This window comes from Panthera uncia (assembly GCF_023721935.1).
Source record: "Panthera uncia isolate 11264 chromosome A3 unlocalized genomic scaffold, Puncia_PCG_1.0 HiC_scaffold_11, whole genome shotgun sequence".
Taxonomy (NCBI): domain Eukaryota; kingdom Metazoa; phylum Chordata; class Mammalia; order Carnivora; family Felidae; genus Panthera; species Panthera uncia.
In genome coordinates this window covers 16,464,958-16,535,270 of record NW_026057578.1, presented here as the reverse complement: position 1 = coordinate 16,535,270, position 70,313 = coordinate 16,464,958, and the positions used below count along the sequence as shown (strand labels likewise).

Here is a 70,313-nt window from a genome sequence, read left to right as displayed (position 1 = left end):
AAGGAACCACAGCCGTTATTTGAGTAGGGGCATGAGAAGGCCCTGGGCCCGGCAACCCCCACCAGTGAGGCCATGTGGGCAGTGCCAGGGTAGAAGGGGTTGTGCTGGGTTGTGACATGGGCCCCTGTCTATGACCCCACAGCAGAACCACATCATGGCGGAGCGCAGTGTGCTTCTGAAGAGCGTGCAGCACCCCTTCCTTGTGGGCCTACGCTACTCCTTCCAGACGCCCGAGAAGCTCTACTTTGTGCTCGACTATGTCAACGGGGGAGAGGTGGGTGGGCCCACAGGGAGCCTCCCCTGGGCTGGCTCTGACATGCCCATTGTGTATCAGGTTCTGGAATGATCTCACCTCATCCTTACAACAGACCCATTTTGTAGCTGAAGAAACCGAGGCTTGGGAGGTAACTCACTTGCTCAAGGCCACCCAGCCTGCTGTACCTAGCAGAGCCAGGATTTGAATGCAAGTCTGTCTGGCTCCCAGCCACGAGCATTTCTTGACTGCCCCACGCAAAGCTGCCTAGACACTCTTCAGGGCACCTGGGCAAAGTCAGTGTTAGTGGAACTCTGTGGTCAAGATTTCCAGTGTCCCCATTTTATACCACAGGCCACTGGGTGGGGGTGGTCCCTGTGGTAAATTGAGACCTGAGGTCACCTGGTGACCCGGAAGCACAGCTGGGATAAACTGGGCTCCATCCTGGACTTCACTCTGTCTCTCTGAGCAAGTGACCCCAGATGTTGTCTGTGTGACCTCATGACTTTTGGCCTGATACCAAAGAGGAGAGTTTTTGCTTTGCATCCCTGAGTCCCCTGGTGCAGCTAAGGCCTTTCTAGGCCAGCAAAACAGACCAAAGCAATTGGCCCATGGACAGATCTAGGCTGGGCTCAGTTTGACAGCTATAATAATCTTACTGCCTGCCCAGGTGGGAGGAAAAACACATCTTTGAATGACCCAGGTTCAAATGGCAGCTCTGTCAGTTATGAGCTACATGACCTTGGACAAGTCACCTGGCCCCTCCCACTTTCCTCTTTGGTGAAACTGGCATCATATTTGATACCTGGAAGGTAGTCATGAGGATTAAATGAGATAAGAGTTGTGAAGGGGTCTGGCTTGGAGCCTGGAACCTAGTACCTGTCAATCCATGTGAATTAGTCTCTCCTGCTGACCCTTTGGACACACACAACTACGGTATGGGGTGGGGGCCAGCATGCTCTTTTTCATCTGAGTACATTGCAGCTCACAGAGGGGGTGACTTGGCCAGCTGCCCCCCACCCTGCACTCTAGGAGCTGGAGCCCCCCACCTAGAGACCTTCTCATGCACCTCCTCCCCCTCCAGCTCTTCTTCCACCTGCAGCGGGAACGCCGGTTCCTGGAGCCCCGGGCCCGGTTCTACGCCGCCGAAGTGGCCAGCGCCATTGGCTACCTGCACTCCCTCAACATCATTTACAGGTGAGGCCTGCCTGTGGCTCAGAGCCAGGCCTGGGCTGTCTGATGCAAATGCCAGGGGTTGTGTGGACCCCTAGGTCCCGATTAAACGCCAGTGAACTTGGTCCTCTGTCTAAGGAGGATGGTTCAGCAGTGGGAGTAGGGATCCTCCTTTCTAGGATCAAGTGCCCATTCTCCTTGGTCTCCCCCTCTACATGTTTGAGAGCCTCCGTGAATAGTCCTCCCACCAGGACTCTAGAGGCCCAACTCTCCTCACTAAGTGGTTGAGACATTACAGTGCTCTTTCCTCTTGTTTTCTGTAGGGACCTGAAACCAGAGAACATTCTCTTGGACTGCCAGGTTGGTGTATGTGTGTGTGCATAGGTGCACATGTGTGCTATGTGCTTACAAGTGTGCATGCATGCATTGTACGTGCGTGCATATGGGTAGGGATGCATTCAAGTATGTGTGCATGTGTACCCATGTGCGTGCACACGCATGTAAGTGCACATCGCATGCGCATGTGCATGTGTGTGTATATGAGGTCTGTACGAGCAAGGGTGGAGCCAAGTGGAGGCTCTTGGATTTTGTAGTCTCTCCATGTCCTAGACTGGGTTCCCTGGAAACAGATGGAGTGTTGAATGCAGATGGTTACTGGGGAATGCTCTAAGAGATTCGGTTTTAAGGGGATGAGGAGGCAAGATTGGATAGAGGTGGAAGCCCACCTGCACTGTGGTTGCAGATGAGGAGGCCTCAGGTGATCTTACAGGGGTGGTGAGGGCCCCAGCTGGGACAACTCTTTGGAACTGTTCCAAATTAAGGCGAGGAGGCTGGGCTTTTGTGTCCCTGCATTGACCTGTCATTGGGTGTGGATTGCCCCTTGGGAGGGGCATAACTTTGAGAGAAGGCAGTGTCCCACCAGTCGGGGGGCGGGGGGAGGGGATGGGCATGACAGTCCCTAAAGACGGGATCTGAGCAGAGTCCCATGCTACCCACTGTCTCCACACCCTCCACTAGCCACTCTCCTGCCCAGCTGCCCAGTTACTTTCTGAGTCTCCAGCCCTCTGTCAGGGCAGCTGCCACCACCAGACCCCTCCAGCAAGGACATTCATGGGGCTGCCATTGTTGTAGAGCACGGCTGAGTCTGTGATAAATTGGGAGCAGACAGTGGAATGCTATCTCCCCACCTTGCCCCTTGTTTTGCTCCTGGCATCCAGTGGAACATATAGCCAGTGCCAGAGGCATAAGTCTCCATAGCTACTGGCCTGGGGTATACTACCTGGGCTTTGGGGTTAGGCCTGACCATACCTTGAGCTTAGACCACTCTCCTGCCCCTGCCCCCCCTCCCCTGCAGGGACATGTGGTACTGACGGATTTTGGCCTCTGCAAGGAGGGTGTAGAGCCCGAGGAGACCACATCCACGTTCTGTGGCACCCCCGAGGTAAGCCAAACCTTGTAGGGGAGGTCAGAGGTCAAGTCATAAGTGGTTGAGCCTCAACTCCTGCTTAGAACCAACAGGTTACACTGGGCAGGGGCGGAAGAATGCTCACGCCTTTCACCCAAGCCCTTGCCCTGATCTGGCTGTGCACTCTGCCTTGGTTTCCTCATCTGTGTAATGGCAGCACCAGCTCAGGGGCCTGCTGGGCCCCGGCCAGCAGGTGGTGAAGCTCTGTAGCAATGCAGACCTATAGAAATAGAAATAGCCATGCAAACCATATAGTCAATGTAAAGTTTTCCAGTAGCCACATTAAAAAAGTAAAAAGAAGGGCACCTGAGTGGCTCAGTCGGTTAAGTGTCCAACTCTTGATCGCGGCTCAGGTCATGATCTCACAGTTCATGGTATTGAGCTCCGCATCGGGCTCTGTGCTGACAGCATGGAGCCTACTTGGGATTCTCTCCCTCCCTCTCTCTTTGCCCCTTCCCCACTTGCGTGTGCTCTCACACCCTCTCTCTCTCTCTAAAAAAAAAATAAACATTTAAAAAAAATAAAAAGTAAAACGAAACAGATGGAATGCATTTTAGTAGTACGTTTTCATTAACCCAATATATACAAAATATTGTCATTTTAACATACAATCAATATAAAATTGTTGAGATCATTTATTCCTTTTTTCTAACTAAGTCTTTGAAATCCAGAGCATATTTTACACTTTCAGTCCACCTCAGCTAAAATCAGCCTCATTTCAAGTGTTCGGGAGCCACATGTAATAAGTGGCTGCCGTATGGGACAGCACTGCCCCACAGGGTGAGGGCCGTGTGGAGCAGGAGGGCTCGGCCTGACAGTTAAGATCAGGACTTGGGAGTGTAAGACACTGGTCTGTCTCCCTCTGCCAGCCACCAAGAACCTGGAGGGCTCAGATTTGTGGGTCTCAGCAGTAGCTCCTACATGTGTATCTGTCCTGCCAAGGCCTCCCTGTAGCCTTGGGGTTAAAATCTTTCCTTGAACTCCCACCCTTGGACCTGGGATGCAGAGGACTTCCCAGTTGACAGATATCTGGGTGGGGGCTAGAAGGCAGAGGCCGCAGGGCAGAAGCTCCTCCTGATGGGACATGGGACAAGACTTTAGCGGCTCTATTGCTCTCCATATGCTTGAACATCTGGATCTCAGATGTCAGCTGGGCTTCCTCCATTTGGTTTTGGGACAGCTGATGGACAGGTGACTACTCCGAGCAGGAGCCATTGTCTGTGTTTGTATATGGTAGGATGTCTTCTGGACAGAGCTGGTGTCCCAAAGCCTGACAGCCCAGCCATCCCTTCCTTGGACATTGTCAGCGGCAAGGAGCAGGGCATATGACACCCTGGCTTGTGCAGGAGACATGTGGCCCCAACATGTCATCTCTTCCATAACTCAGCCCCTGCTGTGATGCCAGAAAGCATAGACAAGAGTAACGATAGTTGCGACCACTGTTTAAGGCCTACACGTGTACCATATTCCACACAGATTAGCACATAACCTTAAAAGAGAGATCCTGGAACCCCATTTTATGGAGGAGGAAATCAAGGTTCTAGTAGATTAAATGAGCCCTATATAGGGCTCAGGTCTGTGTAACTTCCTGCCCTTCCCAGACCCACACAGTCTCTCAAAATGGCTTTGTCTGTTGCTGTCCCTTCCTCATGGCAGAGACGTCAGGCTAAGAGGTCGCCAAGCCCTTGGGTTTGGCAGAAAACACTGTCATGCCTCAGGTCCTCTTCTTGTTGGAAGGCACAGCTCTGTGACATACATTCGTCTGTCAATATGAACTCAAGTGTCACCTTTTCTTTCCCGATTCCTGTCCATCTCTCTGTTACTACGGTTTCCAGTACAAGCACATGCCATGTTTACTAACGCTTTACCATTAGTCTCCACAATGCACTGTGAGTACTCACAGGGCTTTCCTATTCCCAGGACACCGATTGGATGCTCTGCACAAATTAGATAAAGGCACCCCCTTGGGCAGATTCACTAGAAAAAGTTACCCCATTAAATATTAATAAAGTTGCCAGATATAGCCCTATACTAGGGTTATGGCTTGGTGAGTTGATCACAGCCAGGCTTGCATCCCCCTGTCTCCTTTTGGCTAGTACTTTTGTATGTTGCACAACATATACAACTGTACAATGCAGTCCTGCCTGATCTTCCCTATGTCCCCAGCACGTTGGCAAAGGGTCATACACAGAGTAAGCCTTTGACAAATGGATGCTGAATGAACATATGCACACAACCAGGTGAATATCACAGCAGGAGCAACCCTTGGTGATCTTTTCTTCCCAGTGCCTTGTTTACAAATGGGGAGTCTGAGGGGCCCCTGAGTGGCTCAGTGGGTTAAGCATCCTACTTCAGCTCAGGTAGTGATTTCATGGCTCGTGAGTTCGAGGCCCACATCAGGCTCTGTGCTGACCACTGAGAGCCTGGAGCCTGCTTTGGATTCTGTCTCCCCCTCTCTCTGCCCTTCCCCTGCTTGTGCTGCATTTCTCTCTCTCTCTCTCTCTCTCTCTCTCTCTCTCTCTCTCTCAAAAAGAAATAAACATATAAAAAATATTTTTTTTAAATAAAAATAAAACAAATGGGGAGACTGAGGCCGAGTGTCTTTAGATAACGTATGTTTCTTCTCAATAGTACTTGGCTCCAGAAGTGCTCCGTAAAGAGCCTTATGACCGGGCGGTGGACTGGTGGTGCTTGGGGGCAGTTCTCTACGAGATGCTGCAAGGCCTGGTGAGTAGGGTGTAAACATCTGCAAGGGACCTGTGGCTCGGTCCCTTGGGGGTGGATCTCTGCCTTGTGTAGCCATTCAGGCTCCTCAAGGAACCGAAAGAGCGCTCGCTCTCTACTCCAAGCTAAAAAAGATGATGTGAGGATTATGTATATTTTTCAGTAATGTTAGTTCAGCGCTTGACAACACACACTCTTTGGCACCTTGAAACAGCCTTTGGAGGCTGCCACTATAGGAAATGGAGCTGTTCTTATGTACAGAGAGGGAAACAGGCCCAGAAAGATCCCAAGGATGGTAGTTTGTGGAGCCAGCCCTGGGCCCCATCCTAAGCTGCCTGCTTAGTTGGAGGCTTGGGTAGACTCACCCCAGCGCAGGCATTGCTCGGGCGGCTTTGTCAACAGAGCACGGGGGATGTGAAAAAGCAGGCTCTGTGGCGTCAGGACAAAGAAGGGCCAGTGGAGGAGGTGGGGGTGGAGAGCACCAGGAAAGAGTGGGCTCTGGGCACATTTTGGGGCTGGCTCTTTTCCTGGCCATGTGGCTTGATCTCTCTGAGCCTTGTGTTCTCATCAACGAATTGCTGCTTGCCTTCAGAGACGGCTGTGAGGGGTGGGCCGGAATGACAAGGGGGGAAGTGTTAACTTTGCAAAGTGCAGAGTTGGTGCACAAGAGGGGGTAAGAGAGGTGGGATGGGGCAGGCTCCTGGGAGGTCCCTTCTCAGCCTTCCCAGCAGCCAGAAGCCCAGAGGTCTCTGTCTCTCTCCGATCTGCCATGTGAGCCATTGCGCAACACGCGGTCTGGCTAAATCTTTCCATTATCTGGCTTTGCTCCAACTCTCCCTGAGACCTCCCCCCGCTTTGGCATGAATGAGCCTCCAGCTTCTCTCTCTCTCTCACCAGCCACCCTTCTACAGCCAAGACGTGTCCCAGATGTATGAGAATATTCTGTACCAGCCGCTACAGATCCCGGGGGGCCAGACGGTGGCTGCCTGCGACCTCCTGCAAGGCCTTCTCCACAAGGACCAGAGGCAGCGGCTGGGCTCCAAATCAGACTTTGTAGGTGAACTGCCAGTGGACCACTGGCCCCTGACAGGGCACTCAGCATCCTGCAGAAGCAGCTGAGAAGCACAGTGATGTGCATCCAGCTGCCCTCTAAAACCAGGCACTGCTAACTGCTTCCTCTGGAAATTCACAGCTGCTGCTGCTTAATTACTTCCTTTAGTTTGGTTCTTTTATTCAGCCAATGTTTACTGAGCACCTACTATGCACCAGACATCAAGCTAGGTGCTAGGGATTCAGTGGGCTGGGTCCTTGGCTTTATTAAGTTGGGGTGGGGGGGGGGCAGACAACAAACATCATGGTGTATAATTATTGTGGAGTGTGACAAGTACCAGGAAGTAAATGAAGCAAGATAGACGATAATGAGAGGGAGTGAATTCACACCGGCATGGTGAGGGAGGTCCACTCTGAGGAGGTAACAATTAAGTTGAGACTTGAAGGATGAGAGAAACCACTCATGCAGAGAGCTGAGAGGAGGCATCCCAGACACAGGGCACAGCATGTGCAAAGGTCCTGTGGCAGAAACAAGAAGCATAGTACACTTTAGGGGATTTTGAATAGGGGTGTGGTAAGACCCAATTTCAGTTTTAAGAAATTCCTCTGGCTTCTGTGCAGAAAGAGGACTGGACTTGTTTTGTGCCAGTGCCAGGCTGGGCACTCAGGATATAGAGATGAATAATTTGTCCATTCCTGCAATGAGTTCATGATTTTTTTTCATTAAAGTAGCACTTAAAAAATAATCTTACATTCTCGAGTCAACCAAAGACCGTTTGAATTTATAAGAGGAAGACCACAGTGCATTTCTCCCTGGAAGTTTGCTTTCTCTTTCTGGCAGAGTGGTTGCGATGCAGAGACTATGAAACAGACTACCTGGGTTCAGATCCCTCCTCCACCTTACTAGTCCTTACTGGTTGTAGAGCCTTGGGCAAACTTCTCTTTTTAAGCCTCAGTTTCCCCACTGGCAATAATGGCACCTAGCTCATACCTGCTACAAAGATTACGTGAATTAATATATACAAAGCACTTAGGCCAGTGCCTGGCACATAGTGCTTTTTAAGCATTTGTACCCCACATGCCAGATGCTGTGAAGCGTAACAATTTTTAGGGCATTTGTCTACCCATCCCTAGCCAGCTTAAAGAGGGAGACTTTCATGAACGCTGTTCCCCTTCTTCCAGGTGGAAATTTGCATCTTAAAAAATATGTATGATTTTTCAAATAAGGTGTATATTCACATAGATCATAATTCAAAGGATATTCAGAAAAAGTTCCTCTAGTGACTCAGTTCCTTAGTTTAAAGGCAACCAGTGTTATCTGTTTCTTGGGTACTCAGTATATCATGGATCTGGCTTTTTAACAAGTCCACAGGGTGGGGAGGGTGTGATGTAGGGAGCTGGAGAATCATTCCTTGCAAAACACAGATCCAGAGAGGGTCCTGCTGGGATAGGAGGCACTTGATGCTGACATTGGCTTAGATTAGGAAAGAAGTAGTGATTCATGCCCAAGGCTGAGTCTTAAATTCTGGGTCTCCGGGAAACTGTAGCTTTTCTTGGGGCTTTACTTCCTTAACCTTCCTTACTGACTTGATGTAATCTTTTCCTTTGGTTTGTATTCTAGAAGAATCAAGATGCACTGAGGCAGGTGGGTGGGGTTGCGAGAGCCCCTGGGAACCCCAAGGGCAGGTCCTGCTATCTTATTCATGGACATACCTCCAAAGCATACCATGGTGCTGGCACAGAGTAGGTGCTCAGTAAATAATTGTGAATAAACAAATGCTCTGGGGGAGAAGGGTTTGGGTTCTAGATGAGAGAAGAGGCCTGGCTACAAAACACCCCTTTGTCCCAGGAAACCAGCTGGAAGTGTAGGTTACTTTCCCAGTAAAGGTTTTATGGCTTGACAGCCAGCTGCCAGTAGAGTTGGAGATCTGGGACATGGGGGTGGGTGGTGGAGAGGGGTGGGGTGCTATGGGGAACTCTGATCAGCACCTTCTTCCTGCAGCTTGAGATAAAGAGCCATGTATTCTTCAGCCCCATAAACTGGGATGACCTGTACCACAAGAGGCTGACTCCACCCTTCAACCCAAATGTGGTAAGAGGTCACCATGTCCCAGATTCTGGATTCCCAGGGCTAATGGGAGCTTGGAGGGTATCTGGACCAACCCTCTTTCTACAGGTGGTAAAACCAAGGGCCCAAGAGGCTCAATGATATGTCTGAGACCACATGGTGAATTAGAGGCAGAACTGGTTCCAAAACTCAGAAGTCCCGACTTCCAGCCCAGCTCTGTGTGATGAGCCACACAGCCTTCCTTCATTTTCAACACCAATAACCCTCATTGCTGTTTAAAGCACTCTCTGGGGGCACCTGACTGGCTCAGTAGAAGAGAGTGTGACTCTTGATCTCAGGGTTGTAGGTTCAAGCCCCATGCTGGGTGTAGAGATTACTTAAAAATAAAATCTCAGGGTGCCTGGGTGGCTCAGTCCATTAAGCATCTGACTCTTGATAGCTCAGGTCATGATCTCACCGTCGTGAGATTGAGCCCTGTGTTGGGCTCCGCGCTGACAGCGTGGAGCCTGCTTGGATTTCTCCCTCCCCCCCCGCCCCTCCCCCACTCTGAAAATAAATAAATAAAACTTTTTTTTTTTTTTTTTTAAATCTAGATGACCTTGGGCTTGGTGATCACCTTTTATTTTTTTACATTTTATTTATTTTTGATAGAGACAGAGCACAAGTGGGCGAGGGGCAGAGAGAGAAGGAGACACAGAATCGGAAGCAGGCTCCAGGCTCTGAGCCGTCAGCACAGAGCCCGATGCGGGGCTCGAACCCACAAACCGCGAGATCATGACCCGGGCCGAAGTCAGCCACTTAACCAACTGAGCCACCCAGGCGCCCCAATAAAACATTTTTTAAACCTCAAAAAGAAAGAAAGAAAGAAAGTGGTCTGTCACATAGCACACCCAGACAGAACCAAGCCCTATAAAAATGTCTTTTTCTGTCTTTAACCTTTTTTCTCCTGATAATAAAAATGACATGTATTTATTGTAGCAAATATATAAAACAGAGTTTAAGGCAACAGGGAGGAAAAGCTTATTATCTCACTGCCCGAGAGAAACTGCTGCTGACGTGTTCCCTACGGTCTTTTTCTGTGTTTCTTACACAGGTCATACTTTATACATAGAGGTATCTTCTCCCCTTCCTTTTTCTTTTCTGCTAAAAACTATGTCATTATTTCCCCAAATCATGTAAAACTTTTATAAGTATCATTTTAAATGGCTACATAATATTTAAACCCTATGTTGGTAAGTAACATAATCTATTCAACCATGCTCCTAACGGTGAGCTTTATGTTACTACCATTCTTTCTTTATCATAATGTACTGATGAACACCTTTAAGTGTGTATCTTTAAAAAATTTTTTTTAATATTTATTTTTGAGAGAGAGAGAGAGAGAGAGAGAGAGACAGAGCATGAGTGGGGGAGGGGCAGAGAGAGAGGGAGAATCCAAAACATCGCATTGGGGCAGAATCCAAAACAGGCTCCAGGCTCTGAGCTGTCAGCACAGAGCCCAATGCAGGGCTCAAACCCACGAACCATGAGATCATGACCTGAGCCGAAGTCAGATGCTTAACTCACTGAGCCATGCAGGTGCCTCTTTAAGCATGTATCTTTGCTCAGAGTGCTGATTATTCCCTTAAGATGGATTTCAGATGGGGAATTGCCAGGTCAAAGTATGTGAACACTTTTAGGCTTTTTTTTTTTTTTTTTAAAGTAATCTCTACACCCAACATGGGGCTTGAACTTACAACCCCAAGATCAAGAGTCAACACTCCACAGACTGAGCCAGCCAGGAGCCCTTTGGTTCTTGATTCATAACTGTTTAGGCTCTTGATTCCTACTGCTTTAACTGTGTGGTGGGGAGGAGAATCAGCTTCCTGCCAGCAGCGTCTGCTGGAGAATTCTTGTCTGTCTCTGCAACATGTGCAGTTCATTGTTTTTAACTTCGCAAATTTGTTAAGTAAAAAATGGTATCTCATATTGTTTTAACTTATATTTCTTTGATTTATAGTGAATGCAGTTAGTGTTTGAATGTTAATTAGCAGTGGTAGTATGCATGAAAGGAGCCTCATTCGAAGCGGACATTGGAGGGTCTCTCAGCCACCTGCGGTGTCCAATAGGGTCAAGCCCTTTCCATCCATGTAGTTTGCATATGTCAACACTGCAGTGTGAACTCGCTATTTACACCTGGCCTTTCGTCAATTACCCGCTCACAAACGTATCTTTGAGCTCCAGATTCTTGACAGTGGTTGTCAGATAGGTTACGCTCAGTCCAGGTACCTGAAAAATTTCTTTATCTGGGAATGTAAAAAAGACCCAGAGGATAATATTGAACATACACCCTGGAGAGAGACCAATATAAAAAATACTAGACAGGGAGGCAACAGAATGCAGTGAATAGACTTTAAAGTAAGACACGCTGGGTGTGGATTCCTGGTTCTGCCACCTACCCACCTCTGTGAGGACTTGGATAAGTATCTTTAGCATCGATATCATTTGTAGAAAACAGATAATGTCTGTCTTGTCTAGGACCACGCAGCTAACAAGAGCCAGGGCCAGGATCTACACTCTGGTCTTGGAACTCTCAGCCCTGAACTGAGACCGCTGTGCCTGGTCGCCTTTTAAAGAAGCTGGAAATCATGGTCTATTTGGTTCTGCAACCTAAGGCTTGCACACTCAAGCACATACGTACACCCTTCCACCTGTTCACCTGCTTACTTCGGAAAACCCAGGTGGCCTAGCATTCTCCACAGACTGTGCCTTCTTCACAAAGAGACTAATTTGGTTAGCTCATGCTGCATAACAAGTCACCCCCAAACTACGTGACTTAAAACAACAATTTTGTATTTTGCCCCAATTCTCTGGGTTGGTTGGGTGAGTTTTTTTGGCCTGGGCCAGGCCAGCTAGTCTCTGCTGCTCTCTCTCATGTCAGTGGTTTAGAGGTGCCTCACTCAAATGCCTGGGAGTTGGCCAGAAGCTGGGGAGACTGGGTTCTCCTTCTAAGGCCTCTCGTAGTCCAGCAGCCTGGCCTGGGTTTGTTCAGGAGGTGGCCCGGGGTTCCAAGTGCTGCAAGAGAGAACAACTCCCAATGTGCATCTTTCAAACCATTGCTTGAACCACATCTGGTAACAGATTGCCCCAAACAAGTCACATGGCTAACCCATATTATAAGTATGGAGAGATGGACTCTACCTCTGGACGGCAAATGCAGGATTTGTGACCATTTCTACAATCTCATACACAGGTCTTCCTCCAAAACGGTGAAAGCAGCCAGTCACTCTCTACCATATTACCCTATTCTATCTTCTTCATAAGGCCTGTCAACAACCCAGATTGTCTATTTGTCTATTTGTGTACATGCTTATTATCAATCCTCCTACCCTCTGCATAATATAGGCTCCATGAGAGCCGGGGCCCACTCTATTTTGTTCCTCTGTGTCCCCAGTGCCATGAATAGTGGCTGATAGACAGTCAGTAAGTGTATGTTGACTAGACTTGTCTGAGGGTTGATGTGAAGCAGGCAGGGTGCCAGGCGGTTAGAGGAATTGATATGTGGTTAGTGGACCATGTGGAATAAAATGATTAATGTAAACACATGGGTAAGTGATAGCTAAAGATGGGTGTCCACAAGGCATTCGGAGGGGAGGCCTAACATCGCTCTCAGGGCTCGTGGGTTCCTTTGGCGGCTCTGACCCTAGTGTTCCCATCTCACCATTGGTTTGTATTCACAGGCAGGACCTGCTGACTTGAAACACTTTGACCCAGAGTTCACCCAGGAAGTTGTGTCAAAGTCCATTGGCTGCACTCCCGACACTGTGGCCAGCAGCTCTGGGGCCTCAAGTGCATTCCTGGGATTTTCCTATGCACCAGAGGATGATGCCATCTTGGACTACTAGAAGAGAAGCACTCGTGTAACCACTGAAGACAGCTGGTATCCCTAAGGACTTGCCTTCCTTACCTTCAGCTGCTAGTAACAGAGACTCAAAGTAACAATGGCTTAAATAAGGTTACATATATGTTTCCAGCATATGAATGAGGAATGTTGTTAGGTAGTCCAAGGCTGCTGGTTCCACAGGTCATCAGATACTAAGAGGCTTTCTGTATCTCTTCTCTGCCATCCTTGGCAATTGGCTTCCAGTATCAGGATTGCTGCATTGATACAAAGTGGTTACTGGAGCTCTAGCCACTGCTTCTGTGTCCTGGGCAGGGAAAAAGGAGGCAAGGAGAGAAGAGCAAAACAGCACCTTTAGGGAGCTTCCCCAGAAGCCCCAACCAATGGCTTTGGCTCATTAGCCACCCACTCCTACTTGTAATGGAGGCTGGGATATGTGGTTTATTAGCTGGGCACATTACTACCCCTAAAAACATAGGGCTCTGATACTAAGGGAGAAGGGAGAAATGTTCAGTAGGCAACCAGGATCTCTCTACCAAAGGACCTCTTGGTGTTTGGATCTTTAACTCAACGTGTAAAATGACAGAAATGTAATAAGCCTATAGGCGATCACCCAACATGCTCTTATTTTTCTCTTTTGATGGTATCTTTCTTTGTTGTGGATGGTATTGGACATTTATTATTAGGTTTGTCTGCCTGGCATCTGAACCCTTTCCTATATTCAGGGAATGTCCTAGCTAATAAGCCTTTATGAGGGGGCAATAATTACCTCTACTTACAGTAGCTGAAAATGCTAGATACTGACTGTCCCAGCCTCCTCTGCTGCTGGGGCCACGCATGTGGCCCAGGGATGCACCTGTGCCAGAGTTTGACTCAAGGGAGGGACTAGAAGCTTTTATGTGGTAGCTACGGCAACAGTACTCACAAAACTGAGTAGGATGGATCATGCTGCCTTATTTCAGTGGCAAAGTAGTCTTCCCTGCCCCCGCTCCCAAACCTGTGTTTCATCGGCTGTTTCAGGGTAGGCTTACTAGGTTTTTGGCTTGTGGACAAGGAGACAACTTTAACATCAGTGTGTGCTGGCAGTTTTATTGTCTTTTCCTGTTAATCTCACTCTTGCTCTTCCATTTGTGTTTGTCCAGCTCCCTGCCCCAGGAATAATGGGGGATGAAGCTGGAAGATCATGGAAAACACACCTACGACACTAACACAGACCTACTGGAGATCTAAGCTGGGTCAGGAAGAGTTACCATTACCCTTTGGCATGTGCTGAGAACTCTGAAACACTGTGATTTGATTTCCATCATAGCAGTATCTGTTATTTGACAAGTGTGTGGAACAAGATGTGGGAGTGGCCAAAATTTCCCCAACTTCCCAAAGCAAAAAGCAACAGAGTGTAATTGTTGGAAACATGATAGTACTGTCACAAGTATACAACCCACTATGGGTTGTGAAACACATAATGGTTCCATGTGTTCTAAGACTGTAAAATCACAAAATTTTCACCAAGACAGAAAATAAAAATGGAGAAAAACTATGATATTGATCATACTTCTCCTACGTTTTTTGAGCACATTCTGATCTTTACATGCATTATCTACAATCCTCACAAGAAACCAGCATTTAGAAATTATTAACCTCACTTTTCAGATAAATATTCACTGAGAGATTAAGCAACTTGCCCAAGGTCACCCAGCTGGTACAAGGCACAGCCAGAACTGAACTTGGTGGCTGCTGCTTTTAAAACCCATGCTCTTCTACAGCCTCCATCAGTGGGAGAAATGCTCTGAGCAGGTACTCCTTTGGTTTTATAGGAAACACTGACTGCACATCAGGCAGAAGAACTCCAGACCTGTCCAAACTGTCGAGTGGCACGCCCTATGTACCCTTTCTAGAATGTATCACTTCTTCTTCTTTTTTTTAATGTGTACTTATTTGAGAGAGAGCATGCACGCACAAGCAGGGGAGGGGCAGAGAGACAGGGTGAGAGAGAATCCCAAGCAGGCTCCAGGCTGCCAGCACAGAGCTCCACGTGGGGCTTGAACTTAGGAACCATGCAGGAGATAATGATCTGAGCCAAAATCAAGAGTCAGATGCTTAACCAACCGAGCCACCCAGGCTCCCCTCACTTCCATTTGTATTAATTTCGCACCAAAATACAGCATCTCCACGAAGAGAATTCTCAACCATCCTCTTCACTTTTTAACTTTGCAGTGGCAGTAGTTGTGTAAAGGCAACAAGAGTTGTGTGTTTCAAGCTCCTAAGACTCCTACTGCTCTGTACTTAACTGAAGATTGTAACAAACGTAAATGTGAACCAAAACCGTGGTGTGTCTCTGCTCGTTTGCGCCGGTGAGGCGGCGGCACTGCCCACAGTCCACACACTCTCAGGGCAGGCAAGGGCTCCCCTGGAACAAACTGTGGCCTGTTGGTGGTTACTAGAGCCTGGTTTTTCATTTTGATGGCGATGGCTCTTTGGTGTAGCAGTTCCTTCTCCAGCCCATGCCTTATCAATATTACTCCGCTCATCCGGAGCGCCTTTCAGATCAGCTCTGGTCCCTCACAGCTCCCTTAGTGCAGTTTATATTTTCACTGTTTGGTAGGATCTGGCCAAGGTCCAACTCCCCGTCTGGGAAGGCCTAGAGGGCGAGTTCACCGTCATATCCTGGGCCTAGCACTTCGGCGCTCAGAGATGCGGGGCTAACTAAAGAGGAAGAACTATCTCGAGTGACCATTCGCACCACTAAACTTGTCCATCTCTCGCGGGGAAGGCTTCCCGAGGTGCCAAGTGGCCGAAACCCTTCCACAGCACGTATAAGAACCTCTCATCTGGCGTTTCCGACAGCTAGACTCCGTCCTCCACTCTCCGCCCGGATTCGCCCCGGAGCTGTGCGCCTGCGCTCTTGGGAGTTGAGGATGGGGCATTTCCCACCCGCCACCGCCGGAAGCCTTCACTTTCCTCCCTCAGGGTGGAGCGAAGTTTGGGCCCCAGGGTCCTACTACTTGGATCAGTCTCCAATAATACTTGATATTAAAGTACGAAACGAGATGGGTTTATTTTTGGCCTAAAGTTAATTCACGTTCTGTGTGGGTTTACCCCTCAACCAATGTAATGGTACAGCCCCACATTAGCTCCGCCCCCTGACCTCCAGCCCCGTGACGCTCAAGGCGAAATGGCGTCTTCCGTTCTATCGTCATCACGTTGGTTCGGAGGTAGGTCCACGCCGCAGTGCACGCCTCCCCAGCGCGCTGCCTCGCCTACGCCGTTGCTAAGCGGCCTTGGATACCTGGCCGCAGGATGCTGGGCGGTGTCAGGTGAAGATGGTGGTCACTGGGCCTCAGGTAAGAAGGGCTCCGACTGTGATGGACCGGCATGGCCGTTGTAGCGTCCTGGGAGCTGGCGGGGGCCTCGCCGGCCTGTTCCTGGGGCCTCTGGACCAGTCTTGTGGAAAATCGAGGTCTTATGAGATAAAGTAAACTGAGGCCGCAGATACAGGCCCGGATCCCGAACTTCGGACTGCATTCGAATCTCCGTTGCCTGTGGCTGGGCTGTTTAGTTCTCTTGCTGAGTATCAGAGAGCATTGTCTCATCCCGTTTTCCTAGGAATCCTAGGAAATTGTTGGGAATTTGTCCTACAGCAGAAATAACGGCAAAGACAGACGTGTATAAATTCCAATAGGGTTTGTGAAGGCGAAATAATTGAAAAGATGTTCATGAAAGCAGTGGTGGAGTTCATTAGGGCATAATCATGCACTAGATCATGCAGCCACTATCCTAACCATGGAGACTTTTCTTTTAGTTAACTGAGAAAGGCTGGATAGGGTATTGTATGTACACATTGGGAAAACAATAGTGTACAAGGATGGTTGGAACATGAAAAGATAGTGGTGCTGTAATCATGAGGTTTGTTTTTGTTGAGCTTACAAAATGATTTTAAAGTTCAATTGGAAGAAAAAATATGAGACTAGCCAGGAAAATTCTAAAAAGTTAGTGAGGATTAGTTCTCCAGCACCACCAGATATTATAACATATTATAAAGTTATAATAATTAAAATAGTATAGAAATGAGCAGGAACTTACATGCAGATAGAAAATAATGGAATTCAGAATAGATCCAAATACAAATACTTCTAGAGATTTATTATGTAGTCAAGGGGTATTTCAAATCAGCATTAAGAAGATGGGTTGATGTCAGGCAGCTTTATTGTAATTAAAAAAAAAAAACAGTAATGAAGCTTATTTTGATCACCCAGATAAATTCCAAACAGACCAAATTTAACTTAACCACATAACAAAGTACTGGAAGAAAGCATTGTATTTGTAAAGTTAGCACAGCAAAAAAAAAAAATTTCTAAATATGTCATGTAATCCAAAAGCAAGAAAGGAAAAGATAAATACTATTGACTCTAAAAAATTTAAAACCTCTGTTTGGCTTCCAAAATTCCACCAAGCCAAACCAAAAAAGCTACTAGAAGCTAAGTCTAAAGACAGGTAAATCTATGAAAGTAATTAATGTCAGTTAGAAAAATATTAAACCAGGGGCGCGTGGGTGGCTCAGTCAGTTAAGCGTCCAGCTCTTGATTTCGGCACAGATAATGATCTCATGGTTAGTGAATTCAAGCCCCACATGGGGCCCTGCAGTTTGGAGCCTGTTTGGGATTCTCTCTCCCTTTCTCTCTGCCCCTCCCTCCCTCATGCTCTCTTTTTCTCTCAAAATAAATAAATAAACATTAAAAAATAAAGAATCTGAAGGGCTATACCCCACACTTAACAGTAGTTAGCAGTCAGAAATCAGGTGGGCATCATGGTCTCAGGGCATAAAGGTAGGGTGATGGCAGGGCAGGGTCCTGAGAATAGGCTGGTGGGAAGGCCAGGGCCAGAGACAGGAAGCAAAAGCCAGAGATAGCCTCAGGTTTCTGCGGCTGTGAGTATGCATTTCACTCTCAATCTTTGAGAATTGTAGGGATTTGGTAACTAGGTTGCAGCTGTATTTCCTCTCTTGATAAATTAGAAGAAGACTATTTTTTCCATTTATGGTCTTTTGGAATATTGTTTATTGTTTCATTTTTTCTGATCTCTTCTTTTTTCCATAAGGTAACCATGGAGAAAGAGCTTCGGAGCACCATTCTTTTCAATGCGTACAAAAAAGAAGTATTTACCACCAACAATGGCTATAAATTCATGCAGAAAAGACTTCGGAGTAATTGGAAGATTCAGAGGTGACCATATATATTGTTTTCCTTTCTAAGTGATGACAATAGCCTGCTGGTAATATTGGAAAGTCTTTACTTTCTTATGTAAGAGGTTGTTTAGGCAGGAGAAATTCAATATGAAGAACATTCAGAAGTAAATAAATTGATTATAGAGGCGCGTGGGTGGCTCAGTTGGTTGAGCATCCGACTCCTGATTTCGACTCCAGTCATGACCCCAGGGTCATGGGATTGAGCCCTACGTTGGGCCCCTCACTGAGCGTGGAATCTACTTGAGGTTCTCTCTCTCCCTCTGCCCCTCTCCTCTGCTTGCTCGCTGCCTCTCAAAAAAAAAAAAAAAAGTAAAATTATTATAAAAACGTAGTTTTTTAAAGTTGGCAATTAGTATATTAAGTTGTCCCCCAAATCACAAATCAAATAATTATTCTAATTATACATACACAACTTTTTAAGAGGTTAGAGGCTTTCTCCATATTTTAACTTCGGGCAATACTTCAGTTTAGGGAAAGGAAAGATGAGAATTCCTCTCTGCCTTTGTTGTGTGTGTAAATGGTTTTTCTTAATGGGTAAGGCTATGTAATTATACAAACTAATGTAGAGTTGATTGAATTAGTAGTTGGAGGACTCTTTATACTCTTGTATGTTTAATTTGGGCATCTTGGCCTAGGGGAAGTATTTGAGCAGAGGCTGATCTCAGACAAGCCTGTAGAGGGGATTCTCACTTTGGGAGAGAGGCTGTACCTGATACCTCTAAATCCCTTCATCTCTGGGCCTCTGTGGCCTCTGGTTCCATACAGTCTAGAGGCTAGAGTAATTCATAAATTGCTTTAAATTATGGATCTAACACTTTAAAAATCCTATTTCTAGTTTAAAAGATGAAATCACATCTGAGAAGCTAATTGGGGTGAAACTGTGGATTACAGCTGGGCCAAGGGAAAAATTTACTGCAGCTGAGGTAAGTAATATCCAAAAAGAAGAAATACAATGAGATGGTTGGCAGATGAGCTCTGAAATTCCGGATATGAATCCCACTTCACCATACACTGTATCACCTTAAGGTAATCACTTTCATCTCTTTTTTCATCGTGGAGTTGTTGTGATCATTAACTGAGATAATGCATATAAAGTGCCAGACACATAGTTGAGACTAATTAAATACTAGCCATACTTGTTTGCCACATTTGAAAATAGGAAAATTCCTTTTAAATTTAAGCTGTTTTTAATTCTATTTCATAGAGTAGACAAAGATAAACGTAAAACCCAGAACACAAGTATTGGTAAAAATGTAGAGAAATTGGAACCCATGTGCACTGTTGATGAAAAGGTAAAATGGCACAGCCATTATGGAAAACAGCATGGCAGTGCCTCAACAATTAAAAATAGAATTACCATATGATCCAGCAATCCTACTTCTAGATATATATCCAAAAAAATTGAAAGCAGAATCTCAAAGAGCTATTTGTACATTCATGTCTAAAGCAGCATTGTTCACAATAGCCAACAGGCAGAAGCAACCTAAGTCTACCAACAGATGAATGGATAAACAAAATGTGGCATACATGTGATAAATTACTATTCAGCCTTAAAAAGAGAGGCAATTCTGATACATGCTACACCATGGGTGAATATTGAGGATGTTAGGCTAAGTGAAATAAGCCAGTTACAAAAAGACTAGTACTGTATGATGCCATTTATACGACATATCTAGAGTAGTCAAATTCATATAAAGTTAGAATTGTGGTATTTTGATAGAGATTGCATTGAATGTGTACATTGCTTTGGGTAGTATAGACATCTTAACAGTCTTTGTTCTTCCAATCCATGTACATGGAATGTTTTTTCCATTTCTTTCTGTCATCTTCAGTCTCTATAGAACTAGAGTGTATTATGCTAAGGGAAATAAGTCAGAGAAAGACAAATATCCTATGATTTCATTCATATGTGGAATTTAAGAAACAAAACAGATGAACATAGGGGAAGGGAAGGAATAATAAGATAAAAACAGAGAAACAAACCATAAGAGACTCTTAAGGATAGAGAACAAACTGTGAGGGTTGTTGGAGGGAGGTGGGTGGGGAGATGAGCTAAATGGGTGATGGGCTTTAAGGAGGCCACTTGCTGGGATGAGCACTGGGTGTTATATGTAAATGATGAATCACTGGGTTCTACTTCTGAAACCAGTACTACAGTGTATGTTAACTAACTTGAATTTAAATAAATAAACTAAAAGAAAAAAAAATCGAGGTAGCCAGTGTTCGAGGAGGGGGAAATGGGGAGTTGTTTAATGGGTCTTGAGCTTTGGTTTTGCAAGATGAAAAGAGTTTTAGGGATGGATTGTGGTGATGGTTGCAAATAATGTGAATGTGCTTAACACTACTTAACACTACTTAATAGTTAAGACGGTAAATTTTATGTTATGTGTATTTTACCACAACTAAACAGAAACCCCAGAACACAGCAAGAGCCTTTCTCACAGAGATGTGAAAGTGCTTTGGTGCTCAGGGAGGGTTGTGGGGAGTAGGGAGGTGGTGGCAGGGTGGCACCGGTGTGGTCCAGTCTTCTGCTCTGACTTTGGATGGGGACATAGGGAGGAGGTCCACAGGGAAGCATTTCTGTTCTTTTGTTTGTTGACCCAACTGCAAGGCCACCTTGTCACCTGAGAAGAGACATAACTGATCAGGTTCATTGAGAGAAGGAACAGGAATTCCTATTAGGAGCATGGAGGTGGCCAGCTGCCCCCACCCAGTGAGAGCCTGAGGGAAATGTACACACAGTGTGCAGTGGCCTGCAAAGGAATACTATATTCCATATTCCCCGTTGATTTGGAGTGGCCTCACGCTACACGCTACCTCCCTTCTCCTCCTCCCCGACTCCCCCCCCCCCCCCCCCAACTTCCCTTCTCCAGCTAGTGAAGACAAAGAGACGTGAGGAGGTTTTGCTGAGGAGCAGGCAGTGTCAGGAAAGCCAGGGCATCTGGAAAGAGGGTCAGAGATAGGTGCCTGGTCCTTTCCCCAAGAGGGAACAGGCACTAGGTCAAACCTTACTTCGAGCTCTTAGAGATGGAAGGCAGTGGCTTCCAAATGATAGAATTCCTTGAGAGGCATATTTAGCCTAATAAAATGTTCTCACACCAGACCAGTTCCTGGCACCTTGCCTTCACTTTAGAGGTGGAACGAGGTAGGAAGGAAAGGCAGAAGCACTTTTAACTTTTTTATTTTATTTTATTTTTAATTTAAATTTTAGTTAACATGCAGTGCAACATTGGTTTTAGGAGTAGAATTCAGTGATTCATCACTTACATACACCTTTATTATTCTGAATTGAAAAGCCCAGGTAATATAACCCACCACCATTGAAAAAAGTGTCTCAACTGTAATGTAGTTAAAAAAAATGAGTTATAAAAGAACATGTGTACTTCAAATTGTCAATGTTTTGGTGTATAAACACTAGAAGAATATCAGTTTGTTACTGCTTGAGCATACATACATTAGAGCACCTCTTGATATTCCACATTTTGAAACAAAGGCTAAATAGGTATGTAGGATCCCCATGAAGGGCACAGTCTTGTGCAGAGTTCAGGATCTGTGAAATTATGTCTCATTTGGGAGCAAGCCCCCTTGGTGATGTTAACTGTTGCACTATGTCTTCTATATTTGGGGGGCTGGGAGAGAGAAGGAAATCCAGGGAGTGTGCAAGAGCACAAAGGTTTGTCTGTAGCAAAGCTGGGCTGGGCCAGTGGTTTCCAAAGTGGGATGTGTGTGATCAATCACTGAGGTGCCAGGGGGAAATGATATTTGTCATATCTTTATTATCCTTCACATTTTTCCTTTTTGGGAGGATGTTCTATAATTATATAAATATACATACTTTACTTTTCACATTATTTGCTGTTGGGGTGCTTGAGGAAAGTTGAGGGACTATTGGTCTAGACCACTCACCCCAGGTTTTCTCAGGCTGGGTCAGCAAGGTCAGCCCTAGATTTTTCTCCCTTCTCTAGCTTTGTGAAAACAAGAGAGAGCTTCCTAGAAGATAAGCAGATGCCATGCATTTCTCACTAGGGCTTGATTAGTCAGTGACTTGACCAGAATTGCTCCCTGGGGGTGGTGTACAATACTCTCATCCTGAGTCCGTGGCTGGCAGGGCAAGGTATGGTCTGGAGCGATAGTGTTCAACCTTGGGTGATTTTTTTCTACACACTCTCCCCTGGCCCCAGGGGACATTTGGCCATGTCTGAAGACCTTGTTGGTTGTTGGCAGGAGAGGGTAGGTGCAATTGGCATCTGGTAGATTGAGACCGGGGATGCTGCTCAATGACCTGTGAGCTTCTTTTAGCTAATACTTTCCACTTTGAGTTTGCTTTCCAGATAGTCAGTGTGGAAAATGTCAATTCAGTTTGAGTATTTTGGAACTTTGTACTTAAAAACAAGCTTGAAATCCTACATAGAGAGTAAATTTTATATATCTTACAGATGTTTATATTTAAGTGCCTCATAGATTTATTTATTTTTCTTCATAGTACTTTGGACAGAAGTCTTTGGGGTATATTCATAGATTTTTTTTTTCTTTTATGTAGTTTGAAGTCCTGAAGAAATACCTTGATGGTGGTGGTGATATCCTTGTGATGCTAGGAGAGGGTGGGGAATCCAGATACGACACCAATATTAACTTTCTCCTGGAAGAATATGGAATCATGATTAATAATGGTAATTATTATCATTTTAGTAGAGGTAGCCGTTTCCTATTTATTATACATACTGTAGTCCTCTGGACCTAATAGTACAATGGGAAGAGCCCTGGGCTGAGGGTGCATGGTCCGGCATTCTGATCTCAGTGGCGGTCTGAGGCTTCTGGGGCTTTTTCCATTTATAAAGTGGGAGGAATTGCAACAGAGTTCCAGGGTTTCTTACAGGTCAAGTTTGTATTCATCTGATATCAAACCTATTTCTAATTAAGGTGCAACTTCCTCTCTTTGCCCTTTAAAGATGCTGTGGTTAGAAATGTATATTATAAGTATTTCCATCCTAAAGAAGCTCTGGTTTCCAATGGAGTCTTGAATAGGTAAGCATGTTGAAAGCAGAAATGTTTTTACAAATAATTCCTATCTTCTCTCCTCTCTTCTCACACATTCTTTTCGCTGGCCCTTTCTTGCCTTTTTGTTTTATTTCACTATATTGTAATTTATTTTATTGTATTACTTCTCATTCCTCAAGTTACATTCCTCCCATCTTTTGAAACCTTATTCCACATTCACCTTTTTGTCAGTTAATGCACTCAGCTATAAGCACAGAAAACCCTATTCAAATGGGATTAAACAATAAAGAGACTTTACTGATTCATGTCATTGAAAAGCCCAGAAATAGGGCAGGGTTAGGGTGTGGATTGAAAATTCATGATGTTGTCGGGCTCCAGTTCCATTGCTCTCCAGTTCTCTTGGCGTTGCTCTCCTTTGTGTGTGGGCTCAATAGTTTTAGCAGTTCCCAAATTTATATCTGCACGCCACATCATGAGAGCCTGTCTTGGTCACAGCGTTCCCAGCAAGAGTAGTCCTGCAGTTTGCTCTGGTGGAGCTGGCCTAGGCCACATGCCCATCCTGAACTGGTCACTGTGGCAGGAGACATAGAATACCCTGATGGTATGGCGAGGTCATATTCTCTACCCCTGGAGCCTGGGATGAAGTTAATTTTTTTTCTGATTTACTGGATCTTAGAGGATAAATTAGGGGCTTTGGCGAAGTGGGAAATGAATGCATGAGAGGAACACCATCAGGTGGCCTCTGTGAGCTTTTCCCTATATTCAAAAATTTTCATTCCACGCTTGAATTCACTACATGCCAGGCACTCTGCTGAGTCTGATGATATGGAGTCTAGAATATAGGACTAGAATGTGGGTCTAGTCTAGAATGTGGTCTAGTATATTGATCCTTCCCTCAGGAGTCAAGAAAGAACTGATCCTCATATTTTAATGTTAACTTTTGCAAGCTACACAAAGTGGTGTAGGTGTATAGATGTACCTTTATTTAAGTTTCAAGAATTACATTTTGAACAAGTCTGAAAAATGCTTGCAGTTCATTCATACTTATTATTAATGAATGGGGTGTGAAATTCTAAAAATATTTTGTTTACTAGATTTTTTTTCTTCAAGGGAAATCAGCCGAGCTGCAGGGAAGGCTGTGCCTGGAATCATTGATGAGGAGAGCAGTGGAAACAATGCCCAGTGAGTGTGTTTTCTGAGGCTACCTAAAGAGGATGTATTTATCATTTTAAAGAGTTTTCTTTTTCAAAGTGAAGAGTTTTCATTTCTGATTACAAAAGTCATTCTTACCAAAAAAAACATTGTGAATAGTTCAAAGGAAGAAAATAGAAGCCCTCCACTGTAAATGTATGCTCCTTTCCCCAAAGATAATTATTCTTTTTTTTTTACTTTTTTTTAAATGTTTATTTATTTTTGAAGGAGAGAGAGACAGAGTGTGGGTGGGGGAGGGGCAGAGAGAGAGGGAGACACAGAATCCGAAGCAGGCACTAGGCTCCGAGCTGTCAGCACAGAGCCCGATGCGGGGCTCGAACTCACAAACTGCGAGATCGTGACCTGAGCTGAAGTCGGACGCTCAACCGACTGAGCCACCCAGGCGCCCCAAGACAATTATTCTTAATACTATGGTATTTAGATTTCTAGATTTTTTTCATATATAAAAATACAGATAGGTACCATATCCTTTTAATGACTAGATTAAATTTGAGTTATTCTAAGTTATCTAACCAATCTCCTATTATTGAACATTTAGGTCATTTATGACATTTTGCTTTATGTATTTATGTATTCATTTATTTATTTTAAAGTTTTTACTTAATCTCTACCCCCAACGTGGGGCTTGAACTCATGACCCTAAGATCAAGAGTTGCATGCTCTTTTGACTGAGCCAGTCAGGAGCCCTGGTGATATTTTGTTTTAATAGTTAAACCTAACGTTTATTGAACACTTACTCTGTGACAGGAATTTTTACCTCTTTCTAATCATCACAACAACACACTAAGATTATAGACGAGATACCAGAGAGGTTAATTGCCCAAGCTCACTTGACTAATAAGTGTCAGAACTTAGTTTTAAACTTCTGCTCCATGGCCTGTACTCTGAACTTCTGCTCCATGTTGATATTACAAACAGAATTTTATATTTGTTACTATAAATGAAGCACTTGGTGAATGTCTTTGTATGTACAATTTTTGTGCACTTATACAGATATTTTAGTAAGGCTAGATTCATAGCATTAGAACCTCTGGGTCAAGGGTTTTCCAGTTGATGCATTGCCAAATGTGATACTTCGGTAAATTGCCCTCCAGGTAGTCTATAGCACTTATTGTCCCTATGAACGTACTCCTTTTTCCTCTCTTGCCAGCTTGCAGTATTCTAGTGAAGGTGATATCTCTTTCTTTTAATTTGCATTTCTTTGATTATTACTGAGTAGGATCACCTTTAAAATCTTTTGGCTGATTGCATTTCTTCTGTGAATTTCCTCTTCACTACTTTATGCCCATTTTTATTGTGATGGTTTGTCTTTTCTTATGCATTTATAAGACTTCCCTGTGTTGCAGATATTTTTTCCAGTTTACCTTTCTATTTTGAGTTATTTCACCCCATAGGACTTGAACATTTTATGGACTTAAAGCATATTATAAAACTCTAGTGATTAAAATAATGTGGTACTAACACAGAAATAGTGAAAAATAAATAAATTAGAATCAGACTCAATATATATGAGAGGTGGGAATTATTAGTTTATAGTAAAAGTGACGTTACAAACTATTGGAGAATGGATAGCACAATTGTGGGTAACCATTTGACAAAATATTTCCATTTTCACAACACACTCATATATTTCAGATGGATTAAAAGTTTAAATGTTGGGGCGCCTGGGTGGCGCAGTCGGTTAAGCGTCCGACTTCAGCCAGGTCACGATCTCACGGTCCGTGAGTTTGAGCCCCGCGTCAGGCTCTGGGCTGATGGCTCAGAGCCTGGAGCCTGTTTCCGATTCTGTGTCTCCCTCTCTCTCTGTCCCTCTCCCATTCATGCTCTGTCTCTCTCTGTCCCAAAAATAAATAAACGTTGAAAAAAAAAAAAAAAAAGTTTAAATGTTAAAAATATAAAACCATAAAAGTACTACAAAAAAAGTATGGGCGAATATTTTATAATCTTAGAGTAGGGAAGATCTTTCTTAGGATAAAACCAAGGTAAAGTAAAGGGGAAAAACGTATGGCAATATATATCATAGAGTTAATATTATTGATATTCAAGAACCATAATCTAATTTTTTAAAACTTATGTCCAAGTTAGTTAACATATAGTACAATAAATTCAGGAGTAGAATCCAGTAATTCATCACCTACATATAACACCCAGTGCTCATCCTAACAAGTATCCTCCTTAATGCCCCTTGCCCATTTAGCCTGTCCCCCCACCCAAAATCCCTCTAGCAACCCTCAGTTTGTTCTCTGTATTTAAGAGTCTCTTATGTTTTGTCCCCCTCCCTGTTTTTATATTATTTTTGCTTCCCTTCCTTTATGCTCATGTGTTTTTTTTCTTTTTTTAATTTTTTTTTTAAATGTTTATTTATTTTTGAGAGTGAGAGAGACAGAGCATGAGTGGGAGAGGGGCAGACAGAGAGGAAGATACAGAATCTGAAGCAGGCTCCAGGCTCTGAGCTGTCAGCACAGAGCCCAACACGGGGCTCAAACTCACGAACCGTGAGATCATGACCTGAGCTGAAGTCAGACACTTAACCGACTGAGCCACCCAGGCGCCCCTATGTTCATCTGTTTTGTGTCTTAAATTCCACATACGAGTTAAGTCATATGATATTTGTCTTTCTCTGACTGACCAATTTCATTTAGCGTAATATACTCTGGTTCCATCCATGTTGTTGCAAATGGCAAGATCTCATTCTTTTATATTGTCGAGTAATATTCCATTGTATATACTTACCATATCTTTATGCATTCATCAGCCGACAGACATTTGGGCTCTTTCTGTACTTTGGCTATTGTCAGTAGTGCTACTATAAACATTGTGGTGCCTGTGTCCCTTCGAAACAGCACGCCTGTATACTTTGGATAAATACCTAGTAGTGCAATTGCTGGGTTGTAGGGTAGTTCTATTTTTAATTTTTTGAGGAACCTGCATACTGTTTTCCAGAGTGGCTGCACCAGTTTGCATTCCCACCAGCAGTGCAAAAGAGATCCTCTTTCTCCACATCCTCGCCAACATCTGTTGTTGCCTGACTTGTTAATGTTAGCCATCCTGACAGGTGTGAGGTGGTCTCTCATTGTGGTTTTGATTTGTATTTCCCTGATGATGAGTGATGTTGAGCATCTTTTCATGTGTCTGTTAGCCATCTGGATGTCTTCATTGGAAAAGTGTCTATTCATGTCTTTTGCCCATTTCTCTACTGGATTATTTGTTTTTTGGGTGTTGAGTTTATAGATTTTGGATAGTAACCTTTTATCTGACATGTCGTTTGCAAATATCTTCTCCCATTCCATTGGCTTTTAGTTTTGCTGATTGTTTCCTTCACTGTGCAGGGGAGGGGCAGAGAGAGAGGGGGAGACAGAAGATCTGAAGTGGGCTCTGCATTGACAGACTGACAACAGCTAGCCCCGATGCGGGGCTCAAACTCACAAACTGTGAGATCACGACCTAAGCCAAAGTCAGATCCTCAACTGACTGAGCCACCCAGGTGTCCGGATCATAATCTAATTCTTAAGCTTTGTGTCAGCTTATCCAGTTGGTGTAGGTAAAAGCACTTGGACTTGGAGGTAAAAATTTTTATTTTTGTGTCTTACTTGCAAGGTGACCCAGGCAAGTTACTCTTAGCTTCTGTTCCCATGTCTGTGTAATGGAGACAATATGAATCTTACAAAGTTGTTGGGAAAATCTAGTGAGGCCATACTTGTAGAAGTGCTTGGTAAGGCACATGACATAGTATCTTACCTGCTGTTGCATTATTATGTCCTCAGTTGTGAAGGGCAGAGGGCTGGTTGGTTATTTTCTGGGTCATCCTGGAAGCAGCACTTTCTGGGCAGGCTTTGAAATGTGGAGAACTAGTTGTGCTTTATGTTTGGAGATATCTTGACCTATTGGAGTCTCAGGTTCTCATTTTGCCCATATTCTATCATGTCCCTTTTCCCTTCTCTCAGCCGTAGCCTCACCGGCTTTGTTTCAATTCCTTAAATACACTACGTTCATTCCCACCTTAGGACCTCTACATATAAGGCCCTAAGGCCTTACATTTAAAGTTGGGAATACACTTTCCCAGTTATTCAGTCTGCTAATCTTACTCATTCGTGTGTGGTTTGGAAAAGTCCTGTTTTTGTTTTTTGCATGGGTGTATAGCCTTATGTTCAAAGTCTTATCAAAATGTCAGTCTGATTGATTTCTTAGTAATAATAAAAGAAATAGAGGAGTATAAATAATAGCTGACAGTTTTCATCATATGACTCAAGTGTCCGTTCTCCCTTCCTCCTTGCGAATCATCTCCTTAGAGTGCGTTTGGGGAAAGTGTGGGGCAAGGATATGCACCGACATCCATGTAACCATTTTCCCCACATCCCTTTTCTTCCTGCATGGCAGCTATTCATTTTTTTTTTTTTAACGTTTATTTATTTTTGAGACATAGAGAGACAGAGCATGAGTGGAGGAGGGACAGAGAGAGAGGGAGACACAGAATCGGAAGCAGTCTCCAGGCTCTGAGCCGTCAGCCCAGAGCCCGACGCGGGGCTCGAACTCACGGACCGCGAGATCGTGACCTGAGCTGAAGTCGGACGCTTAACCGACTGAGCCACCCAGGCGCCCCGGCAACTGTTCATTTATTTCTGCTTCTGGCCTAGGATTCATGGCCTATGGTCCCCTTCCCTGGGCTACTGCTTGGGTAGGGATGAAAAGGGGAGAATGGAGAATGTGGGGCAGGTGCCACTTCTCACCCACAATATGACACAGAAGTCAAAGGGATAGGTGAGACTTGACTGAAGGGAGGGGAAGACTTAACACTAGCAGGAAATCATTGTGAACTTAAGCTAAAAAGAAAATTCTTTTAGCTTGGTCTAAGAGAAAGGAAAATTAACATTATCTTTATAGGGAGCTCTTCATGGGTGCTTCCCCCCACCCCCTGCCGATTTCTAACTTTATGCTTTGTTATAAGATTCCTGTTGCTCTCCATTCTGAGAGCACTTCCTTCAAATAACTACCTTTGCAGAGCTCCATCTTACTTTCAGTAAAACCTTAACCCCTCCTGCAGGGGTTGTCCATACTGCAGGGTCTGCATCCCACCCTTACCCGCCCCTCCCCCCCTCCTCCACCATCCTATACCCTTTCCAGGAGTACATTGCCTCAAGTCAGACTGATTCACTCTAGATACTCTTAGGTCTTGTTAGGACACAGTAGGGGAACGACTCCAAGGCAGGTCTGTGTAGCAGGTCTTTATTCACATAAGTACTCACTGGTAACACAGCCTTCTAATGACAGCCACTCATTCCTGGAGATAACACCAGTCAGATCTCTAAGGAAGAGGAAAATGTTTACCTGGAAGACATTGTCACACAGAGCAAGCTCATTTATAGCTCTAGTTCAGCTCTTAGATGAGACTCCTCTTCCTCCTCCTCCTCCTCCTCCATAGGGATTTCTTTAGTTCTTCTAGTTACAGTCATTTACACATACAATGAGAAGTTGTTAATTTACATTGATATTTTTTTTTTTAATTTTTTTTTTTTTTCAACGTTTATTTATTTTTGGGACAGAGAGAGACAGAGCATGAATGGGGGAGGGGCAGAGAGAGAGGGAGACACAGAATCGGAAACAGGCTCCAGGCTCCGAGCCATCAGCCCAGAGCCTGACGCGGGGCTCGAACTCACGGACCGTGAGATCGTGACCTGGATGAAGTCGGACGCCTACCCGACTGCACCACCCAGGCGCCCCTACATTGATATATTTTTAAATGCTTTATTAAACCAGTAGCTAGAGTTATACCAGTTTTTGAGTTAACAAACTAAAGCTTAGAGAAAATTTTTTTTACGTGTTTTTTTTTTTAATTTTGTGTTTGATTTTGAATTGTTCAAGAAGCACTGAGATTATGTTCAAAAAATTTTTATTCATTTTTTAAAAAATTTTGATGATTTCTTTCATTTCTTACAGGGCTCTCACCTTTGTCTATCCTTTTGGTGCCACGTTGAGTGTCATGAAACCAGCAGTGGCTGTTCTGTCCACAGGCTCTGTCTGTTTCCCGCTGAACAGACCCATTCTGGCTTTCTATCACTCGAAGGTACAGCCTTTCTTAGATATGGGTGGATATGTTATTTTTATTATTGAAATAATAAAAACTACTATTTCCAGAGGGGTTTCATGTATTTTCTCATTGGTCTTTACAACAGCCCTGTGAGGTAGTACTTCAATTAACTATACTTTACTTATGGGGAAATAGCAGATCGTCCAATAATCGATGGAGTCAAGACTTAAACCCAGCTCTTATCATTCTAAATCCACAGCTATTCCACTGTAGCATGAGGCTGTCTATATTATAACCGTCTGTAACTACAGGCTGTCATTCTGAGTGTAAGAGGACCCATTCAGGGAAAGGTTGAGTTAACAAACTATACCAAAACACACAGAATTGTGCTGCCTTTATTTTAGTTTGTCCCAGAGCAACATGTCAGAAGACTAGTTGTCATCCTGGAGACCCCACAAAATGTGGGAGCATGTAGTCCCAGAGGACATAGCCCCTCTCATTGCGACCCCACTTATCCACTGCCTTAAAAAAATTTTTTTTTAATATTTATTTTTGAGAAACAGAGAGACAGAACATGAGTGGGGGAGGGGCAGAGAGAGACGGAGACACAGAATCTGAAGCAGGCTCCAGGCTCCGAGCTGTCAGCACAGAGCCCGATGGGGGTCTTGAACCCACAAGCCATGAGATCATGACCTGAGCCGAAATCAGACATTCAACCGAGCCACCCAGGTGCCCCACCACTGCCTTTTAATTCGTGTTTTGCTGAATTCACTTTTATTTGTCTACCAATCACCAGCTGACCTCCCAGTTTTTCTTTAGTTCCTCATATCCTATTTTTCTTTGTGGGATTTAGGTATTTTTCCCTTCCATATTTAAAAGCTCTGACCTCATTTTATTAGAAAGTAAATAAATATCTATGCTGTGTTTGAAAGTGATATTTAGACAAAATTCAAAATAGTTATTATGGTTGTTATTCTCTCCCAAAAAACTGGAAATATTTCTTTAAAATTAAAGTATTAAATGATTTAAGATGTGGAAATAATTGGTCTACATAAACTGTCACTTAGTAGGCACAAAAGTAATGAGACACTGTCTTAAGGGGCCTCTGGTAGTGTAATACCAGAACTATAATTATTTTTTTATTTTTTAACACAGAGATTCTACCTGGCTTAATTAGTGGATTTTTATGAAGCATCTATTAGATACAGAGTTCTATGCTAACTGTGGTGATTCTTCTTGAACTCATGAGATTATCATCTGCCCATTGCCTAACTATTTAAAGCCTGTTTTCCTAACAGGTGTTTAGTCCTACCTTATAAATACAATCTTTCAGAGAGGATGTTGCCTGTCACTTTTAAGTTTGTGAGATAAACCAGTGGAAGTGGGGGAGCAGTGCTGTCTCCTTGCCCAGGGCCATTGCCTTCTTGAGCTTGTCATGATCTTTTCTAGGTGTTTTACTAGGATAGACTCAATAATATCGAAAGAGCAAATCAGTCCTTGAGTAGATATACTCTTATTTAATTGGAACAAATTATAGACAAAAGCTGGAAAAGGAAGCTGAAAACAACGGTAGGATCTCCATAGGATCTCCATCGGACAGAATAAAAGGATTAAAGGAAGATCTGTAATCTATTTGAAATAAAGGAGGTAGGGAAAAAAAATAATATTAAAGAAAAATTCTAGGCCTAACTGTGGGTAGTAGTAAGAAGGAAAGTCCTTTCCTCTTCCTGTATTTAGTTACATATGTCAGTTCAAATCGCAGCAGAGTTCACTCGGCGCTCCCCCATTCTTTCTGTGCGTTTCCACCAGATTCACTTCCTGTTCTCAGTAACTGATGTGTTTTCAATGGTTGTGTTATAGCAATAGTGTTATTTTTCCTATGAGACACTTGCTTTTAATGTGGTACAAGTCACAGTTCGTTTTGCAAATTTTGTTTTATTTATAGAATTTGTCTATTTGTATCTCTTGAGAGTCCTTCTTTCATAGTACCTTACAGCTGTGCCAATTCCCTGATGCTGCTAGAAAAACCTCATTTGTTTTGCAGTTTGAACATTGCGCTGTTTTTCCCATTACAAAAGTAATTTATGCTCATTGTAGACAAATTGAAAATACAGTCATGATAGAAAAAAAAAGAATGCCTCTCACTACAAAACTGATGTCTTGATCATTTTGCTTTGGCTTATGTTTGCTGGTTTGCTTCATGGGCTTTACGCTAGGGTGACTGTACAGCGTCTGGTGTACTGTTTTTTTTTTTAACCTAATGTTATGACAAAAGCATTCTTCCATGTCACTGAAAACCCTGTGTCACTATAACTTCACCACTGGAGGATTTCTGTTATTCTTAACCACTTCTTCTGTGGTGAACATTTGGATTTCTCACTTTTTGTGATTATGACTGTAAAATTGTCTGGAGAGTCTTACCTGCTGTGTTGCATATGTTGACAGTTTCAGCAGTAATGTGTGAAAGAACTTATTTCACTGAGACTTGACCAACGCTGTTGATAGCCATCTTTTTCATATTTATTAATCTGATCAGCAAAAATATTGTGTTTTGATTTTTTTTAAGTCACTAATTAAAGTGTTTTCTTATTAACCGATTCTTTCTTTTATGAATATTTCTTGCTCGTGGATTAGTGTTCCGTTTGGATCTTAAACACTGTCTTTTGGTACTCTAAAATATCTTTAGATCTTTACAGGTTGCTTTTGGATATTTTTTTCCTTTAAAATTCTAATCTTTGTTTACAAGTTAACTGGGAAAATACTGTAGAACCAGTTCACATTGCTTTTTTGTTAAAGTCAAATAGAAGGATATGGAAGTGTCTAAAATGAGAAGCATGTGGGAATGTAGTTGTGGTCATAGTTGATATTTTTAGACCATTAAAATCCTGATATGAATTGGCACTTAGTATATAAGACAGTTGCTCACATGATTCTGATGATGAGTTGTTGGAGACCAGGATGCTTGGGGTGCATTTCACGATCTATGTGACACTACTTTGTCATCAACAGAACCAGGGGGGGAAGCTGGCAGTTCTTGGCTCCTGTCACATGTTCAGTGACCAATATTTGGATAAAGAAGAAAACAGCAAAATCATGGTAAGCTCTTCTCTCTCATCACATTAATGTATAATGTGTATGATTTTCATGTCATTAAAAAAAATACTGCTAAGTTCATCTATTCATTTAAAACCAGCTCTTCAGGGGTGCCTGGCTGGTTCCGTCGGAAGAACATGGAACTCCTGATCTTGGGGTCGTGAGTTCGAGCCCCACACTGGGTGCAGAGATTACTAAAAAGAAATAAATAAACTTAAAAAAAAAAAAAGATAGTAACAAAATAGAGAACAGCTCTTCAGCTCAGTTCCTCACACTAAGGATACAAAGTTGAGTCAGGCATAGTCACTGCTTTGAAAAAGTTTATAGTACATTGAGAGAGAGCATGAGAGACAGAGACATATGTTTAGAAGGATGAGGTAAAGAGCATCTGGGTAGCTCAGTCAGTTGAGTGATTTCGGCTTGGGTCATGATCCCAGGGTCATGGGATCAAGCCCCACATTGGGCTCCCCTCTGAACATGGGGCTTAGGATTCTTTCTCTCTCGCCCTTCTCCCTCCCTCACAGGTGTTCTCTGTCTCCCTCTTTAGAAAAAGAAAAGAGAAGGGAAGGATATGGTGAATGTTTTCAAGCATGCCAAATTGGGGTGGGAGCCAACCCTGGAGGTGAGGAGTAAGCTCAACCAGGGCCTCACACGTAAAGCCCAGGAACTTGAACTTTCTGCAGAAAGCTGTGGAGAGCCCATGTAGAGTGTCCAGCAGCCTTGAGCACGGTCAGATCTGTGTTTCAGAAAAACTCTTCTGTCAGACATGTGGCAGGTGAGAGAGAGGAGGTGGAGTCAGTTATGAGGTTGGTAGAGTCAGCCAGACAGCAAGGGACGCTGACATGAGTGAGGGTAGGGAAGGCGAGAATGAGGGGAAGGGCCGGCTGGCAGGAGCGGTGTCAGGAGGGGTTATGACAGGACTGGTCACTGGTTGATGTGGGGAATGAGGTAAAGGCATTGCAGTTGTTTGTCAGCTTTGTGTGGTGGAAACATGTCCTGTGAAGAATGACAGACGGTGGGTGCCAGAGCTGGACATTGGTGTGATTCTGGTGACTCACTTGCTAGAGGAAGGAGGTCCCCTGAACTTTTTCTTTAATGGAACAAATTCCTTCAGCCTTAAGGACTGTTACTGGATTGAGAGATTGATTAAGATCTTGTTTCTGTGGAATCTACATGAAATTCTAGTGTCTCTAGACACATTTCAGGGGTATCTAGATATAGTCCACTTTCTTTTTTTTTTTAAGTTTGTTTATTTTGAGAGAGTGAGAGAGAGAGAAAATGAGTGGGAAAGGGGCGGAGAGAGAGAATGCCAAGCAGGCTCTGCACCATCAGCATGGAGCCCAACGTGGAGCTCAATCCCAGCTGAGACCCCATGAGATCCCCTGTGAGACCATGACTCGAGCTGAAATCAAGAGTCAGATGCCCAGCGCACTGAGCCACCCAGGCGCCCCGATACAGTCTACTTTATAGCACATTTTTTTTTTGAAATAATTTTAAAATTATTTTCTAAAGTGATTTATTTATTTATTTAAATAATTTGGTGGGGGGGAGAGCACAAGCGGGGGAGGGGCAGAGAGAAGGGGACAGAGGATCCAAAGAGGGCTCTGTGCTGACAGACTGATAGCAGTGAGCCCGATACGGGGCTCAAACTCACAAACCGTGAGATCATGACCTGAGCCAAAGTCAGACGCTCAACCGACTGAACCACCCAGGTGCCCCTTATTTATTTGTTTTTAAATGTTTATTTATTTTTGAGAGAGAGTGTATGATTGTGGGAAGGGCAGAGAGAGAGAGGAACAGAGGATCCAAAACAGGTTCTGCACTGATAGCAGAGAGCCCAACATGGGGCTCGAACCCACCAACTGTGAGATCATGACCTGAGCTGAAGTTGGATGCTCAATTGATTGGGCCACCGAGGCGTCCCAGTTTTTTAATTTATTTTTTTAAGTAATCTTTATACCCAACGTGGGACTCGAACTCATGACCCCAAGATCTAGAGTTGCATGCTCTTCTGACTGAGCCGGCCAGGTACCCCTGTCATGGGCACATTTAAACAGGAGTTGTTTTGGGATTGATCATGAGCAAGTTTTAATAAATTTTGGCCTGTGGTTAGAGGTGAAAGTGCCCTAAGACAAATAATAACTTTCCAGTAGTAAAAGTGACATTAGGTTGAGGAAAACTTTGAATTCGTATGATTTCACCAAGGGAATGGTGGTTACTCTTTTTTTTTGAATCACTGCTGTATAGTCTTTTTCCCTTTATCATTTTTTCTTAATTGATGTAGTTATGTAGTCCCGCTTTGGTTTTCTCAAATAACCAAGTGTAACTCTGTGTTTGTTTTTTAAATCCAGGATGTTGTTTTCCAGTGGCTCACGACAGGAGACATCCACTTAAACCAGATTGATGCTGAGGACCCAGAGGTAGGGGTCTGTGAATCATTAAAAAACTTCAAAGTGAGTGGCACCTGGCTGGCTTGGTCAGAAGAGCATCCGACTATTGATCTCCAGGTCATGAGTCCGAGCCTCACATTTGGCGTGGAACTTACTTAAAAAACAAACAAACAAACAAAAAACCCTTCTAAGTGAACAAATGGGTCCAGCCTGCCAGCACCAGCTCCAAAGGATTATGTATCTCTTACTTTATCTGTAAGACAGATGGAAAGAAGTGATGCTTTCTGGGGTGATGAAAACCACATTATAAAAAAATGATCAGTGAATTATAGAATTAATTGAGATGGGAACCTCTTTATATGTATATGCCAAGCTTTCAAGATCATTATTTGTAGAGAAATACTTCTTTCAGAAATACGAAGGATATAGAAATACCTTTTTTTGAATAAACATCATCTGAATTTAAATTTTAAACTATAATTTTGGTGCCTTTAGGAACAACAGTCCTAAAGCCTTTAGGATACTATTTATCAGATGATGGAGAGTGAGACCAGCGTGGAAATAGGGGCCAGAAACCTGCTTTTCTATCCTGCTCCATTCTGGCCATCAGACCTTAAGCAGGCTATTTCTTTCTTTTTTTATTTATTTTATTTATTTTTTTAACATTTATTTATTATTAAGAGACAGACACAGAGCATGATCAGGGGAGGGGCCTAGAGATGGAGAGACACAGAATCCGAAGCAGGCTCCAGGCTCCAGGCTCCAAGCTGTCAGCACAGAGCCCGACGCAGGGCTCAAACTCACAAACTGCGAGACCATGACCTGAGCTGAAGTTGGACGCTCAACTGACTGAGCCACCCAGGCGCCCCATTAAGCAGGCTATTTCTAACCCTTTCTTGTCCTGGTTTTCTCATCTCTCACAGACACACCAATATCTGTACTCTGTCTCACAGGATAATTGTGAGACCTCAATTAATAGATGTATACTTACTTATTAAATTAAAAGGTGTAGGAAGTGCTATACGGCTGTCAGACTTTCTTAAACCCTTGTATTTATTATATACAAGCACTGTGTATCATATACTTCCACATAAGTCATCTTATATAATCCTTACAACAGCCCTGGGAAGGAGATGGTCTTATTCTCATCTTAGAGATGAGGAAATGGAAATTCTGCAAGATTGCAGTATGCCCCAAGAGCAAACACTTGCAGAGCCAGAACTGAAACCCAGGTCTCGATTCAAAGTCTGCTTGTTCTGGAGCGCCTGGATGACTTAGTCAGTTAAGCATCCGACTCTAGATTTTGGTTTAGGTCATGATCTCATAGTTTGTGAGATCGAGCCCTGTGTTGGGCTCTGTGCTGACAGTGTGGAGCCTGCTTGGGATTCTCTTTCTCCCTCTCTCTGCCCCTCGCTCCCACGCGTGCTTGAGTGTGTGTTTTCTTTCTCTCTCAAAATAAATAAAAACCCCAAAAATGTTTATTTTAAAAAATAAAAAAATTAAAACAAAAAACAAAAACCCAAAGTCTACTTGCTCTACAATTGTGTCTCTGTTTCTTAAACTCTGAAGTGTCAGGAAAGTGATTTCCTGGCTGCGGATAGCAGGGAGTGGGTAAGAATATGGTCAGAAATGGTGGACTGCTGCCTGCTTCCTCCCTCAGCTGAGGGTGTGGCCTCCCCAAAACGGACTTGGGTTAGGAAACAGAAGAGCCCCGTGTCTAAAACATTCCCTCATACGGAAACATGAAGTATATGGATGTTTTGCTTAAATTTCTCCCGAAAAGTGATATAAGCCTCCCAAATAAAACAATTGGGGTACAGTCAGGAATTCACTTTTCAGATCTCACAGGACCCAACTCTTGAGCGGATAGCATCTTTGGCAGCTGCCAGTCCTAGTTAGGGCGTTGGGGGCCGAGGGAAGCAGCACTACGAGATGCTGTGTCTGCTCCTGGTCTTTGTGGCCACCTGCTCTTACTAAGTTTCTGCCATTCCTGTTTTCTAGCTGAGGAAATGGAAGTAAGTACATTCTTCAAGGTCCCTGCTGAGGTTGATACCTGGCCAGCCATAACTAATGCGCATGTTAGGCTGATTCTGGAGCGTGTGCTTTTCTGCTGCTCTGTTGTTGACTGTCTACCGCACGCGACACTGGACTGGTTCAGAAGGGAAGTGTCAATAGGGAGCCAGAGGAAGATGGGGTCGTTGAGGCCTTTCTCTAAAATCATGCAGTCTCCTGTATGTTCTGCATATGAGACCTGGTGCAAATGTCCTTTGCATTGTAAGGCTTTGGCAAGTAAAATGCTGGGCCCAGTAATGCTGCAAAGTAAGAAATTCTGAAAATCCAAACTTCATATGATTTCAGATAAAATCTTATGTTGGAATAGGTTTCAAACCCAGACAACAGCTCAGTTTCAAATGTTACTTAATGAAATGGTAGCTGAGTAAAGAGCTAAGAGGATTTACATGACAAGTTTTAATCTCTAAATCTGCTAGGAAGTCATGAAAACCAGTGGTCTTGGGAACACTCTTATGTTTCTGTTTGGACATCTAAGGTCTTGATGGTTTTCTGAACTAGGATTTGGTAGCAAGTCTCTGTGCAAAGATGCGAACCATCCTCAGGACCTTTGGGATGCTTGGCCCTTACTGATGTTCCTGCTGTGCGTGTTCTGACACAGTCAGGGCCTTTGTTATTGCTCTCACCTTCAACCCCCATTCTGTTACCAGGTTGAAACCTCTAACACAGACATATCTCTTGGGACATACATCTCTTGGGATATAGAGAAAAACGAGCCTGTTTGTATAGGCTTATTTCTGTAATGCTTAAGTGTGTTTCCTCAAGTTCTGGCACTGGAAAATGTGGAACACATTGTTGCAGGGGACTTCAGAGGGCAATTAGGAGTCAACTTCTTGTTGTCAGCACGCCTTTATTTAAAGTTAAATGTACTTTTTAGGTAGGTAATGCATTCACAGTTGGGAATTCAAAAGCATACGCAATGAACAGTTTCCCTCCTGTTTTTGCTGAACCACTTTGTCCCCCTCCCCAGTGACAACAATCTCAACTGTTTCTTGTATATTCTTCCAGAGATGCTTTATATATCTATAAGCAAACAAGTATGTGTGTGTATCTCCTTCCTTTTTGTTTTACACAGATGGTACTATATACACTGTGTGTATTCACCACCTTAGTTTTTAAAATTGGCAATATGTCTTAGAGATGTTTCCTTATTTACATATAAAGAGCTTTCTTTCTATTTTTGTTCATTTTGTTTCTTTAAGACTATTTTCTAATGTTTGTACTGTAGTATGTTTAACCAGTCTCCTATTGATGGACATTTAGGTTTTCCTGGTCTTTTACAGTTACCAGCACACAGCATGTGTCATCATTTAGGGCTCTCAGCAGTGCTGGAGGCATGTCCTTGGTTAGGTGAGAAGGGCTGGGATCTAGTGTCCAAGTGGGAGGGTCATCTGTGCCGGGGTCACAGGCCGTTCATACATATAACAGCAGAGGAAGCCGAGTATAAGGCCTAGATGCTGGTGGGTGGATAGCTGTAGTGGGAGCTTGTGGACTGTCTTTTATGATTGCTTCTGTTTTCTCAACTGAAATAGAAAATAAGGTCTTCAGCTAAAATTAAGAAAGGTAAAATTGTTTGAGATGGATGAAGTGACAAAAGGAAGGTATTGCCTAGGACAACGGGAAGTGAATGAACTAGGCAAATACAGCTGATTGCTGAGCACTTGAGATCAGTGGTCATGAAATCAAAAGGAGGCCAGTCGGCATGGTTGTTTATCCAGCTGTGTTCAGTACTGCATGAGGAATTACAAAGTTGGATTTAACCAGCGTTGGGGTTTAGCCAAGTGACTTTTATTCCTCTTTCCACATGAAATGGCTTATTTAAGGTTTAGTTGTTAGTGACCAGAGACAGTGAAATCTCTTGGCAAGAGCAGAACTATTGCAGAGTTAGACAGATGAAATTCTTACTCCTGCTGTGCTGTGTGATGAACCCTCTTGTGGCTTTCAGATTTCCGACTACATGATGCTGCCCGACACAGCCACCCTGTCAGAGCGGCTTCGAGTGTGTCTCCAGGAGGGCGATGAGAACCCAAGAGACTTTACCACCCTCTTCGATCTGTCCATTTACCAGCTGGATACCACCTCCCTCCCCAAGGTCATCAAGTCAGTACCTGTAGCTCTCAGCTGCACTGAACTTCATTCTTGAGTGTTTGGTTTGAAAACATGAGCCTGGGGACGGGAGATAGGGTCATGGCATATGTGGTATGCAAAACATGTTCTCAGATCTCTGATGAGATCGACAAAGATAGCTGAGAAAATTGGGGTGGGGGTTGCAGTTATTAGTCTCCTGTTGTGTCCCAGGCTCTGTATCAGGCATTTGGGGCAACCAGCTTGTCCTGGTTTGCTTGGGACTTACCTGGTTTCCGCAAAGAGGGTCTCATGCCCCCAGGAGCTCCGAGTAAAGTGAGCTGGTTAGGCAAGGTGCCCTGCAGGCACTGCATGTTATTACTTCACTTCATACTTTGAATTGCGTCTGAATTACCTGCTGCATTTCCAGCCGAGGAAACAGGTTTAGGGAGGGTAAGGTCTTCTCCCAAGGTGGGAGCCTGAATGGCTTTCAGACTGGGGCTTTCTCTTGTTTCATTGCCTGCTCTGTTGCCTGCTTGTTGTTATTGTCCATTCCTAATGACAGGGACAGGGACTGAGGGCAACATTTCTCAGCCTCTTTGGCCAGGCATGGGGTTTACATCTGGATAAACCAAAGGCTGAGGGTGTAAACTACTGATGAGTGTCTAACTTCCTACTGCTGTATTTATGTTCAGGTTCCCCAGATACTTACTGACCACCTCCTGTGCCAGGCACTGTGTCCACAGTTCATGGTTTAATGCAGGAGACAGACACAGGCTGTGGTGCAAGGTCATTGTATTAATGCTAAACATGAGCGTAATGAAGAGTGAGAATTTGACTCTTAAGGGGGTGAGCAGGGAAGCCTTTATGAAAGAGGGGCCCTCTTAGCCAGGCATTGATTCTTTCAACAAACAGTTTAGGGGGCCTTGTGTCTGCTTGGCACTGTACTGGGTGCTCCCCCGTAAGGGGTGAAGAGGCTTCAGGAGATGACAGGGATGTTCAGAGAGAGAGGTGGGCGATGATGTAGCTTCTGTGCAAAGCCCACATGTTCACATGTGTAGGTGTGTCCAGGCAAGGAAGTTTATTTCTAACTGCTCTTTGAACTGCATTTAGCCTTGACTTCAAATGAGGCCAACTTAGTAATAGTTGAAAGCTTGGTCCTCTGAAGTGCCCTGCAACAATCTGTTCTGTGTTCTCCAGCACGGGCACTTGAGGAGACCTGCCTGAGCATCACAGAAATAAGAAGCCAAGGCAGACAGCCTGAGGCTCAGGGCAAGGGCCTAATTTGTGAATGGGATGCTAGTAAAGACCTCTAGAGGAGGGACGGGATTGAATCTGTTTTCTAAAACCAGATAAAACAATGCCTTGCGGCAGTTTATACAATTGATGGGGGGGGGGGGGAGTAGAAGAAACCAGCTAGGCGACTGTTGACAGTAGATTGGAGGGTTGAGGGGCGACACTGGTGGGAGCAGTAGCTGTGGTTTCAAGAGATGTTTGGGAAGAAAGAATCCTAAGCCACAGGCCATGGAAGGCTGTGATGGCAAGGTCAGAGATAGTGGTTTCTCCCTCAGGGATCTGGGCACCTGGCAGTGCTGTGGACTGGCTCTCAGGATGCGGGGAGAGGAGAGAGAGAGGAGTTCTGCTCCAGGCGCCTCCATCTGATGTGGCTGAGAGGTTGCCCTGTGAAGAATGCAGGTGGAACCACCAGTGTAGATGTTGAAGAGGCCTAGAGAAGGTGATTAGAAAAGTGGGGGAAGGGCTTGGTACTCTCAAGGACAGCACTGGAGTGGGAATTGGGCTGGAGACAGGGCCTCACAGCTACCCTTGCTTTTGAGGAGGAGAAGAGGAGGGCCTTTGGCAAGCTGGGGAGAAGGAGCTGGAGGGGCAGGGGAGTGCGGGCAGCAGGAGAATCCCTGGAAGGGTGTGGGGCAGGGAGTAGGAAAGAACTGGGAAACTGGGAAACCAGATGGCCTGGAGATGGGCCCGGGGCTCCTCCTCCTCTGTGGTTGGAACTTTTCTCAGAATAACAAAAGGCACAGCAGGCTGCCCCACTTGTGAGTTACAGTCCACCCAGTTTCTGCCTTTGCTTTCTGTCATCTTCTGATGTGGTTTACATCAGGGTGTTGTGACTGTGCTGAATGTGGGATTGATTGGAACCATTATTTTAGTGCCATCAGAGTCAAGTAGTAGATATTTTGGAGCTTAGATAGCTCTTTTAATTGAATTTGTCTTTTATACCAAAGCAAGGGACAGTAGTTATGGGCCAGTTTCTATATGGTGCTCTTAGGAATTTATATTTGGTAGTAACATCTTTTGAATACAATTCCTCTTTTCTAAGTAAAAATTCGATTAGCCTTTAAATATTTAAACATCTGAATGATGTTGCTCTGAAGTAACTTCATTTGTCCATCTGGTATTTACTGATGCCTGTGGGGGTGAGGTAGAGACAAAGAGCATGGAGTCCCTGCCTTCTGAGTTCATGGACTGATGGGTTGGGGACTGAGACATAGAGTGGTGAAAACACAGTGCCAGAGGTCAGGCCAGGGTGTTCTGGAAATAGATAACTCAGCCCCATTTCATAGGTTTCTATTTAGCATTGGCATTTGTTCCTCCCCTTATCCCCCCCACCGCGCAGTCAGCTTTCTGAATTAGGTTTTCTTGGTTTTAAGATTAGTTTCTCCACGCATCCCCCACTCCCATCAAGCGCACGGTGACTCGTAGGTGGAGGAAGATTTGGGCTAGTTGTGAGCTGAGCAAGAAAGAGAAGATGCACTGGCGTTTGTTTTCTTATTCACACAGGGCTTCAGTGTAGCCAGCTCCATCTGCAGACAGAAAGCAAAAAATCATGGCTGGGATGGCCAAGGCCAGAAAATCATGGCAGCAGGGTTCTTCGTGTGCCAGTGGTGGGACCTTTAGCTTAAACATTGCCCCTAATGACATTCTGCCTTCAGTATAGACTGAGTCATGGGGCTTTGGGTTGGCAGGGATTGGCCAGCTCTGAGTTCTAATCTTGCCTTTGTCACTTCTTACCCGTGTGACCTTGGGAAGCTTCTTTATCTCTATACTTCTGCTTTTTTTTTTCTATAAGAGATTATACCCACTGACCAGGGTTGTTTTGCAGTCGGTACTCAGTGAAAGTTATTCCTGTTCCCTCCCTAGGGATCTTCTGCATTGCCAGGAAAGCTTCTTCGCCCCAGGCACCTGGGAATAGTGGAGGCAGTGATAGCAGTCAGCTCAGCTAAGTGCCTTTCTGAAGTCACAGACCTCTTTCCTTTCTACAATCACTTGTCCATAGAAGCAGGCATGAACTTTGTTCACACCCATTGACATTTGCTTGTTTAGCTTAATTTTAAAAGGTCACAAATGTGTTCATAGTTTAAATTAGGTGAGTATATTTTAATTTGCCTCATTTCCAGAGGAGTTCAGCCAGCTTACAAAATTATTACGGTGCAAAAGGATAAAAGGAATGTTTGAGAGAATGGAGGCAGAGGGGAAGCCATAATCAAAAAGAAACACAGGAGTAAGGTCAGCACTTGACTCTGTAAACTCATCACTGGCGTTCTCCCTCTGCTGTAGCCACTCTGGCTGCCCTGAGGTTCTGTGAAAATATCTAGCACCCTTATTCCTGTTCTCCTTGCTCTTGCCTCTGCCTGGGATACTTTTGAAAGTAAGTGCATGACTTCCTCCCTCACTTCACTCAGGGCTTCTCTCACTTCTCTCACTTCTTCACTCAGGGCTGTACCCCCTGCCTCTTCCCTGTCTTTATCCCTCTGTCCTGGTTTGCTTTTCTTCTTACTACGTATTGACACCTGTCATCTAGGGTCTTGTTTATTGCGTGTCTCTCCTCTAGTAGAATGTAAGTTTACGAGGGCTGCCTTGGTCTCTTGTTTTCACCGTTGCTGTTCTCCTGGTGTATAAAACCGCCTGGTGCACAGTACATATTCAGTAAATACTTGCTGAGTGAGCACACAGAAGTATATATTGTATAGATCTGTTCAGTTGCAAGAAGCAGACTTCAGATTTGACTCCTGTCTCTTGGTGGTGAAAAAAAATAAGGAAACAGAGTGAGTTACCACATTTATAGTGTCCACTGGGTAAAAAGAAAAAGCCTGTCTAGGAGAAGCCTGATATGAAACTTGAAAAAACTTTCCCCTTCAGTTCACAGTATAGTTGTGCCATGTGACACAGTAGGGAATATTCGTGAAAGGATCGTTACATTACATACACCAACACATTTTGTGTGCTTTTCTGTGAAAGTGTTGAACCACGTGATTTGATGGAGAACAGCGCAGTGTGGTCAGTTAGATGTGCTTTGCCACAGTGTCTCATCCTGATTCCTGCTTTTTTTGTCTTCTTGCTAACACAGGGCCCATGAACAGCTAAATGTGAAACATGAACCTCTCCAGCTCATCCAACCTCAGTTTGAGACCCCACTGCCAGCCCTTCAGCCAGCGGTGAGTAGGTGTGCATGGGGGATCCTGCTACAGAACCCCACTGTTTGTCCTTACTTTCCAGCGGGGCCATCACATGGTCCTTCTCCCAACCATGTGTAGTTGTACACCCAATGCATGTGGTACTTCTCAGGAAGTTGTGTTTCTCTGGCTCTAAACATGCAGAGACCAAACCTATTAGTACTCCTTAGGGACTTCCACTGGGTGTAGCTCCCAACTGAGAAATCAAGGGCGTGGACTTTTCTGGTCGTTAAGCATTTCCCATCTGGTGTACTTGGAGGGTATATAGGAGAAATCCTGGGTGGAAAGGAGGAAATGCTTTGTACTGCAGCTTTCTAGGCAACAGGCCCTCAGATTCATAGCACAGTCTGTAGCCCAGGGGGTAGTCACGTGTGCACAGGTCACTTTCAACATTCCAGTCCAGCATTAAGTCAACTTACCTTCAAAACTCTCTTATCCCACCACATTCTGGAATACACTTTCTACATGGATCTACATCTGCTTCCCCAATTTCTGCCCCTAATGAACTCATAGTTAAATGAGAAACAAGTTGTCCAATCAGATGTTCAACACAAATAAGCATAATTATCCCCAAGCTTTTGTCCTTGCACAAGTTAGTGGGCACTGGTGTGTCAGTTTGATCAGTTTAGTGCTGTTTTAGAGCTGATTCTGTTTGATTGCTTACAGTGCACTAGTCCTCTTGCTTGATATGGTCTAACGGGTTAGGGCAGGAGGAGGTGACAGGCATTTGGGTGGTTCATCCCAGGGAAGGGCTGAATTGGCTTCTCATTTCCTTCCATCTTATCACTGTCAGTTGTGGCTTTGCATGCCTTCTTTCATGAAAGACCTGATTTCCTTTCAGGTTTTCCCTCCCAGCTTCAGGGAGTTACCACCTCCCCCACTGGAGCTGTTTGACTTGGATGAGACATTCTCTTCGGAGAAGGCCCGCCTCGCTCAGATTACCAATAAGTGTAAGTTTGGCCAGGTTTTTTTTTTTTTGTTTTCTTTTGTAAGTTTTATGTAGTTGTGAACTTCTGAGATTTGCCATGAGAGAAAGCTGGAGTTTGTTCAGGGAGAACAAAATATGAATGGCAGTGTAAAATGAGAGTTTCTGTTTATTTCATGTAAATGATATTGGTTGTTTCTCTCAGGCCAGTTTGCTCAATGAGTTAGAACATGATGCAAAGCAGAAGCCAAGGTCTCAGCTTTAACCCTTATAGGTCTTTAGTTCTGACTTATTGAGTAACCATAGGATGCATTCTGACCCTGGCTGCCACTTAGCAAGTCTAGGTCATTGGTCATACGAGCCGTTAAATAAGAAAATTCAGTCAAGGCCAGAAGAATTATAGAGACTTCAGATCGGAAGGGATCCTGGGAGAGTTATGTGTACCCACCTTGACATGTGGATGAGGAGGTGAGGCCCCAAGACTCATGCCTACGAGGTGAGTGGTTCTCCTGACTCTTGGCCCAGTGCTCCCCTGACATGCATAGCAAATGGGCCTGCACACAGGTGCTCAGAGGCATAAAATTAACCATCCATTTTGAGGCAGTGACCCCACTCCTGAGAATCTAATCTAAGGAGATAATGTGAAGGCATATAGATGATTACTATGTTATTTATTTTTTAAATTAGGAATAAAAATTATTTACCCATTGGGAATAGGCTTAGGGTACACTAGCAGGGGAATGGTAGTAAATTGTGTCACATTTATTTGATGGGATGACATGTCATTATAAAAGAGGTTTCCAGGGGCCAGGGAGTGACACTGATAGAACTTAAGTGAGAATCCTAAATGAGGAAGGGCAGGATATAAAATTCCATGTTCACTAGGATCCTAACTATGAACAACATCTATATGTACCCAAGGACCAGGAAGGAGACTGCAAAAATAAAAACAGTTCAGTGTAGAACACCTTAACTGCATCTCTCTTCTTTGTCAAGCCTTGTGGTAAGTGCTGAACAGCAAAAATTAGCAAGACGTAGTGATTGGTGCAGTAGGAATAACACACCTGTGAAGTGTCAGATGGTTTGACCCAGCATTTCTGTTTCTAATTTATCCAGTTTATCCAAAGAAATCCTTGTAGAAATGTGAAACAAAAAATTATAGCTATAGAGATATTAATTGTAGCATTAAAAAATTGACAACAGTCTAATGGCCCATCAGTAGAGGGTTCGGTTTAAAAAATAACGAAATATTATACATCTGTTAAAGGAAAGATACAGAGCATAAGCTTTGACATAAGATGTCCATGAGACATCATTAAATAATGAAAGCAACTTACAGAACTATTATAGTTTGATCCTATTTTTTACACATATGTAAATATGTAGGCATACATGGCAATAATTACCTTAGGTGGTATCAGTGGAGATAGAGTTGGGGCAAGAGATTTTTGCAGCTGTATGGTTTGATTTTTTTTTTTTTTTTTGAGAGAGAGAGAGTGTGTGTGCATGCACGAGTAGGGGAGGGGCAGAGGGAAAGGGAGAGAGAGAATCTCAAGCAGACTCCATGCCCAGTGTGGAGCCTGACGTGGGGCTTGATCTCATGACTGACCATGAGATCATGACCTGGGCTGAAATCAAGAGTCAGATGCTTAACTGAGCCACCGAGGTGCCCCTATGGTTTGAATATTTTAATAAAAAACTTACATTTCTATCATAGCTTTAAAAAATGCACATCAGAAGGGGAAAACAGAAAGGAATTACAGTATAGTGTAAGAAGGGCTGTAATGGCTGTCCATCCTTGATATAGGGCTGCTGGGGATGGCTGCACAGAGATATGTTATTGGTGGAATTATGAGCGATTTTTTTTTCTTCTTTCATTTCCTTTTCTATAATATTGCCATAATAAATGCTATTTAAAATACCCATATGCCCTTCTCATAATTGTCCTTGCTACATTCAGAGAATGGTAATTTGATTTCCTTCTAGTTCCTCCTATTCTTTGTAATGTAGGAATGCTGGATCTGGGAATAGGAGAGCCAGAGCCATTCCAGCTTTATTCTAAAGTGTAATTTATTTAATTTTGAGAGAAAGAGAGAGGGAGAGAGAGAGAGACTACCAAGCAGGCTCCACGTTGTCAGCAGGGAGCCCGATGCTCGAACTCACTAACTGCAAGACCATGACCTGAGCTGAAATCAAGAGTCGGATGATGCTTAACTGACTGAGCCACCCAGGCGCCCCCAGCTTTATTCTAATTAGGAGTGTCACACTTTTGTCCTGATTTATAAAAGCAGCACATCAGAGATCTCTTTAGTTTGTTACTGTGTAGGTCCTGTGGTCACATTACCCTAGGAAAAGTGAGTGATCTTGAGAGGTATAGGAACCTGACAAGGGGACACCTATACCACAGTAAGTCTGTACTTTGGAAAGGACAGGAAATAAGGGTTAATCTGACTGCTCCAACTGTGCTTAGGTACTGAAGAAGACCTGGAATTCTACGTCAGGAAGTGTGGTGATATTCTTGGAGTAACCAGTAAACTACCAAAGGACCAACAAGATGCCAAACATATCCTTGAGCACATCTTCTTCCAAGTAGTGGAGTTCAAGAAGTTGAATCAGGTAGAGCCTAGAAAGCCCACTGAAGTGGAAGCTCTTTGAGTGGTGGTATCTTCCATAAACTGGACTTCTCGTATTTTATGCCATTCATTCATTCTGCAAGTATTTATTAAGTATCTACTAGGTAAACAAAACAGACCATGATCCCTGCACTTATGTTCTAGCTGAAGCTTGACAGAAGACAATAAACATAATAGATAAGTCAATCACATGGTATGCTAGAAGGTGATGGCATAGAAAAAGTAGAGCAGGGATCAAGCGTGCTGAATGTGGCAGTATTAAATAGGGTGGTTAGGGTAGGTCTCACTACAAAGGTGATATTGGAGCAAAGGCCTGAAAGTGTTGAGGATTTTGCCATGCAGATAGCTGGGAGATGAGTGTCCCTGGCAGAGGGAGACCTGTACAAAGTCCTGAAGGCTGGGCTTGGCCTGGCTTTTTTGAGGCATAGCAGTGATGTCAATGTTGCTAGAGAGACCTGAGCACAGGATACAGAAGCAGGCCATGAGGTCAGCACCTCGTGACGGAAATCATCTTTCTCTGGACTGAGGATCAAGGGCTTTAAAATTATGCCTGGCCTTCATTTTGTCTGTCCCTTGATGAGATTTCTAAAATTAAATGTTCAACTACCGTTGGAAATGGGCATTTATATACTACCTATTCTACCAATGGGAGAATAAATTTGTCCCACTTTTCTGGAGAGCTTTTTTATATTGCTTAAAAGTCCTCAAAATGTATGTACCTTTGACACAGCAATTCTAATCCTCAGAATTTGTCTTAGTAATATAATCCTGAATGTGTGTAGATTTGCCAACCAGGATGCTCCGTGTAGCACTGTTTTAACAGAAGAAAAATCTTCATCAGTATGGAGCTAGTTAAGTACCAAGGGCGCATCCCTAAGATTAAAAATGTTTAGAAGAATGTTTAAGGACTTGGGAAGACATTCAGGATATGGTAAATGGGGTTGGGGGGAAGGGCTATAAATATATACATACTTAGGATTGTATGTGCTGAGTGGAATGGTTGGAATCTACTGGCAGGGACTGACTCTGCTGGGTACTCATGATGCTAGATGTTGGGGCTGTGGTAGTAAACAAGATGAAAGTGGCCTTTGCTATCTCTTCCTGAGCCACATGCAGTGGGGGAGACTGGAATATATAGGGGCAATTAACAGCGCTCTGATATAATGCCGTGAGGAGCACAGAAGTGAGTTGATATAACTGCGGAGCACTGAAATGTGGAATTTTGCTCAGGTAGGTTCTCAGCAGTACTCACCCTGCTGACAAGGCAGAGACAGGCCCCTAAGGCCAAGATAAGAAGTCTGGTGTGGTATTTGCCTTGGTGCCTTCAACTGTATTTGCTTCCCGCTTATTGCGGTGGGTGGCGGGCAGTAGTCAAAAGCCCTGTCCTGAGAGTGAAAACTTGATCCTCCAGCTGGATTCAGCCTTAAAGCCAGGGATTACTATATGTCCCAATTAATGATGGTTCAGAATCTTAATCAAAGTATAAAACACCAGACTTCCCATTTCATGCTTTGTACTGAAATACTAAAATTCTGTGTCTTATTTCTTCATTCAGGAACACGACATTGATACAAGTGAACCAGCCTTCCAGAACAATTTCTGAGGACCATGCCTCTTGAAGCATCTTCTGCCTCCTGATTCCTTTGTAAACTATTTTTGAATTGTTTCTCAATTCCTTATCAACATTGTCTATACACTCTTTCTTCCATGAGTTGTGGAAGGTCTGTGCGTCTTCTGTAGTGCCCAGATAGGTATAGCATTTCTAACAAGATCCTTATGTAAGATACATTCCATTTTTAAGATTAAACCTACTGAATCTGTACTTTTATAATTTATGAAAGTCTTTCATTGAAGTCTTTTCTTCCAACTGTAGTTCTGAATTTGAGTCTCCTTTATCAAAGGCATAAATGTCAATATTATGAATATTATTCAGCTTTTGGACTACCTCAAGGATATAAAGCAAACTTAACCCACATGACCTGTTCGCCAAATGTGCTTAATGAAAAAGATGAAATAGTAGATAGATACCTTCCTTACATAGATCACTCACCCCTTCCTTTCTCAGCTACCCCCAGGACACAACCATTTGGAGGCTGTTGTCTCCATTCACACTTTACCACCCTCCTCTGAGCTCCTGAAGCACTGAATTGTCATTTTCGGTTACGATGATGTGATCATCTGTCCCAAGGACAATGGGAAAGACTGTACGTGCTTGAATGGGACAGCTGGGTACTGGATACACTGGGGACCTGCATTGGTGGACCCTCAAAGCCAGATAGAAGATTGCAGAGCCACTACCAGTGTGTAAGGAATGTGTTGCAATGGGAACAGTTTAGCTGGTGGGTTCTATAAAGATGGGAACTGTGGAAGGAAGGCCATTTATGGAGAGTGTGATATAACCCCAAGAGGAAGTAATGAGGATGAACTCAAGTGCTGTTGTAAGAAAGGTGGCATTTTGAAATAGATTTGGTCTGATGGTTGGAAGGTCAGATTGGCAAGATTTTGAGCCTGATATCCTGGGAAGTGGTGGAGCTATTGGAAGATGGAGATTCTGAGAAGTGAGCTGCTTTGGAGCATATGAATCCAGTTGAGATGATGGCAATTCATAGCAGTGGAAATAACCAGTAAATAGCTAGAAATCCGAGGTTTAGAAAAGATATCGCTATTGTTCATATGGAGTTGATAATTGAAGTCATGAGAACAGTCTACCAAGGAATTAACATTTTTAGAAATTCAGAGCCTTGGAAATAAAGGCTCACATCCTGAATTTCAAACTATTTATTCATGTTAAAGCTCTGTTCACAGGCTTCCATTGTCTCACACACTGGAGCCCTAGTGCGGGGCTTATTCAGAGTAGCCAAGTCAGAGCAGAGTCTTGGGGAAGGAGGAGACCACTTTGCTCAGAGGGTAGAATCTGGAGGCCAGCTGAGAGAAAACTAGCCATAGAACAACTGGAGTGTTGTGGCAATGTATTTGGAATACATTTCATAAATGTACTCAACTATTGTCTCCCAGCCCATATCCTCTTCTCTTACACTGTGGGTTTAATGCTCCTGCAATTGAGAGATGAGGTCCATTTTCCCTCCCTCTGAATTAGGCACTATAGTGGAAGTGACACTGACTTGTGAAGCTAGGTCATAAAAGGCTATACAGCTTCTGCCTAGTTCTCTTGGGACACTCACCTTTAGAGCTACAAGCCAACAATGGAAGAAGTCTGAGGCCACTTGGATAGACTATGTGGATGGGCCACATATAGGTGTCCTGGCCAACAGCTAGAGGTCCCAACCTATACCAGTATCACCTGCTAAACATGTGAGTGAAGATGCCTCCAAACTGATTCCTGTCTCCAGCATCAAGTCATCCCTAGCCTTTGAGTTGTCTGAGCTGAGGCGGCAGACATCATGGAGCAGACAAGCTGTCCCTGTACCTTTCTCAATTCCTGATCCACAGAATCCACAAACATTATAAAATCACAGTTTAAGCTACTTATTTTGAATAGTTTGTTATGTAGAAATAGATGATTAGAACATATACCTACGATTTTAGCAAGAACTTTTTGGATGTATCTGAATTTAATCCAACTTTACTTCCCAAAGGGGACACAGAGGCCTAGAGAGACCTAGGGGCAGAGCAGCATTGACAGCCTGCCTACTAACCTAGAGCTGTTCCCATTACATGGACTTGAAAAGGTGCCTTGGAGGGGGCAAGGCCTGTCCTGTCATGGGTCATGTGGCTTTTTCCCTTGTGGCAAGGATGTATGTTTTTTCCCAACTTTTTGAAAAATTTGAAACATCTAGAAAAGTGGAAAGAATAGTATAATAAACACCAATACCTACCACCTTTTAAAAATTAACATATTACCATATATACTTTATATATGTGTGTATATTTTTCTGAATGCTTAATATTAAACTTCAGACATTATATACTTCATTATATAACTACAGTATACCATTATCATTTCTGATATTTCATGCTTAGTCAGATGTTCCCCAGTTGTCCCCAAAATGTTTTATAGATGTTTTTTCAAGCCAGAATCCAGTCAAGTTTCACACATTGGATTTGATTGTCTCTGATCTGTTTTAAGTCCAAAACACAGTTCCCTGTGTTTCTTTCCCTCCTCCTCCTTCCCTTCCTCCTCCTCCTCCTCCCCCCCCCCCTCCCCCCCCTCCTCCCCCCCCCCCCCACCCCCTCCTCCTCCTCCTTCTTCTTTCTTTTTTTTTAATGACATTGATTTTTTTGAGGAGACTAAATTATATGTCCCACATTCTGGATTTTTCTGATGGTGTCTATTGTCCCATTATCTCCTTTACTGCAAAGTGGAAGTTAAGTTTAAAGGCTTGACTATCTTTGAATTAAACATTTTTGGCAAGAATAGCTCATAGCTGATGCTGTGTATATCACAGTCCTCTATTAGAGAAATTAAGTTCAATCCACTGGTTAAGGTAGTGAGCAGGGGTGCTTTTAAATTCAAACATGAGCTACAAGAATGCTTTTATCCCAGTTGCTGTTCACCTATATTCTCGAACTTCTGGTATGCAAGCCTCTCGAAATGAAAAAGTTAATGGAACTGAACAAGTATTTCAACTTCACTCTTAAAACATACCCGAGAACTGGGGCACTTGGGTGGCTCATTTGCTCAGGTCATGATCTCGAGGTTTGTCAGTTTGAGCCCCATGTCTGTGCTGACAGAGAGCCTGCTTCAGATCCTCTGTCCGTCTCCCTCCCTCTCTTTCTCTCTCTCTCTCTCTCTCATGCATGCACAAAAATAAACGTTTAAAAACTCCTTAAAAAAATACAAACACAAAAACAACAAAAAGTGATAGTATCAGTCTTAGTGGGTAACAGCATAAAAATAACTGTTGGAGATCTTATTTGTTGAACTCAAATACATCTCTGCTCAGAGAAACTTGAGTGTCAAAAGAAGAGGAGATATAATGAGAAAGGGGAGATAACATGTTGGGGACAAAGGTCTCTCCTCTCCCCAAGAGCAGGAAGGAAAATTTGGAGTATCTTATTCACAGATCTACCTACAGTCTGGCTTTTGCTAACTTATTTATTTATTAAACCAAATATGAGAGGTTTTATTCAAACTGTTCCCTAAAAGGTTCTAGAGTGTTACGTGTGCCCTAATGAAACTTAATTTAAAAGATTAGGTAATACCTATGCATGGAACTGGAGGATTTTGAAGAGAAAGAATTTCAACCTCCTCAGCCATTCAGTTCCCTATTCTGCAACTAATGTCATCAATTTCTTCCCCTGCCTTCAAGAAACAGAAATATTTATTAAAAAAAAATTTTTTTTAACATTTATTTATTTTTGAGAGACAAAAAGAGACAGAGCATGAGCAGGGGAGGGGAGGGGGGGAGAGGGGGAGGCATAGAATCTGAACCAGTCTCCAGGCTCTGAGCTATTCATTAGCACAGAGCCCGATATGGGGCTTGAACTCACGAAGTGCGAGACCATGACCTGTGCTAAAGTCTGACACTCAACCGACTGAGCCACCCAGGTGCCCCAAGAAATATTTACTTTAAAAAGAATAAGAAATCTTGCGTATACCAAATTTTACCATGAAGCCTACCACCGTTTACACTAGCGTTCTGCTTCTGCAGCTCACAATCTAACTGGGGAGAGAAATTAACTTCGTAGAGTCGCAAATGGTTACGCGCAATGGTAGCATGAAGGAAACTGCAGTGTCAGGAGCCTGTGCCGGGCTGCTGAAATACACGGGGAGTCAGGGCCGGGTGGAGGCAGAGCGGTCAACAGGGCTCTGGGCCCGAGCGACCACTGGACGCCAATTCCCGTGACCGCCACGAGGTCGGAGCCGACCACCTCCATAACCCCTAGTCCTTTTTTTCACCCGTCCTCCGCACGACCCGAAATGGCAGGCGTCGGGAGAAGCCTCCCAGCTACTACAGCTTCGAGGGATCACGCGCCAGGCAGCAGCTGGAAGAGGCAAAGCCGTCATGGTTCCACACCTCGCAGCCTGGCTCCCAGGGGACCCCGAGCGCAGGCGCCCCCTTGTGACGTCAGGAGGCGCGACTCCCGCGATGCTTCGCGCCGCGCCTGACACAGAACGCGCGCCCGGCAGTCCGACCGCTCGGGCCTTCGTGTGGCCCCGTTTACCAGAGGGGCGATTCAAAACAGGTCACGTCACTCGCTCCGGAGCACAGCGGGCGGCGACAGACTGCCACGTGGACTTCAAAACCCGATTTTCCTTTCATCTTCCCAGGTGTGGGTGATGACGCGGCCCTGGGCCATGGGTGGCCGCGGGGCATGGCCAGGCTGTGGAAGTGGTTTCCACCGCCGCCAGAGGAGGCTTTGGTGTCCCTCGACGGGTCCATCCCTGACTTTGTGCCGGAACTCCCTAACCTGTGAATCCTTCCCTGCTTGGTTGCTGGACAAGTGGACACATTGCAAAAGAAAGAACTCAGTTTGCGAAAGCTGATGCCCAGAAAGCCCAGGGTAGAGGTCGGGGCTGTAGGCTGAACATTGTGTATAAAGCAGCCCAGGGCCCTGGCAGCTGTATCTGAGTCTCCTCTTCCTTACAAGAACGCCAGAAGTTTGGGTTAAATGGTTTCTAAAAGACCAAATTCTCATTCTGTGCAGTTGTGAAAATGAGGACACAGCAGGGGCCGGCATGATCTGGACAAACCCAGCAGAGTTGTTTCCCTTGTTCTGTGGTCAGTGACCCCACACTTCTCCCAGTGATTGAATAGGCACCCCTAGAGTTATGCAAATGGAACATATCAGTCACTGCCCCAAATTCCTTCTGTCCCTTTGTAATCTCTTCTCTGCAACCATGGTCACTTTGATTGGTTCTGTTATGCAATTTCTACAGTTGTATGTAAATGATATACAATATCCACTTTCTGGCTTTTTCAGCATAATTATTTTTGAGATTCATAAAATAATAATGAAAAAAAATAATTCCTTTTTATTATTGGATAGCACTTTACTGTATGGATATATTTATTTTAACGTTTATTTATTTTTTTTGATAGAACATAAGTGGGGTCGGGGCAGAGAGAGAGGGAGACACAGAATCCGAAGCAGGCTCCAGGCTCTGAGCTGTCAGCACAGAGCCTGATGCGGGGCTCGAACCCACGAACCATGAGATCATGACCTGAGCTGAAGTTGGACACTTACCCGACTGAGCCACCCAGGCACCCCTGGATATATTTATTTTATATCTATTATTTGTTTACCCAGTCATCTGTTGATGGACATTTGGGTTGTTTCCAGTTTGGGGCTGTTGCAAACAAAGCTATGTAAAAATCTCTGTGTGGACATACGCACTCATTTTTCTTGTCTCCATGTGGCTGGGTGGTTTTAATTCGCATTTCCCATATATTTTGAAGGTAGAGTTTGAGGGTAGAGCCAATAGGATTTGCAAATGAATCAGATAAGTAATGTGAGAGAAGAGTCAAAAATGACTTCAACTCTGGCCAATCCCTGAGTACTTTTTAATATTTCTTCTCCCTGGCATGCACTGGCTGCTCCCTCTGCCTGAAGTGCTATTCCCCACATTAGCTACCTTGCAAATTCCTAAACCACCAAGGTCTGAAGAGCCTTCAGTGACCCTTTTGGGTGGCACCCACAGCCCCTGAAGTTTATCTTCACCCTTACAGTTCTACTTTTCTGTTTGCTCATTGTCTATCCTATTAGCTGATGAGTTTCTGGAGAGTATGGATGGTTAGATGACCTCACAATGACTAGCCCCTGCCTGCAGCCCAGTCTCAATCATTTCAGTGTATTTTCACAAACAGTATCCATTATATTTACATTTCAAATTATGGGTGCTTTATGTCAAGCTACGAGCCCTCTAGCAGTATGATTATGACAACTTTTCTAACTTGGATATTTTGCCTTTTTTTTTTTTTTCCTGGAACTCACAGATAGGTGCTTTACAAATAGTTACTCATAAAATCTCAATCTTTTGAGAAGTGAGTGGGAAAATTTTTCTGTAGAGGTCAGATTCCTTGCAGCAGGTAATTGAATTGCTTTCCCTGCATTGGGGAATCCACCCTGTTGTAGTAACTGTGCCATTTCCAGTCCTGGTGCTGGCCTCTCAGGTCTGTCTTCACCCTTCACCACTTACCTGCTACCATGACTGTCCTCTACACTGAGACCCTTGAGCGTGGGGCAAAAGTATCTGAAAAACTTGCCTTTGTTTCAAAATCTCTTGATGTCCCATATCTTACTAAATACAATTCAGACTCTAGCGTGGCACATCCTCTCAGTTTTGGTCTATGCCTTACTAACCCTCTAGCCCAAATATTAGTGTTATATTTCATTCATTCAATTAAAAAAAAGTGTAAAATCCCTTCTGTGAGTACCTACTAGGAGCCAAACATTATGGTAGAGATCTGAAGCTAAAAATGTGAATGTGGAACTGTCCAGGCTCTTGAGAGAACAATGAAATTGTGGGCGCAGGAAGTATGATGGGAGAATGATGTTAAGGAAGGTGTTCTGTAGGTGGAGAGGAAGCCAGGCAGAAGGGCCACGTGATCCTACTTATCATTTACCTGTCTTCAATCTGTTTGTTTTGTGTCCAGCCTGGTGCTGGGCCCCGAGCATTTAATAAGTAGATTTCATTCTGTGTTCCCAAGACCGAGGCAGGCCCTGAGTTTGGAGCCTGGGGTGGGGAATATTGTGGAATAACCAAATGACTGCAGCTTCCCTGTCCAAGATGGGCATGTCCAGGAAAGTTTTCCCAGACAGCAGTGTGTAATCAATCCTGGCCCCAGGGACCACTCCCAGGTGTGGCTGTACTCAGTATACTTGGGAGTCCTGTCTCCAGAGGGTATCTGTTGATATGACGGTAACTGGAGAAAACACAGTCATGGAGATTACCAGATTCCATCCCGCACCAGGGTGATCTCCCTGCTCCCTGACTCACTGCACTGACCCTAGGCTTCTTAGGCTCTAGTGTATTGGTCAGGTCAGCCCCAGTTCCAGGTTCCGCGTGGGCTCTCCAGCTGCTCCCTGTCTCTTGCCTTGGACAAATACCTTGCCTGAGCTGCCAGGTTCTGTCTTTCTCCTGAAATACAACTAGTAATCCGTGTGGGAACGTGTGCAAAGCAGCTTCCTGGACTTCAAAGAACAAGCATGAGGGCAGCTGAAGAGTCATCATCATCATCACCATCATCATCATCACCATCACAATAACAATAACAAAAACTGAAAGTAAAGTAATATTTACTAAGGGCCAAGGATTATTCTCAGTGGTTTATACATATTAATTTGTTTAGTCCTACAACCTTCCTACAAAGTAGGTACCAGTGTGGTGATTAAAAGCATAGACTCTAGGGACGCCTGGGTGGCTCAGTGGGTTAAGTGTTTGACTCTTTGTTTTGGCTCAGGTCACAATCTTGCAATTCTGTGGGACTGAGCTCCGGGTTGGGCTCTGCACTGGCAGTGAGGCATCTGCTTGGGATTCTCTGTCTCCCTCTCTCTCTCCCCCTCTCCTGCTCTCTCTCTCTCTCTCTCTCAAAATAAATAAACATTGAAAAAAAAAAAGAGCATAGACTCTAGACTAGATAACCCAAGTTTGAATCCCTGCTTTGCCATTTACCAATAGTATGGGGGTGAGGGGGACAGCCGTGTTTCAGTTTCCACATCTGCCAAAAGAGGATCATTCTAATACTATCTCATAGAATTGTTATGAGGATTAAATGAATTAAAATTTATAAAGCATACAGAACAGTGGCTGGCACATTGTAAAAGCTAAGTTTTTGATAAATCTAATTATTACATATGAGAAAACAGGCATAAAGGAGTTAAGTAATTTGCCTAAGATCACACAACTAGTAAATGATGGGGCTGGGAATCAAACCCCAGGAAGTCTGGCTTCAGAGCCTGCACTTTTAAATATCATTCGCTAGCAATGAAGAGGGGATGTCCGCATGAATTACTTTATGAAGGAAGTGGGTGGGGGAAGACCTGAATTAATTGATGTGGAAGCTTCTGGTACTTAAGATGTCAGTGTTCCTTCTGCTGTGGTAAATGAAGTTTGCAGCAGCTGGCTAGTTTGGCCTCAGGTGCCCAGTAAGGTGGCCTTTTCCTCAGATTTCAGGAAGAGGAATCTGAGACATAGCAGGAGCTAAGAGCTGGGGTTCAGCCAGATTTCCCCAGTCTCCCGTCGCATAGTTCATTTACCTTGCTCTCAGCATTCCTCCCAGGGAGCCCGGTGTGACGTGCCTCTTGGGAGGTACTTGGCATAAATGGCAACTTAAAATGGAAAATCCTTGCTAAGCCTCTAGTAGTTTAAGCACTTGAACAATTCTGGGCCCTGGGGATACTGCGGTGAATTGAGAGGCCGCTTGGACCTCAGCGTGCCCATAGTTCGGAGGGAAAAATGCACTAGTCGACGAGCAGATGGTGGGCAGGGAACCCAAAGCATAGATTGGAATTCGGTGCGAGACGCGGGAAGTGTTCCTGGCCAGATAATGGCCCCACGCAAAGGCAAAAGGCCAGGAGGCTAGCTAGTTTCCTTTGGCTAGGGGCAGGGTGGTGATTTGGCAGAATCCTATAAACCTGATTAGGGAATATTTTACCCTGAGGGAGGGGAGAGAGGTTTTCTGTTCCGGAGAGGAAAGATCGATTTTGCATTTTAGGAAGCTCACTCAGACTGCCGGGAGTTGGACCGAGCGAGAGCCATCGAATTCGAGGCTGGAGAGGAAGCAGGGAGACAGTTCGAAGGCACAGACCCTGCCTAGGTAGGGGTGAGGGGACGGAGGAGAGCCTTGGGAGTAGCGTTTAGGGTTTTGCACAGGCTGTTTCCCTGGCCTGACTCTCCCATCCTTATGCCTCACTACCTTTCCTCAGTCTCCTGGATGGGCAACTCCTGGGCCGCCCGGGACCCACCACATTTGGCCTGGGTCCGGCCTCAGTCAAATGGCGGCCGGCTCAGGACCGCAAATCCCAAGACCCGCGGCACTCAAACCCGGCCTTCCCGGCCCCACCCCGACGCTCGCGGGACACTCCCCGACCCGCGCTCGGGGCCTTGGGGCTTCAGAGCTCTGGGAGGGTGGGGCGCTCCCCTGTCCGCAGGCCCCGCCCCTGTGCCCGCCCCTCCGGTTCCACCCCCGCGCAGCCCTCAGACTCCGCCCCGCGCACGCCGCCCGCCCGCGCGCCAGGCCCGGGCGGCGCCGACGCGCTTGGCGGGAGATAGAAAAGTGCTTCTGTGCGCGCCGGCGGCGGCCGAAGTGCCTGCGAGCGGTGGCGGGATCTGCGTACAGGCTGACGGCTCCCAGCACGGCCCGGGGGCCCGGAGCGGCCCGAACAGCCGCGCCTGACCCCGGCCCGGCTCCCGCTCCGGGCTCAGCCGGCGGGCGGGCGAGCGCGGCGCGGCCCGGGCCGGGGGGATGTCTCGGCGGACGCGCGGGTGAGTGGAGCCGGGCGGCAGAGGGCTCCCCCCACCTTCCCTTCCACCCCGACTCTTGCCCCCACCCCCCACCCTCGCCGTGGCCCCTCCGGGCGGGGCGGGGCTTCCCCGGGAATTGCTGCGTACCGGGTAGCCCGAGGCAGGGGGGCCCGCGGGAAGCCGGGGGGCTCTTGGGGGCCCCTCGCTCTGCTCCCCGGGCGTGCTGGGCCTCGGAGCCGGGGCGGGCGGGGCTCCTGGGACCCGGGCCAAGCCCTGCATGATGTCATTTTGTCTCCCGCCTAATTGCGGGGTGGGGGTGGGACGGCGGTGTCAGCTGCTAGGGCCTTTATCGGGGAGGGTGGCGACCCCTGGGGTGGGAATGTGTTTCTCCCTCCAAGTCGCAGCGAGGGGGAAGCCCAAGCCTGGAGGACTTTTGGTTCAAGCCTGTTTGGATTCGTTTCTGGCGGAGGGCGTTTCTTAACATTAGGGGAAGTACAGAGCACCCCCAACTCTCTCCGGCCTGAGAAGGGGGTCGGGGGGAGGGGACTCTTGTGTGTCCCCCACTCCCGCCCTTCCCAACCTGGGTGTCGAGCTGGAGCTCGGTTTAGTTTCAGAGATCTGTGTTCCTTTTCCACATGAGGAGTTTGGAGCAGCTGGGGTAGAAGGTGAGGGGAAGAGAGACCGATGCGTATCAAGACCGCTCTGGGGCCAAGCAGGAACTGCGGTCTCCATTTTACTTATTCCCCCAGAGAATAAGTGGCAGCGTGGGGCCTGGAACCTCGTGTGTGGGTTCCAGGTCTCTGTCTACACCTTGTGCCTGGGGCCTGACTTCTGGGCTTTTCATCAGTCTGGGAAGTCCGAGGACAAAGGGGGCCTGCCTGCCCTGTTCCCTCCCTGGAATGGCGCAGCCCCCTTGACCTTAACCCCCTCTTCCCATGGTGTTTGCTCCCTCCCGAGGAGGGTGTAGACTTGAGAAACACTCACTGCTGGCCTTGCCCAGAGTTCCTCTCAGCGAGGAAGCCTCTGATCCCTGGGCCGTGGTGAGGGTGCCGGCACGGGTTCTGTCTCCCTCAGGCCACCATTTCCCAGGGCAGCTCCAGTTCCCAGGAGTTTTCTGGTCAGGCACCTGTGGGACCCTGTCCTGATAGGTGGTGCTGGAAATGTTACTCCAGGGAATGACCGAAGCCCCAGAAAACCCCCAGGTCCTCTGCCACTGCTCCCTTAGGGCTCAGTGGAGGACTCCTGTCCCATGTGAGGGGTGATTTCTGCGTCCTGGCACCCCACAGCCCCTCAGCTCGATTCTTGGCCGATTGATGTAACTCTCCTCTGCCACCAGTGCCCCCACTTCCTGCTCAGCTTCTGACTCACCTGGCCTGGAGCAGAGCCCAGAACATCGAAGGGCATAGAAAGGGTGTGTTGGACCTACAGGTGGTTGCCACCACCGGCTTGGTGTCTGCTTTTTCAGCTGGCATTGCAGGGTGAGGGCTTGAAGATGCAGGTCTGCAGTCTGGCTCCGTGGACTTGGCAAGTGGCATAATCCCTATCAGCCTTGATTTCCACATCTGTTAAATGGAGATACTGGGAATGCTAGTGAAGTAGTCGGTTAGCTTCATGTTGATGATAGAAGCAAATTTTATATACTATCTCACAGAATTCCCCCAGCTGAGTTGCTTGTCCCCATTAAAGTATTGGAGCACCAGGGAGCGTCCACACGTTTCATCCTTGAGGGAACATTTACTGAGCTGCTATTAGAAGCTGGGTGCTGGAGAACCAAAGATGGTTTCTGTTAGAAGTCTGGATGCAATTGATTTTAAAGGCAGCTTTATTCTGTTAGTATCTTGTGGAGTTTTTGCCTCCTACTTTGTGTTGGAGGAAGACACCATAAATGGGGTCAGGGAAGACCGGACAAGGCTCAATTCTAGCTCCTTCTGTGACCGATGTATTCCTGGGTTTAGACATTGTCCATTCCTTCTTTTTCTACTTTGAAAAGATTTACTTTAACATTTCTTGTCAACGAGTAGACTTCATGTTTAGTTATTAATTCGAGGACCTGGTCATTCCCTTAGCAAACATTTCTTAAGGTCTTTGGTGGCAACCCCCAAAGGGAGTCTCATTCTGAGACAGGAGGATTTCCAGGGTGTGGGAGCACAAGAGTGACTCTAGGAAGATGCTGAGCTCTTCCTAGAAGGGGAAGGAAGATGGACATGCAAGGAAGTCCTTGTCCTTTTGGAACAAGGCTTGTGCTGTCTTGCTTGTTTGGAAATGGCTTTTCCCACCTACAGACACCTGACTTAGGAATGTGCCTAACAGATGACCTGAGGCAGTCCCACTGACCGGAGTTGGGAGCTTACTAACCTTACCCTGCCTTCACCCCCAGCACCAACATTCCTGGAGGTGGATAGTGTGATTTCCACTTTTGTAATCATTAAACCAGATAAATATGAAGACTTTGGAGGAACTTGAAAAACTGCCTCTTAGAACATAAGAACATCCAGAAGTCCGGGTTGCTTGTACTTTGATTTTCTTTTCCATAAACCATGCCTGTGTGTAGGCAAGGATTGGAAAATGGACATAGTCACTGAGGATATGTATTTAAAATGTTATTCATGGGGCTGCTGGGTGGCGCAGTCGGTTAAGCGACTTCAGCCAGGTCACGATCTCGCGGTCCGTGAGTTCGAGCCCCGCATCAGGCTCTGGGCTGATGGCTCGGAGCCTGGAGCCTGTTTCCGATTCTGTGTCTCCCTCTCTCTCTGCCCCTCTCCCGTTCATGCTCTGTCTCTCTCTGTCCCAAAAATAAATAAAAAACGTTGAAAAAAAATGTTATTCTCAGATAACCAATATTTCTTGAAATCCTGGTACTTGGTGATTGCATATATCATCAGATTTAATCCTTAAAATAATCCATAAAATTTTAAAAAGTTCTGTCCAAAAGAAAATATTAAAAAAATTTTTTTTAATGTTTACAATTTTTTTGAATGTTTATTTAGTTTTGAGAGAGAGGAGACAGAGCATGAGTGGGGGAGGGGCAGAGAGAGAGGGAGGCACAGAATCCAAAGCAGGCTCCAGGCTCTGAGCTATCAGCACAGAGCCCCATGCGGGGCTCGAACTCACGAACCATGAGATCATGACCCAAGCCAAAGCCGGACACTCAACCGACTGAGCCACCCAGGCACCCCAAATGTTTATTTTTGAGAGAGGGAGACACGGAGTGCGAGCAGGGGAGGGACAGAGAGAGAGGGAGACACAGAATCCGAAGCAGGTTCCAGGCTCTGAGCTGTAAGCACAGCGCCCTACGTGGGGCTCGAACTCACAAACTGTGAGATCATGACTTGAGCTGAAGTCGGACACTTAACCGACTGAGCCACCCAGGTGCCCCTGTGCAAAAGAAAATATTAAATGGGTGTCTGGTTTCAAATATTATAATATTCTTGGTGAAATCTTTTTTTCTTGAAGCTTTTTAAATCATTAGGGTGTTTGTGAAAATAGAAAAATAAAGAAGAAAATAAAAATTGCCCATAACCCTAATTCATTAAAGAGTTAAAAAAAGAGGAGGCGGACATATTAAAAGTAGAGCCTAAAAGGCTGCCTCCCCCAAGCCTTTACCTAGAGATCACTGTCCATCCATCACACAGCAGTGTGACACATGGTCTTGACCTTTAGCTTGCTCTCCCTGCAGCGAGGAGCTGGATGAGCTGCACTACCAGGATACAGATTCAGACGTGCCAGAGCAGAGGGACAGCAAGTGCAAGGTCAAATGGACCCACGAGGAGGTGAGTGACACTGAGGGACATTTTAGGGAGGGAGGCTGATGGCAGCTGAGGGGCTGGTCAGAGAACTGAGCCTGGGGTATGTCTGCCTGATGCCCCGTTGGGTATGATGAAGAGCCGGCGGAAGAGGTGGAGGGGTCCCCTGGTTCTCCACAATGCCTCTTCTCAGCACTCCACATGGAGGACTCTCGGGAGAATGTGTCTCAGACCTCAGGGCCAGCAGTTGCTGTTCTTTCTCTTGGAAGCCGGCCTGTTCTGCATCGTGGGCGTTAATTGTGCTTCTTGTCCTTTAACTGCTAAATCTGCAACCTCCTCTTTATTATTTTTGAAAATTGTCTTCAGACATCCAGCTCTGAAGTGATTCTCTTTTTTAATCAGCTTCCCAGAAGTATAATTTATATATAATCGAATGCACCTTTTAATGGTGAATAGTTCAGCAGTTCTGACAAGTATGTATAAGTAAGTAAGTAAGTACTTACTTACATAAGTAAGCACCACCTCCATTATCCCAGAAAGTCCCCTTTGAGGTCCATCTTCCCTGGCTCCAGGCAATGGCTAATGTGATGTCTCTTAGTTTGAGTTGTTTTGCCTGTTCTTGAATGTCCTATAAGTGAAATCATAAAGCTGTATTCTTTTCTATCTGGTTTCTTTTGCTTAACAAAATAGTTGCTTGATTCAGCAATTTTTTCGTTTTTGTTACTGAATAGCATTCCACTGTATGGGTCTACCACAGTATGTTTCACTTGTTGATGGGCATTTGGGCTGGTTCCAGTTTTTGGCTATTGTGGATAGAGCTCCTGGGAGGATTCTTGCCTAAATCTTTTTTGAGGATTGTATTTTCATTTCTTTAGGGGAGATAACTTAAGTATGGTCCTGGGGTAGATACAGGTTTAGTTTCATAGAAACTGCCAGACCTTTTCTAAGGTCTAGTCTCCTGTTCCATCCTAGACTCCTGTTGGCCTTATCTTTTTATTCTGCCTCCTTTTTCCTAGGTATGTTTAATTTAGGGCTCCCCACTCCCCCCCAGCTTTGTGTATAAGTTGTAAAACCATTTAAAATCATGTTTCTTCAGAGGAGCGCTAAGCCAGCCTTTTCTGTTCATCCCACCGTGGGTCAGGAGCTATATTCAGCTCTTGTAGGCCTAGAAGAACAAATAAATTGGGGCCCCCAGCCCAGAACCGCTCTCTGCTTGAGGTGGAGAGAGAAGACTGCATGGGCCTGTGGATGTGCTTTGGTGATCCCTGGTGCTGGCAGGATCAGTGTGTGCTCACCGTTGTATCTCTCCTTCCCGTGCTAAGGCTCCTAGCACGTAGGAGGGGTAATTGTTGAAATACCTTTAGGAGAGGTTAATGTTGCCCGAAGAGCTCAGGGAAAGTTTCATGGATAAGGATTTGGAAATCAAGTCAGGGAAGAGTACAAAACGATGGGTATGTAAGAATAGGAAATGGGCTATAGGTGGAGAAAGGCAAGAAGAGGGGCCCTGGTTTGGCTAAAGGGAAGAGTCCTTGAATGGAATGGATTGAATGGATGAAAGATAAGGATGAAAAGATTGACTGAGGCCAAATCCTGAAAGGCCTTGAATGTCAGGCTCAGTGTGTAGGATTGTTGAGCTAGCAGGGTGGAGCCATTGAAGGTTTTTAAAGCAGAGGAGTGACCTGAACGTAGCTGGGCTTAAGGGGAACTAATCTGTGTGTAGGATGGATAAGAGATTTGGGGGGCAATCTGGGGCCTGGAGACTGGTGCCCAGCTGTGGAGACACTGGGACAGTAGGATGGAAGTGATAGCGGGAGGAGGTCCCTGGATCCGGGAGGAGATGGAGGTGAAACAGCAAAGTGTCCTTGCCAGTTGTCGGGACAGCAGTGCTAGAGATGGATATGAGGACATGGGAAGAAGGGGAGTGTTGGCCTGACCAGGCCGGGTGGCAGAGGAGGGCAGGGTGTTTGGGGATGGCTCAGCTACAGGATTTTTGGGGACTTTGCCCAGGTGGTGCTGGATTGCACTTGAGGGTCTGGATTTCTGTAGTGGCTTTTTTTTTTTCTGTCCAGGAGTATGTGTGTGTTAAACATGGAACGTTAACTTTATCATCATAGCCATTTTTAAGTATACAGGTCAGTAGTGTTAAATATATTCCCATTGTGCAACAGATCTTTAGAACTTCTTTATCTTGCAAAATTGAATTTCTTCTTTTTTTAAATTTTTTTAATGTTTTTATTTATTTTTGAAGGAGAGAGAGAGAGCATGAGTGGGGGAGGAGCAGAGAGAGAGGGAAACGCAGAATCAGAAGCAGGCTCCAGGCTCTAAGCTGTCAGCACAGAGCCCGATGCGGGGCTTGAACCCACAAACTGTGAGATCATGACCTGAGCCAAAGCCAGACGCTCAACCGACTGAGCCACCCAGGCGCCCCGCAAAATTGAATTTCTATACCCATTGAACACAAATTCCTTTCACCCTTTCCCCAACTCTTGGCAACCATTTTTCTACTTTTTGTTTCTATGATTTTGACTTATTTTATTTACTTAAATATTTATTTATTTAAGTGATCTCTATACCCAGTGTGGGGCTTGAACTTATGACCCTGATATCAAGAATTGCATGGTCCTCCAACTGATCCAGCTAGGCACCCCAATTTTGATTACTTTAAATATATATATTTTTAGTGTTTATTTATTTTTGAGAGGGGGGGGAAGGATCAGGGGAGGGGCAGAGAGAGAGAGGGAGAGAGAGAGGGAGACACTGAATCTGAAGCAGGCTTCAGGCTCTGAGCTGTCAGCACAGAGCCTGACACGGGGCTCAAACCTGCAAGCTGTGAGATCTTTCCCTGAGCCGAAGTTGGACGCTTAAGCGACTGAGCCACCCAGGTGCCCCAAGAATTGATTACTTTAGATACTTCACATGAGTGGAATCATATAGTATTTGTCCTTTTCTGACTGGCTTCTTTCACCTGTGTCCTCCTCGTTCATCTCTGTTGTAGCTTCTAACAGAATTTCCTTATGTTTTAAGGTTGAATAACATTCCACTGTATGGATATACACCATGTTTTCCTTTTTTTGTTTTAAATTTTTTTTTAACATTCATTTTTGAGAATGAGAGAGACAGAGCATGAGTGGGGGAGGGGCAGAGAGAGAGGGAGACATAGAATCCAAAGCAGGCTCCAGGCTCTGAGCGTCAGCACAGGGCTGGACACAGGGCTCGAACTCACGGACTGTGAGATCATGACCTGAGCTGAAGTTGTACACTCAGCCGACTGAGCCATCCAGGCACCCCTACACCATATTTTCTTTATACATATGTGTATAAAATACAAAAAATAATTTGAGGAATACTTTCCATACTGAACTGCAACCATTTAAGGTACAATTCAGTGAATTTCAACAGATGTATTACTGTGAAACTGCCTGCACCATCACGTTATAGGACATTTCCATTAACTTCTAAACATTCCTTGCTCCCCTCTGATCTCAGACAACCACTGACTACCTTTAGATTAGTTGACATTTTCCAAAATGTCATATGCATAGAATCATGCGGTGTGTACTCTCTTATATCTGGCTTTTCTCATGCATCATCATGATCCTGAGATTTCATGTTGTTGGGAGAGTCAGTAGTGTATTTTCAGGAGACTATTTTAACATCTACTGTCTGCCTTCTAACTACCTGTGGTTCTGCCCAAGATTCCCCATCTCTAGTGCTGCATTGCTGTCATCTCTGGCCTGGGGGCCTCTAATGGTCTCCCTTCCTCCATTCTGCCCTCTTACAACCCCTTTCCCTGAAGCTGCCGAGGTAAACTTCATAATAAGCACATCAGACTGCTCAAATACATCAGTGGCTTTGTGTGACACAGAGGCTCAAATTGATCTCGTGTGGGTCCCGCCCCTGTTGTGCCCCCCCAGAATCATTTGCATGCCCCTCTCACTTGCTTCCTGCATCCTATCTGCATTAGACTTCCTTTGAGCCTGTCCCTTGGTCTCCCTCAAAAGGCAGTCACCCCGTACCTGTCCATTGGCCCCGAGCCAGCCACAGGGTGGCTTTACTTTTGTTTGTGAGAGCCTTTGATTAGCTCCCTCTGGACTATAATTCCCACAAGGTCAGGCAGCTCTGTTGCTGCCTGTTGCTGTGTCTGTATACCTGGCACAGCGTTGGCACTCCCTACGTGACTGGCCTTTGGGCTGCCTCCATCATGAACGGCTGCTTTCTGCACGTGTACAAGCTGAGCCTTCTCTTTCTGGCGTTGGCAGGATGAGCAGCTGAGGACCCTGGTAAGGCAGTTCGGACAACAAGACTGGAAGTTCCTGGCCAGCCACTTTCCTGTGAGTGCAGCCCCTCGGTGGCCCCCTCCGTCAGAGATAAGGGTTCTGGGTGACCAGACAGTGTGCCTGGGACAGACTTTCTGTCAAGGAGAAGAGGGTATTTCTTACCAAGCTACCCCTGCTCCCCCTACAAAATAAAACAAGCTTTCTAGACCCTTTCTTCCCAAGCCAGAATTTGAGAGCCCCTGTCATAAGCATCTCCACACAGCAGCCTTTGCAGGCCCGGTGGTCTTTAGGCTCTCTGTGGTCTGCAGTATGTGACCATTGGCACATTTGCATTTCTTCATGCAAGAAGTGCAAAGTCTCAACAGTGAGACTGAAACTAAAGGGAAGTGATACTTTCGTCAGGCTTCCTGGCGAGCATCTCCCCCCCCCTAAACAGCTAGAACCTCCTGGGGATGCGGGTCCCCCATATCCCCACCCCTAAGACTGTAGGTGTCATAGGCAGGGGATGTGGCAGGAGCTACTGTGTGGCTTATTTCCTGAGTTACTTGGCAGCTCACGGACCAAGTCAGCAGACCCTTTCTACCCCAGTCCTCGCCTTCCCTGCTTCCATGAGGTCTAAAACCTTTAGGGGACTAATGCTTTCTCAGAAGCAAAACCCCTGGCATATACCACCAGCTTCTATAGGAATTTATGGCTCATGATGGCAGCCTCCTTGTGTTGGGGGATGGGAGGTAACTTTGTACAGGGAAACCCTGTGTGTGGCATGGGGGAGTGCAGTGAATGGTGGGTGAAGGGAACAAGACAGAACTTGTCTGAGGTAGGCATGGCCCCTTAAACCCAGTGCTCAGCCAGGGTCCAAGGCTGCTGTCCTAGGAACCCTCACAGGTTCCTGTTCTCTTCCCAGAACCGCACTGACCAGCAATGCCAGTACCGGTGGCTGAGGGTCTTGAATCCAGACCTGGTCAAGGGGCCATGGACCAAAGAGGAGGACCAAAAGGTAACTATCGGGACAGTGCCTTGCACACAGTGGGCCTTCACCAGAGGATCAAGGGATGATGAGTCTGTTCTGGGGGTCGGCTGGGGTGTCTGATTGGCCCCTCTCAGGGCCGTGGTAAGGTGAGGCTCACATGGAGGGAATGTGCTGTGGTGGGCGTGAGGGAGGGCCATGTCTCCCTGACTTCACAGGGGACTTTTCCAAGGTCATCGAGCTGGTCAAGAAGTATGGCACAAAGCAGTGGACGCTGATCGCCAAGCACCTAAAGGGCCGGCTGGGGAAGCAGTGCCGTGAGCGCTGGCACAACCACCTCAACCCTGAGGTGAAGAAGTCCTGCTGGACTGAGGAGGAGGACCGCATCATCTGTGAGGCCCACAAGGTGCTGGGCAACCGCTGGGCCGAGATCGCTAAGATGCTGCCGGGGAGGTGAGCCGCTGGGGGCCGGGGGCCAGAGCAGGCAGAGATGTTCCCGGGAAGGGAAGGTGTCCTCTGGCCTTTTGGGGGGGATGTACCAAGAGCCAGTCTGATTACTCTGTGGTTGTTCACTTTTCCCAGAAATGAATGAATTCTTCAGATTCTTGCCGGGGGGTGCCCGGGCCTGGCTGTAGACAGTTCTGGAATAGGGCAGGGAGAAGGAGCCTGGGGACCTCCCATTCTGTGTACACATTTCTCATTTGGTCCCTGTTGGAGCTCTGTGCACCATCCCTGCCCTCTGGCAGGGTTTTGAGGTCTTTTTTCTAGAGAATAAACCTCTCTCTTCCTGCCTGTGTGGTCAGGACCAGGACCTAGACATCAGAATCACTGCTCAGTTTTCTATTCCTCGCTGGACCTGATCCCTTCAAGAGGCTCTTGGGTTTCTGGGGAAGCATTGGGAAGACTTGGCTCCATTCTTGCCAGAATCTTCCTCCAGGGTCAACTCCCAGTCTCCTAAGTTGCTTATTGATCCCCTAACTGCTTTCCATCTTCTGGAAACAGAAAAATCTCTTACTTGCAGCTGTGTTCTATCCTGGTCTCTGTGTCCTTGTGCATTTCCCCCATATTCAGTTCTTAATCCTTTGTCTGTTATGGCATTGTGGTCCTGGGAAGGAGAGAAGATAAAATGCCAGATGGTGTATTTCCCCTGAAGTCTGGAATGGTCTAGTTTCAAAATTCAAACCCAGTTTGTTACTCTTCTGATGCTTCTAACACTTGGGTTGAAGACCCGGTCTCTTTCCCAGTGTGGCCTGCTTGTCCTGGCTCATGCCACCAGCCTGGCCTTGATGCACTGTCACCCTGCCTTACCTGTTGGGCTGTAGCCGCTCTGCCCTCCTCTCAGCCCTGCAGCCATGGCAAGCTCCTTCTGGGGAGCTCCTTGTGGTCCTGTGTCGTCCTGGAACACACTCAGCGTGTGCCCCTTGTATAGCCAACACAGTCTTCTCCTTCAGTCCCTGGTGGGGGATGTTATTTTCTCAGAGAACGTTTCTCTCTTTCCAGACTGTGTTCGTTTCCCCAGCGACCTCCCCTTAGCGCCCACACCCGTGTGGTCAGTGCTCTGTCCTGACAGCCTCAGTGGGAGTGTTTGGAGATACAGACCCTCCTCTTTTTTTTTAAAAAAAAGTGTTGGTTTTTTTTGATGTTTATTTATTTTTGACAGAGAGAGACAGAACATGAGTGTGGGAGGGGCAGAGAAAGAGGGAGACACGGAATCTGAAGCAGGTTCCAGGCTCCGAGATGTCAGCACAGAGTCCAACGCGGGGCTCGAACTCATGGACCGTGAGATCATGACCTGAGCCAAAGTCGGACGCTCAACTGACTGAGCCACCCAGGCCCCCCCAGGCCCCCCCTTTGACTGGTTGTTCAGTCCGGCTGTTCGTGTCTGTGCACAATTCAGGGGAAGAGCTAACTGTTCACAGTTAGAAGAGCACTCTGCTTGGACCTCTGAGGAAGGAAGTGCCTACTATGTGCCTGCATTTCTGTAATTCTGGTTATGATGTGCCGAGCTGCCTCGTGCTGCTTAGCACTGCACTGCTGGGGGCTTCCGTGGTGCTGCTCTAGTCCGTGCTTCTGTACTGCGGCTACACTGCGGGGGGCTTCCGTGGTGCTGTATCACCCAGTACCTCTGCACGGTGCCACCGCCGTGTGCGCTTCTGTAGTGCTGTTGTATTCTGTGCTTCTGTACTGATCTACTGCCATGCACTGCTGCAGCTGTACTGCT

At 45.3% G+C, this 70,313-nt stretch overlaps 3 protein-coding genes across 7 annotated transcripts in view; all 3 read left to right on the top strand.

Annotated features, from left to right (window-relative positions):
* The window catches only part of SGK2 (serum/glucocorticoid regulated kinase 2), a 17,697-nt gene extending 3,547 nt beyond the window's left edge, over nt 1-14,150 (top strand). For 2 of the 4 annotated variants that reach the window (XM_049650770.1, XM_049650768.1), the window contains 9 exons: nt 143-274; nt 1,338-1,450; nt 1,750-1,786; nt 2,781-2,867; nt 5,523-5,618; nt 6,513-6,668; nt 8,668-8,757; nt 12,453-12,652; nt 13,756-14,150. In XM_049650770.1, coding sequence (XP_049506727.1) covers nt 143-274; nt 1,338-1,450; nt 1,750-1,786; nt 2,781-2,867; nt 5,523-5,618; nt 6,513-6,668; nt 8,668-8,757; nt 12,453-12,617 — 876 coding nt within the window. In that variant the 3' untranslated portion in view covers nt 12,618-12,652; nt 13,756-14,150. Of the gene's footprint in view, nt 1-142; nt 275-1,337; nt 1,451-1,749; nt 1,787-2,780; nt 2,868-5,522; nt 5,619-6,512; nt 6,669-8,667; nt 8,758-12,452; nt 12,728-13,755 lie in introns of all 4 variants that reach the window. The other 2 variants (XR_007462061.1, XR_007462062.1) reach the window with 2 other exon arrangements.
* Nucleotides 14,151-15,784: 1,634 nt separating this feature from the next.
* IFT52 (intraflagellar transport 52) lies at nt 15,785-49,609 on the top strand. The gene is made up of 14 exons (XM_049650767.1): nt 15,785-15,954; nt 17,708-17,832; nt 18,691-18,778; nt 22,396-22,525; nt 22,805-22,880; nt 23,964-24,035; nt 30,000-30,126; nt 33,100-33,186; nt 35,535-35,603; nt 39,589-39,743; nt 44,074-44,161; nt 45,021-45,129; nt 47,575-47,720; nt 49,293-49,609. Exons 1-14 carry the CDS (start codon nt 15,934-15,936, stop codon nt 49,338-49,340), a joined length of 1,341 nt encoding a protein of 446 aa, XP_049506724.1. The 5' UTR covers nt 15,785-15,933; the 3' UTR covers nt 49,341-49,609.
* A 9,279-nt stretch (nt 49,610-58,888) lies between these two features.
* The window catches only part of MYBL2 (MYB proto-oncogene like 2), a 35,986-nt gene continuing 24,561 nt past the window's right edge, over nt 58,889-70,313 (top strand). The window contains exons 1-5 of one of the 2 annotated variants that reach the window (XM_049650761.1): nt 58,889-59,126; nt 62,782-62,875; nt 67,108-67,179; nt 68,030-68,122; nt 68,325-68,545. In XM_049650761.1, the coding sequence (XP_049506718.1) occupies nt 59,107-59,126; nt 62,782-62,875; nt 67,108-67,179; nt 68,030-68,122; nt 68,325-68,545 (500 nt within the window). In that variant the 5' untranslated portion in view covers nt 58,889-59,106. The remainder of the gene's footprint in view (nt 59,127-62,781; nt 62,876-67,107; nt 67,180-68,029; nt 68,123-68,324; nt 68,546-70,313) is intronic. The other variant, XM_049650760.1, reaches the window with a different exon arrangement.

Excerpts from the sequence above, each read along its gene's own strand:
- IFT52 (XM_049650767.1), top strand. The coding sequence starts at position 15,934 with ATGGTGGTCACTGGGCCTCAG. Across the intron at positions 39,744-44,073 it reads TCCCTCCCCAAGGTCATCAA|GGCCCATGAACAGCTAAATG; the intron begins GTCAGTACCTGT and ends TTGCTAACACAG. Across the intron at positions 44,162-45,020 it reads TGCCAGCCCTTCAGCCAGCG|GTTTTCCCTCCCAGCTTCAG; the intron begins GTGAGTAGGTGT and ends ATTTCCTTTCAG.